The sequence below is a fragment of the Ornithorhynchus anatinus genome, chromosome 1 (assembly GCF_004115215.2).
Source record: "Ornithorhynchus anatinus isolate Pmale09 chromosome 1, mOrnAna1.pri.v4, whole genome shotgun sequence".
NCBI classification, from domain to species: domain Eukaryota; kingdom Metazoa; phylum Chordata; class Mammalia; order Monotremata; family Ornithorhynchidae; genus Ornithorhynchus; species Ornithorhynchus anatinus.
The window spans coordinates 54,549,317-54,611,531 of record NC_041728.1 but is presented as its reverse complement, the minus strand read 5'-3'; the positions used below and the strand labels follow the sequence as shown (position 1 = coordinate 54,611,531).

At 50.0% G+C, this 62,215-nt stretch overlaps 2 protein-coding genes across 3 annotated transcripts; both read left to right on the top strand.

The window, feature by feature from the left end:
- Positions 1-29,817: 29,817 nt before the first annotated feature.
- Positions 29,818-39,479, top strand: LOC100087033 (alpha-1-antitrypsin-like protein GS55-MS). Its single transcript, XM_029066934.1, has 5 exons — positions 29,818-29,954; positions 34,233-34,861; positions 36,111-36,381; positions 37,458-37,605; positions 39,228-39,479. Exons 1-5 carry the CDS (start codon positions 29,833-29,835, stop codon positions 39,417-39,419), a joined length of 1,362 nt encoding a protein of 453 aa, XP_028922767.1. The 5' UTR covers positions 29,818-29,832; the 3' UTR covers positions 39,420-39,479.
- Positions 39,480-53,119: 13,640 nt separating this feature from the next.
- LOC100085004 (corticosteroid-binding globulin-like) lies at positions 53,120-61,870 on the top strand. Of its 2 annotated transcripts, none has more exons than XM_029076669.2 (5): positions 53,120-53,251; positions 55,888-56,532; positions 57,877-58,147; positions 59,091-59,235; positions 61,448-61,870. In XM_029076669.2, exons 2-5 carry the CDS (start codon positions 55,917-55,919, stop codon positions 61,637-61,639), a joined length of 1,224 nt encoding a protein of 407 aa, XP_028932502.1. In that variant the 5' UTR covers positions 53,120-53,251; positions 55,888-55,916; the 3' UTR covers positions 61,640-61,870. The 2 variants fall into 2 exon arrangements, with proteins under 2 accessions (XP_028932502.1, XP_007658290.2); XM_007660100.3 differs by having other exon boundaries at positions 53,121-53,285.
- The last annotated feature ends 345 nt before the right edge of the window (positions 61,871-62,215 follow it).

Genomic DNA, 62,215 nt, shown 5'->3' with positions numbered 1-62,215 from the left:
CCTGGGTTCTAACCTCAGCTCCACCACTTGTTTCCTGTGTCACCTTGGGTAAGTCACTTCTCTGTGCTTAGTACCTTAGTACCCTAGCAGGTCATATCATCCTTCCCACCCCTAGAGGTCTTTTAAGGAACCAGTAAATATTAGGAAAAGATTGCATCAGTACAAAATGTACCATCACCAAGGCGGTTCAGCTTTTGCTCTTGCCAGCCTATACAGAGACTGCCCAGAAACACCATGCTTGGCCCATAGACCTAGGAACTTTAGATCCCAGAGTGCACCACCTCCCCTTCTGAGGCCAGGCTAGGGCACATCCCAAGTCACTTCAGTGAAGCTTCACCCAATCCCACGACTATCTCAAAGTCCAGCTACCCCAAGTTCTGCCTATCTTTGCTGCCTTGCAAGCCCATGACCTTGGCAATATCCTATTCTCTTTTCTCTCACTCAACCACGTAGTCTATCTGTCACCAAATCCTGTCAGTTCAACCTTTGTGACCTTGGCTAAATCCGTGCTTTTGCTTTTCATCCAAAATTCTACCATGTTGAGCCAAGTACTTATCCTATCCCACGTTGTCTACTGCATCAGTCCCCTTGCTGACCTCCCTGACTCTTATCTCTCGCCACTCCAGTCTTTACTTCACTCTATTGCCTGGATCGTTTTTCTAAAAAAATGTGCAGCCCACGTTTCCCCACTCCCCAAGAACCCTTAGTAGTTGCCCATCCACCTCCAAATCAAACAGAGAGTCCTTATTGGCTTTAAAGCACTCAGTCAACTTGCCCTCTCCTATATTATCCTAATTTCCTTCCACAAACCAGCACATTCATGTTACTCCTGTAACACCAACCTACTCATTGTGCCTCTTTTTGTCTACCTTACCACCAACCCCTTGCTTATGTCCTGCCTCTGGCATGGAACTTCCTCCCCCTTCAAATTTGACATACGATCATTCTTCCTACCTTCAAAGCCTTATTAAAAGCATAACTCCAAGAGGTTTTCCTCATCTCCCCCTATTCCCTCTCCCTTTTGCATTCCCCTTGCACCTGAATTTGTACTCTTTATTCACCTCACCCTCAGCCACACCACATTTTTTCTACAAATCCAAAATTCATTTTATCTAGATGATAAGCTCCTCGCGGACAGGGAATACGTCTACCAACTCATTTACCCTTCCAAGTGCTTAGTACTGTGCTCTGTAAATAGAAAGCAATCAATAAATATGATTGATTGATTCAAACCACACAAACGGTTGACTCTGGAAGTGCAGGATGCAGCCCCTTCACCATGGAGTCAGCCAATCCATCATATTTATTGAGTGCTTATTGTATGCAGAGCACCGGAGAGTACAATATAACAATTTACAGGACATGTCCCAACGATGTACTTGGCTGCTCTCTGCAGCCCCCTTATATGCCAGCCCGTGGTAATTCGCTCTGCATCACTTGCCCCATCTGTGCGCTTGACTGGGGAGGAGACTCAAGTGATTTGATCTTCTGTGTCCGGCATATTGGAAGGAATATGTGGCCCAAATAACATATGGATCTTAGCACCTGGAAGGCAACGGCCACGGGGATCTGCTCTTTTGGTTTCCCCTGCCTCATGATGCTTTGAAGGACCCCAAAAGCAACACCCAGATGAATCACTGGCAACCAGCACTCAGGTGGTTCCACTCTGTAGAATTCACAATCTAAACAAGTCTTCTTGGACCTCTGGCAAGGCACTGGCACTTCCCAAGGGGAGATGGGAGAGAATCATGTTGGATGGGGTGTCTGGCCCATGAGCGATCATGATCTGAAGGATTGGGAGTCCAGGGATCCATTTAACTGAGGATACTGAGGTGCAAAATGACTGGGCTGAGGTTGGACAGGGGGAAGCAGAGCTGGGGTGGGGAAGACGGCTCCTCTGACCTATAATCCTGGGTTCTTTCCCCAGGGCTTTGGACCTTCCATTCCATCCTCTGAGCTCTCAAGCTGTTGGAAGAATTAACTGCGGGGTGGAGGGGTGGGGTGAGCTGGGGGAGCCTGGCTGGGAGGGGAAAGCCGACTCTTGACTTTTCATTCGATCATTCAATCGTATTTATTGAGTGCTTACTGTGTGCAGAGCACTGTACTGAGCGCTTGGAATTTACAATTCAGCAACCAAGCGATACAATCCCTATTCACAACAGGCTCACAATCTTGCTTGTCTCCAGGCAAGATTCTTTTGGAGGATTTCAGTCCCCTAAGCCATTTCCTGATTCCAACGGGAGCTGGGGATTTTCTTCCCCATGCCCCCCTAGGTTGGATGGGGAAGATGATTGTCAGAGGTGTTGGGCAGGGTATGTGTGTGGGGGGGGGGGGGAGATCTGTTCTGCCCTCCAGGGATCCCACCCTCACAGGATCCCCTAGTCTCTTGCAGGGCCTTATCTTGAGATGCTGACAGCAGTTGGGCTCTGCCATAGTGCAATCTGATTTCAGAGACTAGGTATGAGGGGCCATGTTATCACATTGGAATGGGAGCCACCCTTCATGGAAATAAACACAGAACCTATGCAGACACCTGAAGGTTCTGTCTGCTTGATGGATGCAGTCCCCGGGCTGGATGAGAACACCACACCAGTCCTAATGAGCACCCTGCTTATCACAGGTGAGAGCCCCACTCCAGATGGGCTCCAGCACCATCTGGGCTCTATTGGAAGTGGGTGGCAGAGGACTTTCTTGTTGCAGGAATCGACAAACATCCCATTCTCCTCTCCAGCAGCTGGCACATGGATGTTTCTGGGTCTCTCCAAGGTCCTGGGGGCCATCTCTTCCCCAAGCTCAGAAGAGGCTCCTCTCCCTGGACCTACCCCAGCCTCACTCCCTCAGCAACCATTTCCCTCATGGGGCACTCACTGCTGGCTACTTGGTCCCCCTACCTCACACAGGGTTCCCACTGGTCTCCTCATGGCTCTTCTCAACCATACAACAGGCCAGACCAGACCATATCACCTTTACACCACAGTGCCATTTAGAGAAAGAATAGTGTTCCAGCTGTGCCCAGCCCTGGCCCTGAGGCTCAAGATGGGACAGGAACTCTTTTGCCAAGAACCTAGTGAGTGCCTTAACTTCTAAACAGAAGGCTTAGAGAACATGGCCTAGTGGATAGAGCATGGGCTTGGGATTCAGAAGGACCTGTATTATTATCCCAGCTCTTTCCACTTGTCTGCTCTGTGACCTTGGGCAAGTCACTTCATTTCTCTGTGCTTCGGTTATCTCACCTGTAAAATGTAAATTAAGGCTGTGAGCCCTAGTAGGACTTGGACTGTGTCCAAGCTGATTAGCTTGTATCTACCCCAGAGCTTAGAATAGCACAAAGTGCTTAACCAATACCATAAAAAAAGTAGAATCCTCATTTTAGAGTGAGTCCTACATGGGACAGGGTTTATGTTCAACCCATTGATCTGTAATCTGCTCCTGCCCCCTGGTGTAATATGACCCTCCTGGTGGAGGGTCACAGGGAGGCATGAGAACAGTAATCTCATCTCCCACTGGCTCCAAGTTGAGCCTTTTGAGAGGCCCTGCAGTGATCCATCTCCTGTGGGCGAAGAGGGTGCCTGCGGCCCAGGATTGCCGCCATGGGGCAAAGTGGGTTGGGGTCCCCAGGATAGCAAGAGCAGTGCCAACCAGAACAGGGGAATGGCAGATGGACACAGGGAGCTGTGTGAAAACCTGGCCAGGTCCCACCCTCCCCAGGAAGCACCTGGGTGCAAAGATCCAGGTTCTGTTTAACGATGACCTGAAGGATTGGGACCCCAGACCAGTCTTGCCTCCTGAACTGGAAGGTTTCAGGAAGCTCTTCCTCGAAAACATCACTATTACTTCTGCAGTCCACCCTTCTGCAGTCTCTGTTCCTATGTTCCCAGTGAAGAATTCGATGAGTAAAATTCCCCACCATCCCGTGGGGAATGATTCTCAGACTGAACCCCAGCCTATCCTCAGGTGAGCATAGAGGCCCAATTCTCAGTTGAGATTTCCCTGTACCTGATGCTGTCACCCAGACCCTGCCCAGGGTAATGCTTAGGTCAGTACTGCCCTCTGTGCTCCAAAGATGGCATCTCATATGGACGTTTTTCCTTGTCCATTTCCTTTTTTTAAAAAAAATGGTATCTATTAAGCGCTTACTATGTGCCAGGCGCTATACTAAGCACTGAGGTAAATACAAGGTACATGGTTGTCATATTGAACATGGGGCTCACAATCTTAATTCCCTTTTTACAGATGAGGTAAATGAGGCACAGAAAAACTAAGTGACTTAACCAAGGTCACACAGCAGAGAAGAGGCAGATGTAGGATTAGAACCCAGGTCCTTCTGATTTACAGGCCTATGTTCTATCCACTAAGCCATGCTGTTTCTTTTTTTGGGCTAGATGCTCCTGAAGTCACACAGGGCTCATCATGGTGGGCAGGGAAAGGTGGGAGGGACTCTTCTCCCATCCACGGATATGCTGAGAGAATCCGGCCTGGCACCCCACTTAGAGAGATCTGTCATTCGTGTTTCCCAGGTGGGAATTCCCCACCGACATCAGTCAGTCACAGAGGAAGTGTATAGTGTATCAGAAGGGCCACTTCAACATCTACTGGGATGACAGAGATGGGCTGCACTATAGTCAATAAGAAATTGGCAAAGGCCAGAAAGAAATTATGTGAGTTGGAGAAAAAGCAGGCCGTGGGCAAACAAGAAATATGATAATAGAATGTATGACCACAATCCTAGTATCCACCTTCCATAGACTGTTGGTGCTTACTGCAAAAAGAAGGCTCTATACTTACTAGGCCCCCTATATAGGGAAAGACCTGAGAAGCAACATGGTCTAGTGGAAAGAGCGCAGGTCTAAGAGTCAGATGCTCTGGGTTCTAGTCCCAGCACCTCCATGTACCTGCTGTGTGACCTTGGGCGGGTCACTCAACTTCTCTGTGCCTCAGTTCCCTCATCTGCAAAATGGGAATTCAATACCTGTTCTCCCTTCTCTTTGCACTGTGAACTTCATGTGGGACCTGATTATCTTGTATCTACCCCAGATTGGCACATAGTAAGTGCTTAACAAATGTTATTATTATTACTATTATTGTTCTTATAATTATTATCATTATTATTTTCTCCTCAGTCTCTTCCTTACTTTCCAAATGTCCTCACCAGCCCCCACTATCCTCTTAGGGACCACTGGAGGGCATCTTCCACCCACTCTTACGTGGGCCTCCTCCACCCTCTAAAAACACCTGTCACCCTCTTTCCCCTCTGCCAGGCACCTTCCACCTCTCTAATGGCTTCTCCCACTCTACCCTTGGATGGACCATCCTCCCACCCCAGACCCAGACACCTTTCAGTGGATCCTGTTGTACCCTCTAGACGAACCGTCTAGCCATCTCCAACCCTCAGACATCCTGCTTGCTCCCACCAACCCCTCTTCTCTGTCTCCATCTCATCCCCACCTTGTCCGTGATGCTGAGGCAGTGTCCTACGAGGACACCAGCAACCCTGCAGACTGACCTGATGGACCCCTGCCCAGTCCTCCCCAACCCCTCAGCCTCATCCAAGGTCTCATCCCTTCTTCCTGAACCCATGGGGGCAATGATACAGCAAACACCTGACAGATCCCAAGTCACAGGAGGGTCCATAGAGGCAGGAATAAGACCACAAGGTTTTCAAGGCCCTGGATCCATGCCATCGGGTCACGGCGTCCCTTCCAGATAAAGAGGTATTTGAGGGTGTAGGCAAATATTTGGACAATATTTAGAAGGCGTGTTACAGTGGCCTTGCAGGGAGTTCGGTCAGAGATATTGTAACATGCCTGCTGTCCCTCCTGCGTCCAGAGAGATGCTGCCCTCAGATGGGGGCCGAACGTGAGACCACTTCCCATTTCTGTCAAGGTGCCCTGTAGGTAATAATAATAATAATGTTGGTATTTGTTAAGCGCTTACTATGTGCAGAGCACTGTTCTAAGCGCTGGGGTAGACACAGGGGAATCAGGTTGTCCCACGTGGGGCTCACAGTCTTAATCCCCATTTTACAGATGAGGTAACTGAGGCACAGAGAAGTTAAGTGACTTGCCCACAGTCACATAGCTGACAAGTGGCAGAGCCGGGATTCGAACTCATGACCTCTGACTCCAAAGCCCATGCTCTTTCCACTGAGCCATGCTGCTTCTCAATAGTAGGCCACCCACCATTTTGATCTTGCCCTGTGGAGGAAATTGAGTCATACGGTAGTCCTCTCAGGGGTCCTCTGAAACAGAAGTCGTTAGCTCATCACATATGGGGCTTCTGGGTTGTCCTGGCCTGACACAGAAATGTGGCCGGGCATGCATCTCCTAATTGCCTGTGACCATCTGCAGCCCAGTGCTGGAGACACAGTTCTCCATGCCTCAGGTATTGCCCGCCCCATGCCCAACTGTCCCTTCCTCTAATTCCCTGAAGCCCAACACCAAGAGCTCTTCCCTGCCCAGACAAAGAGGAGGTTTATGGACCTCTCAGGTGATATGAAGGTGATTCTAGAATAGAGAGCAAAGGAGGGTCACTTCGGCATGAGTCTCTCCTGAATTTTGCATTCCCCTCCCGTCTCTCTTATGCTGAGGGTACTGCCATTGACCAGCAGGGTGTTCAGCGGGGACCCCATCCTGAGAGCCCTTCCCCGAGATCTGGGACACAGAGGCCCCACCACTGTCCAGGTGGTGTGAACTCAGCTGGTGCAGGCACCTATAAGAAGGGACCTGCCTCACCCAGATCTTTCCAACTGAATCTTCATTGCCCAGCAGCCACGGCTGGTGAGGTTCTGAGGACAGACCATGGTGGGGATGATCAGTGGGCCCACCTCCTAGTTTTCTTCCTCCGCCTTCCATCTTTTCCTTTTGTCCTCTCCTCCAAAGGGCAAGGAGAAGGTAGAAAGAAAGGACAGTGGAAGGGATGGGCTGCGGGATGACGGAAAAGGACACAAAGTAGGATTTTCCATCTTCCTGTACCCCTTGCCCCCTTCTCCTCTGTGCTCCCATCAGTCAGTGGTGACGTGGAATCAGGCCCCAAGGAACCCAAAGTCTATATGGGAGTTGAGTTCCCCAATGGGCTCCGACACGGACACCCAGGGATTGTAACTGACAGTGCCAAAAAGCCAGTGTGTGAGACTGTGATGGTATGGCAGAATAGGAACCCCACATCACGCTCATAATGAGGGCAGACACAGAGCCACATGATTGGATGGTTGAAAGCCGTCCCCTTATCTCTCTTTTCATTAAACATTAACTGAACAAACAAGTGGACGTGGCGTTGTCAGCAGGACAGATCGAGTTTTCCCAAGAAATCCACTGGGATAAATAGAGGGTGGGGGCAAGCTCAGCAGCATTCCCCAGATACTTGGAAAGCCGTCCTCTCTTCAACAGACCCGCTCCTGGGTCTGCTGTCACCATTTTTTTAATTGTGTTTGTAGTTGAACCGATTGCCTCTGTGGTCAATTTCTGGCTTTGGAGAGTCTGTCCCAGGATGAAGTAGAGATTCCCAGCTTCCTTCCAACTCCCAGTGAGAGAAGACAGACATATAGGCTGGCAACACTCACGGTTATCAGCTCTTGTCTCATCCGTTGGCACCTGGCCCACCTGGGAAGAATACAGTCCCATCTCCAGCTGCCGTCTATCAGACTCTAGTCCACTGTCTGCATCCTGACCCTTGAAGGGACCAGTACCGTGTAGGACCTGCCCTGTCATGATATCAGCTGGTCCAACGTGAATGTTCTGCACTTTCCACTGGATGTCTCTTTGACCCTGTCCATTCTCTTCCTTGGGGCCCAGGCCATCTCCAGGATGCAGATCTCACCCTGACTTGGGAGGAGGGGATCCACCCATGCTTCCAGTGCATGCACAGCAGGCTGAAGGCTCCTGGAGAATTACCACTGAACTCTGTGAGAAACACCCTGTTTGTCGCTGAGGATGTGGTGTTGTTCTGGGCCTTCACAGAAACTGCTACTTATTACTGCAGATCCAAGATCTTCTCTGCCAACTTCCAGGACCCCAAGGGAGAGGAGCATTGGATCTTGAGTACACCGAGACGGACCCACGAAAAAATAAATGACCCGCTCTCTGTGCCGGATGCCAACTCCTCGAGGATCCTTGTGAGCACCCCGTTCGCGATAGGTATGAACCTCATTTGGGTCCAGTGTCCGTTCAATATCGGCTCCAGGATTGCGGGAGGTGATGGGGTCTTGACTGGCACCTCTTGCCCGTGCACAGCACGGCAAGGAATTTCATGAGTTTCAAAGCGGCCATCCCAGTGGCATCATGTCCATCGTAGGGGTGTGTCTGGAGAGTCGATTCTCCAACGCTCCAAATCGTATCGGAAGAATGAACTCCTTTTCGATTAAAACCATCCTCAGGCCATATATCTACCAGCAGGCAGTTATGGTGGGGGACAGGTCTGGCGTGACACGCCCCTCTGCCCTTTCCTGTCCATTGAGACTCACTTCCCATTTGGAAGCAGGAGAGTGACTCTCTGTCAGGATTTATACTGGAGAGCGGGGTTTTCTACCATCATATCTGGATCCAAATGCCAGATGCAAATTGTCCCACATCTGTAGTGTGGCTTTCCCTCTGTCTCACTCCTGATACTGACTGCCACTGGTAAGAGGCTCCGTCTATATTCGTGTGGCTCCAAAGCAGTATATATGTAGTGAGAGGTGACGGGTGGGGATGGGGATGGGGGACGGGAAGGAGTCTCCTCAGAGAAGTGATGTAGGGACAAGTGGCCTTGGGCCAATTTTGCAACACAGCATGTGCGACTGCATCATCTTGAGTGACACTTGAGAGGCACATCTGCACTTAAGGCCTGGTTGTGTGGGGGGCACTGTGTCCTTCTCTCAGGCCCCAGCCCTCGGAGGCCAACTGATTGTTGCTTCCTCCCTCCCTTTTCTGAGGGCCACTGTCTCAGGCCTTCAATCTTCAGAGCTGTTGATTCCTCAAAGATGGGCCAATGAGGTACCATCTCTGGATTTCAACTGGCTACCCTGAGGCAGTCCATTCCATGAGCCCTGAGGCATGCTCCCCCTGACACATGGTAATGCAATACTCCACTCCCTGCCCCAACTTGGTCCAGTAGGGATTGGAGCATCAGAGAGGCAGCCAACCTGGTTACTTCCTGAGAAGCAGCTTGGCTTAATGGAAAGAGTATGGGCTTGGGAGTCAGAGGTCATGGGTTCTAATCCTAGCTCTGCCACTTGTCAGCTGTGTGACTCTGGGCAAGTCACTTAACTTCTCCGTGCCTCAGTTACCTCATCTGTAAAATAAGGATTAAGACTGTGAGCTACAAGTGGGACAACTTGATTGTGTTGTATCTACCCTAGTGCTTAGAACAGTGCTTGGCCCATAGTAAGTGCTTAACAAATGCCATTATTATTATTATTACTGGGATGGGCACAACCTCACCTGCACAGTGGGGGACCCTGAAACAGAGACTCGAGTTGCCATTTTTTCAACAACAGATCAAACACATAGGTTGTCTTTAGGAGCTTTAGGATGATGGCAAAGGAAGAGAGATCTTTCTTGACTTGTCTATTCTGAACTTCTATAACCCCCTTTTGAAAGGCTTGTATTCTGAGGACCAGGGATAAGTCTCATTTAATCAGTGCTGTACAGGTATCCCACTTTTTTATGGTATTTGTTAAGTAGTTACTCTGCTCTAGGCATTGTACTAAGAACTGGAGTGGGAGCAAGCTAATCAGGTTGGAAGCAGTCCATGTCTCAAATGGGGCTCACAGTCATAATCCCCATTTTCCAGGTGAGATAACTAAGGCACAGATAAATTAAGTGGCTTGCCCAAGGTCCCACAACATTCAAGTGTCAAAGCTAGGGCTAGAACCTAGGTCTCTCTGGCTCCCAGGCCCATGCCCTATCCACTAGACAACACTGCTTCTCAAGGTCAGAAGGACCTAGGCTGGCTATGGATGCCATCCTGAGAGACCTCACCCTGTTTTCCGCTCCCCCAGTGGAAACACAAAATGTTTGGACATCAATAGATATGAGGCCACCCCAGATGATCTCCTGACATGGCCCTTCCATGCCCGATGGTCTCCGAGGCACAATCCAGCCAATTCTTCCAAACAAAATCTGTCAGCTCTGTGATCCTGGTCCCATTTCCCCTCAGGGAAGACAGAGAACTGTGTTGGGCCTGAGAGCATATTCCCCCAGGAACACCTAGATATTATTGCTTTCCTCTCCTGTCTCCCTTCCCTAAGACAAACACCATTTACTTCCACCATCCCAGACCCCCCGATCCTTGTCTGGCAGTGTACATGACTTTCTCTCCCATGCTTGCAGGATGCTTTTTGAAGGCTTGTTCAGGGATGTGGAAAACTCCAGATGGGTGCTTACCTTTGTGGTCTTCAGGACCTGTGTGAGGGCCATCCCAGACTCACTATCCTTCCTACAGGTCTCTCTCTCTCTCTCTCCCTTCTCTCTCTCACACACACAAGGCCAGTGGCAATTTCTCTTTAATCCTGGTCAGGCTACAGAAGATTTCTTTGTGGATGATGAGGTAGTCCTCCAAGTCGTCAAAATAATAATAATTATGGTATTTGTTAAGCGCTTACTGTGTGCCAAGCACTGTTCTAAGTGCTGGGGTAGATACAAGATAATCAGGTTGTCCCATGTGGGGCTCACAATCTTAATTCTCATTTTACAGATGAGGTAACTGAGGCACGTAGCAGTTAAGTGACTTGCCCAAAGTCACACAGCTGACAAGTGGCGGAGCCGGGATTAGAACGCATGATCTCTGACTCCCAAGCCCCTGCTCTTTTCACTAAGCCACGATGCTTCTGGTATGTAATGTCCCAGTTGGGAGGATTCTATTCTACCATGATGAGGAGATATCCTGAATTCTGATCCACAAGGAGTTCACCGGGGTACTCATTCAACTGCATTTATTGAGCACTTATCGTATACAGAGCACTATACTAAATGCATGGGAGAGTATAATACAACAAAAAACAGATACATTCCCTGCCCAGAAAGATCTTACACTCTAGATATCCAGAACGTATTTCATTCTTCCTGATGATGGGGAGATGGAGATGATGGAAGGGGCTCTGAGCATGAACCTCCTCATGAAATGATATTTAATCACTTCATCCAAGTGAAGCTGCCGTCTTGTCGTACCAAGACCCACCCCAGGCACATCAGGGAGGATCTGGAGTTGCGGACCCTCCCCGCAATCCTGAAATGGGTGGGATGGGGTGCTCTCCAGAGTCTGAAGTTGGTGTGTGAAATCTGTAGGGAGCCCAGCCAGATCCCGGGTGAGCCTCCCAGGACCATGTGGAACGGGAAGCCTTGAGTGTGGCAAGGAGCGCTTTGTTTGTTGGCTTCCCGCTGCTGGCCCTGGGAAGGAGGTGGTGTTTTAGGCCCCGATGGACTTTACCACCGAAGGCCAGGTGTCTTCCCGGAGACATAGGGTGGTGCCAGCAATTAGTGTGCAGGCACTTGGGGAGCAGAGAGTAGGATGCCCCAAAACCTACGGTAGAAGAACGGGACAACTGAAGAGCTTCAGGACCCAGCAGAGGCTGATCGGGGTCTAGGCAGTCTCAAAGTGACTCCAGGGCTCTTCCCTAAATCCAGGGTACATAACAGAGATAGAAGACTCAGCAGGAGGACGGTGGGCAGTTTCACATCACCGATCCCTCTTGGGACAGTTCTAGACTGACCCACTGCAGCCGTGGGTGGGACCGGGGCCAAGGGGCTGACCGTGCATACCCAGTTCCACTTCCACTCCCCATCCCTGCAGCCCAGCCCCCCAGTTTCCACGTGGCCATCTTGGTCCCCACTATGGCCTTTTCTCACACAACCGGGGATCAGAGTGGCCTGCAGGAATTTCAACGTCATCTGTGGCTTTTTCCAGAGAGGCAGACCTATACATTTCAAGGTTCTCCCTGTTGACCTCCTAGGAGCTGGATAAGGTTCTACCTGAGCTGGAGATCAGAGATGTCCTCACCACGCAGGTTGGCATCTACAGACTAGTCAACCGAGTAGATATGGCTATTTCCAAGGTGAGTCGACCCTTTCGGGGCTTGTCACCGGGGCTCTTGCAAGGGAATGCCTGAAAATGCTTAGGGGAACCAGTGTGGCCTGGTGGATAAAGCACAGGCCTGGGAGCCAGAGAACCTAGGTTGTAAGCCCAGCTCTGCCACTTGCCTACTGTGTGACCTTGGGCAAGTCACTTACCTTCTCTGTGCCTCAGTTCCCTCATCTGCAAAATGGGGATTCAACACCTGTTCTACCTCCTACTTAGTCCTTGGCCCTTAAGGGCCTCACAGTAAAAGACCTGATTAATTTATATCTACCCCAGCTCTTAGAACAGTGCTTAACACAGAGTAAGTGCTTTAAAAAATACTCTTAAAAAAGTTTCCCCAAGGAGTTGCCAGTCAAGCTCGGCACCCAGCCACGAGTCATCACTCCTGCCCCTGACCTCCCTGAATTTTAGGAGGTCCTCCTCCCTTTCCCTCGATCTGCAGAGCTGATAGCCAAACTTTATTTATATTTATATTATCGGGTCAAGATAATATCTTCATGAAAGACCTGTCTCCTTGACTGTCATTTTCTCCTGGACGGACCTCACTTTACTCTCTCAAAAGATCATGGCTCTTCTTATGGTTCTCCATCCTCTATTGTAAACAGATTGACACATGACTCATCATCTGAAATCCCTCCCCTTTGAGTTTGAAGGAGCACACCTGCAGACCTCTTTCTGCAGTGGGCCCATTTCCACCTGGCAGGTCAGGAAAGTGGCGAATGGCCCGGTTGCCAGGAGGAGTCATGAGGGCGAGGCCCCAGGGGTAGGTGGTGTCGCCTCAGGGGTGCATGGATCTGTTGCCTGTCTAGCTCTTACATCCCTTTGGGAGTCAATAGTAAGTGAAAGTATCCTTAGAGGCCACCTGGCCATATCCCCAAACACAGACCCAAACAAGCCCAAGGACACATCTATGACTTTTCAGCCACAGTCACATGGCTGGTTTTCTAGGTTTATGACCAGAGGCAGGAAAGATAATTCATTCCCCACCGAGGGCTGTTTTCCCATCTACCTCTCTGGTCCTCCCTCTCTCATCCAAGTCCCCAGTTGGCCCACATGTCACTAGTCTCCCTAGTTGTCACTAGTCTCCCTAGTGTCACTAGTCTCCCTTCATGCCACTCTTCCCGGTTCAGCAGATTTTACAATCTGCACTTTGGCAGGCTAAAATGGGAGCAAGGGAGGCCGATAACGGGAACTCGTGTTTCCGGAGACAGTCTGTCCACATGAGAGCCCCCGATGACACAGCTGCCCAAGAGATCCTTTCCAGGATCCCGTGGATGCAGCCCTGAGCAGACTCTCTCAGAGCCATGGGTGTATTGGGCAGGTAACAGGAGCCTCTCACTCACATGGGCCGAGAGCTATCATGGCCCTATGTCTCTGGGAAAACCTCAGACATGGGTGAGCAACAGTGGGACAATGTGTTAGATTCCAACTCTTAAAGGCCAATTTACAAGGGCCAGGATGTCCATCACACCCCACGTGACTCAACATTCCCTGCATGGGCAAGAGAAGGTGGTAAAATTCAGAGATGTCTTTGAGTCTTGATTAGGGAGATGTTTTCATTTCCGATGCCGGTTGCCTCTGGGCGAGTTTGGTGGCCAGGATGTCTTAATAATAGTAATAATAATAATATTGGTATTTGTTAAGTGCTGACTATGTGCAGAGCACTGTTCTAAGTGCTGGGGAAGATACAGGGTAATCAGGTTGTCCCACATGAGGCTCACAGTCTTAATCCCCATTTTATAATTGAGGTAACTGAGGCACAGAGAAGTTAAGTGACTTGCCCACCGTTCTTAATCCCTATTTTACAATTGAAATAACTGAGGCACAGAGAAGTTGAGTTACTTGCCCACAGTCACACAGCTGACAAGTGGCAGAGCCAGAATTCGAACCCACGACCTCTGATTCCCAATCCTGTGCTCTTTCTATTGAGCTGTGCTGCTTCTTCCACATTCAGGTCAAAGGTGCAGTACCTGGCATTGAGAGCCCATAGGTGATCAACCCTCACGGTTGTGACGATGTCCATGGCTGGGAACAGGTCCCGGACCTGATGGGAACAGGGATGGGGTGGAAGAGGTGCTTCCAGCTATGACTACATGACTGCACTGGTGCAGGTGAGCCCGCGGTTCCCTACGACCTTCTCACGGGGATCCCGGGATAGCCACCCAATTGAGGGATAGCACAGCAGTGAGACCATGGGGCTGGAAGTTTGAGACATCAGTTCCACAGCAGTCTGCTGTGTGACTGTGGGTGGGCAGCATCTCTTTCCTATTTTTCATGCGAGGGTCAGGAAAAATGGGAATGAGATTTCTCAACTCCTTCCCTCTTAGAGTGCGTATAGCAAACACTTACAGCAGTCACAGTTACAAACCTCCTAGATGAATGGTACAAACCCCCTATCATGTATGGTAATCATGACAGTTGACTCCCACACCCTCCACTTTCAAAACTTCCAATTCCCCCCACCATCTCCCCCTTCCCCAAGCCCACCCTTCCCATCACCTATCTCCTTCCCCAGAGATTGGACATGATGGATTCATCCCCACACCGTCAAGATCATGAGGAGGGACACAGGGCGGGCAGAGATGGAGGACACGGCACGGGAACAGGGAAGAAGCTTGGCCTTTCGACTCTGACCTCCTTCTCAGTCCAGAACTTGGCCTCTGGTCTTCAGGGAAGGCTGGTCTCAGGGAAGAAATGGAAGCAGAGAGTGGTGCTGTCAGAATTGCAAAATTGAAACTACTATTCCAAAAGTTCTAGAAGTGGATACAGGGCATCGGCAAAGACGGGCCTGGTGTGGTGCTGGGCACTGGGGTGTGCGCGCATGCAGGAGGGAGAAGGGTTGACACAGAGAAGATGAGGCAGACATGCTCCTAAGACTTTGACGCTTTGGGGCTCTTTTCCCCTTGACCAACCTGGGTTGGTGGCAGTGTTGTAGGGGGATAATGGGAAACAACTTCCAGATGAAACATAGCAGAGGAACAGATGTGTTCTCACTGTGTGACTCCTAAAGTTCCACCCTGTGTCCTTTGCCTGTTTTAAAACAAAGTTGTTTGTGTACTGGTAGTGGTACAGGATTTGCTATGTATTGATTAATGCTGCTTGATTGTAATGAAAGACTTTTTCCTGTTTTTTATAAGTAGCTGAGCCTGTTGCACCATCCTTTCATCACCCCAACTGGCGTCCAAAATGGCATGGTGTCTTTCTGAAGCATGGGAGGCCAGTGCTGAGAAATCTGGAAGGGAACCAGAAGGATCCGGCCACCTCAGATGCAGAGGCATCGATTGAAGTTCTTTTCCGGAGAACCCCCAGTCCTCTTGTGGGCCCCGGCGAAGATGTCGGACAACATGATGGGCAGTTACCAGAGAGCTATTTGGGCTATGTTGCTCATGGAAGATGTGGAGAGAGGATGGGACCTCCCTGTGCCTCAGGTACCTCATCTGTAAAATGGGGATTAAAAAGTGTGAGCCCCATGTGGGACAACCTGATTACCCTGTATCTACCCCAGCGCTTAGAACGGTCCTCGGCACATAGTAAGCACTTAACAAATACCAACATAATTATTTTTTATTATTATTATTATTATTATATTATTTTTATCATTATCAACATTATTATTATCCTGGTGGGAGTAGTTCACAGAAAAGCTTCCTCCACGCTCTTTTGGGGAAAGGCCATCAATCTTAGCTCTCTATTCCCTTTGAGGACCTTCGGGGTTCCCTAGGGTCAGGCCACCAACCCGGACTGACCTTTGACTCTCCTGCCATGACCCCAGTCAACCTTCAGCGTCTCCCTCAACTCCTCTTCCTATGAGCTGAGATGAGGCTTTGATCTCAAGGGGCCCCTTTGGATTTCTCTGGGGCCAGTTCAATCAGATGAGTCGGGGAATCCAGTGCCAAAGATTCAGATTCGTAAATGTGCCTCTGTCTCACAATGAAATAAACATCACCATGACGACTTTTTTGCAGATGGGTGACTTTCTGCTTCTGGCCGGCAGCGAACCTAGAGTGAGACAGCTGAAGCCAGGAGCATGCCAGTCTGGACCTCGTAGCACCCGGTATCCTGTCCAGTGGGAGTGATGTCTACTGGGTCCAGAGGAGGATGAGAGAGATGACGGCACCCACCTGGAGAAGGACAGCAACACCAACAGTCAGGAGAGTCTGGATGGGCATCGTATTGGTGATCCCCTGCTGGGTTGGCGGCCACGGTAGAGGAGCGCGGTTGGTATAGCCCATAGTGATTGTCAGCCCGATCTCTGTGGGTGACCTGGGCCCAGTCTACCAGAGGCCCGACTCTCTGAGGATTTGGGCTCTGTGCTGGTGCTGGGAGAAGGTTTTGGTCCTGGTGATCCTGTGGAATCTCTGAAGCCATTTGGAGCCTCAGGGAATTTTTGGAATGTTGGCTTCCTGCCCTGCTTCTGCTCTCATTCCACTCCCCTGGGTGTGGCATGGAAAGGCCCAGTAGGGTCCATAGAGAGGATGGGGACCGGGTTCCCAGGGTGGGGCAGGAGTCACTGGGCACAGTGCCAGAGAAGGAAACTGTTAACGGTGAGATGCCCCAGATAGAAAACAGGACATTTTCCTTGCCCCACTGTGTCCGACATAATGACAATAATTAATAGTTATCATATTTGTTAAATGCTTACTATGTGTCAGACACTGTACTAAGAGCTGGGGTGGATACAAGCAGATTGGATTGGATACAATCTCTGTCCCACGTGGGGCTCACAGTCTCAGTCCCCATTTTACAGATGTGATAACTGAGGCACAGAGAAGTAAAATGACTTGCCCAAGGTCACACAGCAGACAAGTGACTGAGTCTGAACTAGGACCCGTGACCATCTTCATTCAGTGGTATTTATTGCGCATTTACTGTGTGTTAAACACTGTACTAAGCACTTGGGAGAGTACAATACAATAAGCAGACATATTCCCTGCCCACAACGGACTTAGAGTCCAAAGGGCAGGGGAGAAAGATGTTAATATAAATAAATAAATTAAAGATATGTACAGAAGTGCTGTGGGCTGGGAATCAGTAAAGGGAACAAGTCAGGGTGACGCAGAGGAAGTAGGAGAAGAGGAAAGGAGGGCTTAAGGAAGGCCATTTGGAGGAGATGTACCTTCAAAAAGGCTTTGAATTGGGGGAGAGTAATTGTGTGTCGGATTTGAGGAGGGAGGGCATTCCAGATCAGAGGCAGGACATGGGTGAGGGGTTCGACTAGACCGAGGTACATTGAGATGGTTTGTATTGGAGGAGCAAAGTGTGTGGGCTGGGTTGCAGTAGGAGAGTAGCGGGGTGAGGTAGGAGGGGGCAAAGTGATTGGGTGTTTTAAAGCCAATGGTGAAGAGTATTTCTTTGATGCAGAGGTGGATGGGCAATCACTGGACTTTTTTGAGGAATGGGAAAAAACATCCCGAATATTTTTGTAGAAAAATGACTTTCTGGCTCCCAAGCCAATGTCCACTAAATCATGCTGCTTCTCAACATGATTAAGTTGTATCTACCCTAGTGCTTAGAACAGTACTTAACACATAATAAGCACTTAACAGATACCATTATTATTACTATCATTATTATTATTACCTGGCTCCCTGGGGTGTTGGTAGGATGGTGCCTAAACAGAGAAGGGACCTTGAGATGATGCAGAGAGTTAGAGACTTGCTAGCTCTAGGTCCTCCGACAGAGGAGGCAAAGGAGGGGGAATTGCCGAAAATTGGACGACAGCCTGTTTGCACCACCCGAGATAGGGGTTGCACAGCTTGAAGGTGCTCTGGCTGCTATCTGGATCCCTGCAGGAGTCCCTCATGAATATGGAATGGAAGAAGGAATTGCACAGGGTCCCGGTTCACACCACACAGTCAATTGACCTACCGGGACCCGGACTCGGTCCCAACTTCCCCAGAAGAGGAAAGGGCACCGCAGTTAGGGAGACCGAACTCTGAGGCCACAGCTCATTTTGCCCAGATTCTAACTCTGGGTCCTGCCCACCAGGGCCACGAGAGCCTGGAGGAGTGTGGGGGTACAACAGGGCCCGGAGGAGGGAAGCAAGGAGGAGAGATCAGGGAGGGGCGGCCTGGCCAGGAGCACATCTGAGTGGGTTTTTGCTCTCCTCTCTCCCGGGGACACTGATCCTCAACTTCTGGCCTCCTCTCCACCTGTTTTAGCTTCATGATGGGCCAGCCATGATGCTCAGATGCCACAGAGGCCCCAGCCCTAATCCCAGCACAAGCAAAGCCCCGGCAAATCTTCCAAGGTCACTGGTGCTGGTGTGGCCCTGTGGTAAGGTGGGAGGGAAGTGATGGGCGTCACCCCTTCGGCCTCTCACGAGCACTCAATAAGGGATGGACTGGCATGGCACAGGCCTGGAAGTCAGAAGGACATGGGTTCTAATTCTGGCTCTGCCGCTGGATTGCTGTATGATCTTGGGCAAGTCACTTCACTTCTCTGTGCCTCAGTGACCTCATCTGTAAAATAGGGATTGAGATAGTGAGCCCCACATAGGACAGAGCCTGTGACCAACCCAATTTGCTGGTATGCACCCCACTGCTTAGTACAGTACCTGGCACATAGCAATCACTTAACTATATACCACAGTTAGCATAATTACTCTTGCAGGTAGACCGAGACTGGAGCGTACACATTTTCCCACCCATTAAAGGTAAATCAGATAGGAGTGCCCGTCATCTTCTCTACCATTCCAAAGCTCCACCTCTGCCTAGCCCGGGGAGTTGCCAGAATTAGATTGGGGATTCCGGCATGTTGGCGGCTACATCCCTGGAAGTCCACCATGGCACTGCTCTGCGCGGGATGAACAGGTTGGTACCCATATCCATCTGAACCCCCACACTGGGACTGTCTACTTTGACGAGGGTGAGCTGGAAATATCTGCACCTGGCTGGATGGAAGGGGAGAGTCTGTCAGCCCAGGATCCACTAGGAGCTCAGCCTGATATCCGCCAGGGGCCCAGAGCTGGCATCAATGTAAGGACCTGCCGGAGAGCATGGGATGATGCATCTGGGGCCAAGGGGGAAGGTGGCCGGGGGGCCCATTGGCACGGTCTCTCTTTCTCGTGGAAATAATTCACTATAGAGAAGCTTCTCCGTTTCAACCTCAGCTATGGGTCAAAGGGGAATCTAGACATTGGAAGTGGCGGACTCTCCTTCCTGATGTTCTTCACTTCACCCCTCACCTCAGGAACCTTGCAGCACTTCTGGATTCACAGTTTATCCTCTAACTTCAAGTCCAGATCATTTGCTATACTGCAGCATTAGAAAAGGAGAAAAATGGGATAGACATATAGAATTAATCAGAGAATAAAGGTCTGAATATAAATATGACTTGCAAAAGTAGGAAAAGGAGCTGGTCATGAGAAGCAGCGTAGTTCAGTGGAAAGAGCACTGGCTTGGGAGTCAGAGGCCATGGATTCGAATCCTGACTCTGCCACTTGTCAGCTGTGTGACTGTGGGCAAGTCACTTCAATTCTCTGTGCCTCAGTTACTTCATCTGTAAAATGGGGATTAAGACTGTGAGCCTCATGTGGGACAACCTGATTACCCTGTATCTACTCCAGTGCTTAGAACAGTGCTCTGCACATAGTAAGCGCTTAACAAATACCAACATTATTATAATGAAGGAAGGTAAATCAGACTGTGGGCACAGGGTGGTGGTTGGGGTGATGGACACAAGGACCAACTGGGCCAATCTGGTCAGGGGCACGTTCAATTACCTGTCCAGCTGTATAGCCACAACATGCCCATACCACTTGTGGTTTTGGCCCTGTTCCGCCTCTCATTGCACATCATGATAATTGATCTTGATCCATCTCACTCACACCCCCTCTCCTGCCCCAGCCCCTGCCCTGAAAAAATGCACCTCTCTCATGACGTAGTTGATAGAGCATGGACCTGAGATTCTGAAGGTCACGGGTTCTAATCCTGGCTCTGCCACTTGTCTGATTTGGGACCTTGGGCAAGTCACTTCACTTCTCTGTGCCTCAGTTACAATCACCTGTAAAATGGAGATTAAGGCTGTGAGCCCCATGTAGGACAGAGACTGTGACCAACCCAATTTGCTTGCATCCACCCCAGCAGTTAGTACAGTGTCTGGCACATAGAAAGCACTTAACAAATACCACAGTTATTATTATTACTATCATCCTATCACCCCCTACTGAGCTCTGTATCGAGCACTCAGTGCCGGACAGAGATGGCAGATCCACCTATCTCATGGATAGGAGAGGTCCCATGAGTCAAAGAGTTGAAAGGGGTCAAAGACAGTATGGTTTCCTCCGTGTCTGATGCCGTACAGAGAGGGAGGCATGTGGATGGATAAGACTGCCCAGTCCCTAGCTGTTGGAGAAGAGACATGGGTTGGACAGGGAGATGTGTCGGACTGAGTGACTCATAGGGAGTGGGGAGACTTCTCCAAGTCAGGGCTCAGGGGAGGTGGTGGTGGGAAAGGTCAAGCTGTGCTTCCAGTGTACGTGGGGAGACAGGTATGCTATCCCCCCAGTCTGCTGCTTCCATATAGAGTGAGACCGATACCCTGTTCTGACCCCAGGGTGATGAGAAACATCGTGGCTTATGCTATTGATGCCTGCCTACTCTGTTTTGTTTTGTTGTCTGCCTCCCCCTTCTAGACAGCGAGCCCACTGTTGCCGAATTGTACTTTCCAAGCACTTAGTACAGTGCTCTGCACCCAGTAAGCACTCTCAGGAAATATGAATGAATAAATGAATGGAAAGAGCATGGGTTTGGGATTCAGAGGACACGGGTTCTAATCCCAGCTATGCCACTTGTCTACTGTGTGACCTTGGGCAAGCCACTTAACTTCTCTGTGCCTCAGTTACCTCATCAGGAAAATGGGGATTAAGACTGTGAGCACCACGAGGGACAACCTGATTGCCTTGTATGTATCCCAGTGCTTAGAACAGTGCTTGGCACATAGTAAGTGCTTAACAAATACCATAATTATTATTATTACTATTATTATAACATAAATCACAAAACACTGAAGGTGTAGATACACTGAGTGCAAAGGTGATGCAGAATAATAGTATTAACAGTGAGATTTGTTAAACGCTTACTATATGTCAAGCTCTGTTCTAAGCACTGGGGAAGTTACAAAATAATCAGGTCAGACACAGTCCCTGTCCTACATGGGGCTCATAATCTAAGCAGGAGGGAGAACTGGGATTGAATTCCCATTTTACAGATGAGGTAACTGAGGCACAGACAATAATAATAGTAATGTTGGTATTCGTTAAGCACTTACTATGTGCAGAGCACTGTTCTAAGCGCTGGGGGAGATACAGGGTAATCAGCTTGTTCCACGTGAGGCTCACAGTCTTAATCCCCATTTTACAGATGAGTTAACTGAGGCACAGAGAAGTAACTGAGGCACAGAGAAGTTAAGGGACTTGCCCACAGTCACACAGCTGACAAGTGGCGGAGCCGAAATTCGAACCCATGATCTCTGACTCCCAAGCCCGGGCTCTTTCCACTGAGCCACGCTGCTTCTCTAAAGACAAGTTAAGTGACTTACCCAAGGTAATACTGCAAAGTCGTGGAATCAGGATTAGAACCTAGGTCCTCTGATTCCCAGGCCTGTGCTCTTTCCAATAGGTCACACTCCAGAGAAGAGAGTCTGATTGGGGAAGGTCTCTCAGGAGAGATAGTGACAGGGACAAGACAGAGATTAGCTAGGGTCCTTTCATGGCAGGCAAGCAAGATATGAGGAGGTAGGAGTGGGAGAGGGCCACTTGCAGACTCGTCTCCATTAGATGAGCGACTGCTGGGGGTTTGGGGAGCATGTGGATACGTAGGCCGGCAGTCTGTCCAGGGAGATTTTCTGGCCAAGCAAGCTGAATATGTACCGGAGGTCGGAAGCAGGGAAGCTGACAGGGAGGCTGTTGCACCAGTAATGCATAAAATGACCAAGTGCTCCGATCTCCATGGTGGTGCTGGTCCTTGGGGAGGGTGATGGGTGACTCCAAAAGACTCGCAGGAAAAATGGAACATGATGGTGGACCTGGCTTGCAGATCGGATGCCGCCACTGTGAGGGGCCTGTGGCATAGGGAGAATAGTGGGTGGCAAGTGTGTGGGAGGGCAGGGTCTGGGCAGAAAGATGAAGTAAACTCAGAGAGAAGCCCCAAAGGTCTCTATGGTCTGGAGGTGTGGAACTGGCAAACGAATCCAAGGAGCTACTGGAGTGCGGGGCCAGAGAAGAGGCCCCTAACAGTGAAGCCGAGGTCAGATAGAGTCCCCGGAAGGCAGGGGTACAATATCGGAGGTGGTTGAGAAGCCAGGGGAGAGGGCTCGGGAAGGAGTCAGGACCTATCGGGGGCAGGTTTTCATATCGGTAACCTCTGAGGGGACTGGACCTTTGTGGGTTGGAAAGAGGAATGGAGGTGGAGGCTATAAGTGATCCACTGGAAGAACTCAGAGAAGAAGGGGGAGTGGGAGGAGGGGTGGTGTCCCAGGGGCTCCAGAGGATATATGACCATATCTGAGGGTGGTGGGGAAGGAACTGGAGGGGAAGGAGTGGTTGTGGGAGGCCATCGGGAGGCAGGGGCGGGGAGTCTAAGTGAAACTCTGGGATGGACTTTGAGGCGTGGGTGGTGGGAATGGATTTTGAAAGGAGGGGAGAGGTCTCCTCTCAAGATCCTACCGGGTGGGGCAAAAGGAGAGCAGGAGCAAAGAGATGGGGGGTGAGACTTTAGGGAGATCACATCAACCTATGTGAACAGAATTTTCACATGCTTGCGGGTGTGCAAGTGGAGTCGATTGAATCCAAGAGCTCCGAAACAGGCACCCCTCCACCCCTCGGCACTGCTCCCCATATCATCACGCTGCTCAGCCTGCCAGCCTTGACCTGTACTGGGAAGGAACGGGTGGCCAGCCAGCTACCTATTGATCTTTCTCTTGCCACTTCTCTCAAGGACAATGACACTGTCAGCAGGGTTAGCTTGACTGGTGTCATTTCATTCGGGTCAGAAGTTGAAAAGAGATTAGGGGAATGGCAAATATTGGGAAATTACCAAGAAAGAGGGAGGTAGAGAAAGAAAAAAGGAGTCCCAAGGCATTGTGGGAGGGGGACAGGTGGAGTCTGAGGGCAACTAGAGATATCAGGGTCCTAAGGGAGTGGGAGATGGGAAGCTCCTGGAAAAGAGTGATATAGATACTGGGCCCTCTTTCTCTCTATTTGGGATAATGTCTGGGCTCAGACGGTTCAAAGAACCCAGCTTCAGTGGGTCTCTGAGAGTTCGCCCATGTTGTTGCTCTCTCTCTAATGATAATAATAATAATGGTATTTGTTAAACACTTACTGTGCGGTAGGTGCTGTTCTATCTAGACACAAGATAATCGGGTTGGACACGGTCCCTGTCCCACACCAGGCTCACACTCTTAATCCCCATTTTACAGATGGGGAACTGAGGCGCAGAGAAGTGAAGTGACTTGCCAAAGGTCACACAGCAGACAAGTGGCAAAGGTGGGATTGGGACTCAGGTCGTTCTGACTCCCAGGCTTGTGGTCTATCCAATAGGCATTGCTGCTTCTCAAAGGCAGCTGTCTCCCAGAAGATGGACAACCCATCCACTTCTGGACAAGGAGAAGCCCTTCTTTCTCAGAAAACCCCCCGGAAGATGGAAGGTGGTCAAGGCACACCAGGGTGATGGGAGTTGTTTTCTGCCACATATGGCGTCGAGGTCTCTATGGGAAATGGCCATGTGCCCAGGATCTTTCTATCAGCTGGGAGTGGTTCCCACAGAAGAATGAGAAGCAGAACGAACCTGTTTTGGCATCAGGCAATCTTGCAAATGACAAGAAGATGGATCCACTTCCTCGTGGTCTGTCTGAGCCGTGGTCTGAAGCATCAACATGGGTGCCGGCCCCAATCATGTCAGAGAGTGTCCCACTCAGCTGCCCACTGATGACTTCAGGGCTCCCAAAAGGTCAAGCTCATCATAATGGACCTAGGAAGTCCATCTTGAGCCACAGCCTTTCTCTGGCTTCCCCCATCCTCCCATCTAGGCAGGAGGGTGGTCGTGTTTCCCTCCCAGGCAGGAAGGAGGCTGACCAGAGATGGGTCAGCAGGCTGTCATGGCATCTCTGTTCTGCCCAACAAAAAGTCTGCTGTGACCACTGAGAGCCCCTCAGGACATGACGTGGGAAACATCTGCAGAAGTCACTGGGGCAGTAGCCTCCAGTAGTTGTCCTATGACGTCAATCCTCCACATTGTCCATAAAGACACATGATGGGGCCAAGACTAGGTGACCACGAAGGGACGAGGGAACTTCTTCCCGGAGATGGGAGCCCACCTGGATAAAGCATAAAGCGGATATGACACTGTGGTGAAGAGGCGAAAAGATCTAGACCACAACCAGTGTGAATCCTGCGGCGATCTAGACATGCACACAAGGCCATATCATCATGGTCTTCGGTGTTTGAAGATGCCACTGGCATTAGGCTCTGCCTTCACCCATGTTCAAGGGTGGGTGACGCGGGGCCACCTTATGTCTGGTGACCATCGTGCCTTCTCCTCTCTTGCCTTCTCCTCTCTTGCCTTCCCATCTCTCATTCCTTCCAGAGTGTCCTCCCTAAATGGACCTCTCCATTCTGGACATCAGTAATCCCCATCAGCCAGAACCCTGAGAGATCCTAATGATGATGGTATTTTTTTAAGCACTTACTATGTTTCAAGCACTGTTCTAAGCTCAGGAATAAATACAAATTAGAAGCAGCATGGCTCAGTGGAAAGAGCATGGGCTTTGGAGTCAGGGCTCATGAGTTCGAAACCCAGCTCTGCCACTTGTTGGCTGTGTAACTGTGGGCAAGTCACTTAACTTCTCTGTGCCTCAGTTCCCTCATCTGTAAAATGGGGATTAAGACTGTGAGCCCCACATGGGACAACCTGATTCCCCTATGTCTACCCCAGCGCTTAGAACAGTGCTCGGCACATAGTAAGCACTTAACAAATACCACCATTATTATTATTATTACAGTCCCTGTCCCCACCTCCACATAGGGCTATTAGTCTAAATAGGAGGGAGAACAGGTATTAGTGATGCTGATGATGATGCTGATGATGATTGTATTTGTTAAGTGCTTACTATGTGTCAAGCACTGTTATAAGTGCTTGGGTAGATACAAGGGAATCAGGTTGTCCCATGTGGGGCTCACAGTCTTAATCCCCATTTTCCAGGTGAAATATTTCTGAGGCCCAGAGAAGTGAAGTGACTTACCTGAGGTCATACAGCAGACAAGTGGTGGAGGAGGAATTAGAACCCACAATCTTCTGACTCCCAGATCCGTGCTTTATCCACTACGCCTTGCTGCTTCATCTGTCTTCATCTGTTAAAAAAAAAATGAGGCTTAGAGATTCAGACTCCTCTTCCTCCTCCTCCTCCACATCTGTGGGTAACCCTGTTTTATGGTATTTGTTAAGCGCTTACTATGAGTCAAACCCTGTTCTAAGCCCTGGGCTAGAAACAATTTAGTAGTTTGAATACAGTCCCTGTCCTGCATAGGGCTCACAGCCTAAGTAGAAAGGAGAACAGAACCCAGAGAAGTTATGACTTGCCCAAGGTCATACAACAAGCAATTAGTAGAGCCGGAATTAGAATCTATATCCTCTTAATCCCAAGCTTCTTGTTTTTCCACAAGGCTATGTTGCTTTCTCTCTCTTGCCATGTGAACAGATCTGACTTCATCCCTCATGTCTCCAAAGGACCCAGGCTGTTGTGAGAGCCACCCTGGAGACTGGCACAATGTAGGTTGCTTTCTCCTCCGCTTACACGATCTACCACACAGACTCAGAGTACACCAATGTGTCACATAAGCTTGGATGGGCCGTTGACGTAGCCAGAGGCTCCTCTGTGGATAATCACCTCTGAGGTCAAGCACACTAGGTCACCAAGGTGGAGTCAGCTGGCAGACGCATGTTCTCACTCCCCTTTACACTGCCAGCTTCCTAGTTTCTGCTCTGTGTCCAGCAATCATCCAGATACCTTCCTAATGCCTGTTCGCTTCAGATGCATTGGAGAGGACATTCCAAATGGCAGCCAGACCATGCTCACTGAGGACCAACTCTCAACTGAATTCCATGGACTCAGCGGTGCCTCTGCTGGAAACATCAAGGACAAGGATGGCCTCTCCAAAGAGTCGGCCAACAGTCCGGGGTCATCAGCCTCTATCGGTCTTGACCCCGGGGGGGCCATGATCTGATTGGGTCCCAGACTCCCCACTTGGGTCCCAGACTCCTCCATCTTTCTCATCCAGAAACTCAGGCAACTGGATCATGACCTTCAGTAGCCAACAGCCAAAACTAAGATCTGGATGGTTGTCGGGTGAGATGTCCACCTCGGGAGGCCCACCTTGGCCCACCTAGGGAGAGCAAGTCGAGATGGTGCAGTAAGAACCAGGGAAGAACACCTGAACACAGAGCACCATTTGGGAGGGAGCCCCAAGCAGCCTGTCCTATGTCCCCAGTTTCAGAAGTACCATCTGCTTCCACAAAATTCATCTAGAGAGAGGCCTGGTCATGAGAATACACGAAATGGGATCTGTTAAGGAGGGCCGCCCATGCAACTGGGCCAATCTGAGACAATCTGGGCAGACACGTGCACTGGCCCACATAGGACTCAGTCTCACCCCTTCCAGTTGATGGATCCTCCTCCTTCATAAAAGATGGAGGCAGGGAGAAGCCTAAAGGTCTACCTGAAGTCAGGAACAGGACAGAGGCAAATCAGTCTTGGACCCAGAATCTACCGCCTCCTGGACTCATACTCTGCCACCTTTAGATCTTCAACTGCCCTATGTCATGAATTCCTGGCTGCTTTCCCGATGTGGGAACCTCACCGGACAACCATCCAGATCTTAGTTTCGGCTGTTGGTTACTGAGGGTCATGACCCAGTTACCTGAGGTTCTGGATGAGAAAGATGAAGGAGTCTGGGATCCAAGTGGGTGGGGAATGCATCCAATCAGACCACGCCCCCTTCCCCCCCGCCCCCGGAGGCTGATTACCCCAGAGTGTTGGCCGACTCTTCGGAGAGACCAGCCTTGTCCTTGAAGTTTCCACCAGAGGCACCGCTGAGTCGATGGAACTCAGTCAAGAGTTGGTGCTCAGCGAGCATGGTCTGGCTGCCATTTGGAATGTCCTCTCCAGTGCATCTGTCTCATCGTTCTTCTCGGACCACTTACTGTTCCCACCAGTACCATGGGCTGGGACCAGTGCCATATCATCCCACCCACCATCCCCAAGGTTGTTGGGCTCTTCTCGGTGATGATGGTCACACATTCCTCCTCAGGATGTTCCTCTCCAGGGGAGCATCGTGGACCCCTCTGTGGGTGTCATTTCTAAACACATCACCTCCTGCCCTGCCAGGCCTCGGTAGGCCCAGGAGTCAGTCATCAGCAGAACCGGCAGGGCTCCTACTCCCACCTTGGTGGCAACGATCCGAAAAGATGGAATTGGCCTGATCCTGCAGCTCCTAAGGCCTTGAGACACACTAAAGTTGGCTTCTGTGCCAGAGGGCCTCTCTCCACCCTGCAAAAAGATATGTCTCTTCCAGAGAGAGGGAGAGAGAACCAAAAGGCCAGGGGAGCCGGGGCTGCCGGAAGAAATGACCCCTTCTGTGGCTGCTGCTCCAATGCTCTGCTCCTGTTCCTCTGTCATCTCTTGCAGTCCAGTTGTCTAGGCTCTTGAAAGAGAGTCCAGGAAAGGCTCCTGGCCTTGAGAGATGGCAGGTGATCCCAAGGGCACATTCTCCAGACCTGGTGTCCCAGGCCGGACTAGAGGGGAGACACATTCATTCATTCAGTAGTATTTATTGAGCACTTACAGACACATTCATTCATTCATTCAATAGTATTTATTGAGCGCTTACTATGTGCAGAGCACTGTACTAAGCGCTTGGGATGAACAAGTCGGCAACAGATAGAGACAGTCCCTGCCGTTTGACGGGCTTACAGTCTAATCGGGGGAGACAGACAGACAAGAACAATGGCAATAAACAGCGTCAAGGGGAAGAACATCTCGTAAAAACAATGGCAACTAAATGGAATCAAGGCGATGTACAATTCATTAACAAAATAAATAGGGTAACGAAAATATATACAGTTGAGCGGACGAGTACAGTGCTGTGGGGATGGGAAGGGAGAGGTGGAGGAGCAGAGGGAAAAGGGGAAAATGAGGCTTTAGCTGCGGAGAGGTAAAGGGGGGATGGCAGAGGGAGTAGAGGGGGAAGAGGAGCTCAGTCTGGGAACGCCTCTTGGAGGAGGTGATTTTTAAGTAGGGTCTTGAAGAGGGAAAGAGAATCAGTTTGGCGGAGGTGAGGAGGGAGGGCGTTCCGGGACCGCGGGAGGACGTGACCCAGGGGTCGACGGCGGGATAGGCGAGACCGAGGGACGGTGAGGAAGTGGGCGGCAGAGGAGCGGCTGGAGTGATCCTCTACCAGCCTCAAATGACAGCAGTGCTGAGAAGAATAGACAGGCACGGTGTGGAAGGATGGGTGGTAGGCACACTGACCCGTTATCTCTCCTCCCCTTTGTTGGAGTACCCCCCTCACCCCGGTTGGGGTCAAGCACAGCAGAAAGATTCATATGATGGGGGAACGAGGCAGGGAAGAGATGGGTGGCACTAGGTCATTTTAGGAATTATGGCTGGGGAGGCTGCTGCTCAGCTCCCCCATTGCCTCCACCATCAGAATACAAAATGTCGCAGGTGCTCTGCTCCAGATGGCAGTATGAGACACCCCCTACAACCACCATTCCTGTCTTCCCCATTCCCTTCTATGCATCTCTAGAGAAGACAGGAACCTGAACTAGGATTAGGCTCATCGATCAAGGTCACACCAGCTTCAAAGGCAAGTTGGATTTTCACCTGGGAATGGACAGCCTTGCCTGGTTTGGTCTTGATCTGACTTCTTGGGATGGAGAGAGGGGAGTTCAATCTTTTTGGAGTGAGGAGGCAAAGAAGGCACCCATCTAGAGTCACAGGTAACGAAGGGGCACAGGCTTTGGCCGGCACACAGATGCAGCCATGCTCCCCACAAGTGACCGCCTTGCCACGATCCCAGGGGGGAGATCAGTACATCAGATGGGCTCATTAGTTTTTTTGATTTCTCCCCCAACCAGCCATCCACACTTCTCATCTATCAGAGTAGAATGGTCTGGCATGCTGCTGACACTAGGTATAACTGTACAAGTGGGTGTCTCACCATGTATGGCTTGTCATCTCAACCGGTCACTGCAGGATGGATCCCTGCAGGATGGAAGACTCTTCGCCTACCATGGAAGAGTTCCCCGGGTGATTTTTCCCCAGCAGGATCACTAGGGCTAGGTTTCTAAGATCTCCAAGCGTCCTTATATCTTAAAACATGATCCCAAAGTTATCTTGGGGAGGTGGTCTCTTCTGTCCAGGGCCTCTTGACACTGACCCCCTCCCTGTCCAACACCAGTCCATGGCCCCTACGGGTGGCCTTCTGGAGGTTCTTGAGGCCACAGACCCTGGATCCTTCTCCAGCCCAGGGGAGAGCAGCGTGGAAGGGGGCTGAGAAGACCAGGAGGGGTACAGTTGCATTTTGGAGCAGGGAGTGGGGCAGATGCCAACTGCGGGAAGGTTTGCACCCAGAAGAGGTGGACTAGATTGTTTTCGGGAAAGGCTCCCAAAGTTGCTCAATCATTTCAGAGCACGTGACCAAGCCACAGGCCTGCATGCTTTGTAAACCACCCCCGGAGAGCTATTTGGTCATTGTTTGCTCTGAGCAGCCACCTGTGAGTCATGTTAATGTTTAGCTTGGGCCTCCTCCCCCTCCTGGGGCCATCAGCCACCTTAAATGGCATCTTAGGGAGTAGGTTCCGGACAGACCCGGTCATCGCCTCGGGCGACTCCATCATTCAACTGTAAGTAGATACGCCAAACCTTTCCGTTCTTCAGATGCAAACCTGTCTCATGAAATTTTTCCTTTCTGAGCTGAGGCCGTGATAGATGACAGGGTCTCTCTCAGATGTCACAGAGTCCAGAGGTAGAGCCAAACCTGTCTAGGTAGATAAAAGGCATCCTCCGGCACTCCATCCTCCATGAGGATGCCTGGATTAACCAAAAAATCCTGTGTAAGAGGAAAGACTGCTGAGTGTAGTGGTCTCACCCTTGTTGTGTTTTCTCTGAAACATGCCCTTCTGAGTTCCCTTCACAAATGTTTCAAACTTCGGGACCCAAGCAGGGAGCAGACTCCCTGAGTCACCAAGATTGTGTTTGGAATGTTACCTGGGTTGCGTCTTGCTATCCCATCATTAGCATGGTGCTTGGCACATCAGTCCAAGAACTCAAAAGATAAGAGATGATTGGGTCCCACTCCATCTGGCATGGGGCTCAGGGTCTCGGGGAGGGAGGTTCTGTCTTAAATCTCCATTTACTGATGACAAAAGCGAGGCACAGGCCAGTGTTTCTCTAAGGCAAAAACCTTGTGAGTGGTGTATCTGGAGAAGGAACCTGAGTCCAACTGCCTCCAGGCCCTTTCTCCGAGGGCACACCATTGCCCAGTTATTCTGTATTCCAGAAATGAACTAGCACTTCATTTTCAGAGAAGGTCAATTTGGGCAGAGAAGGTCAATTTGGGCACTTTTGAAGGGTGTTTTGAAGTACACTTTTTAGAGGCAGCATGGCCTAGTAGAGGGAGCAAGAGCCTGGGAGCCAAAGGACATGGGTTCTAATCCCAGCTCTGTCACATGTCTGTTGTATGACTTTGGGCAAGTCTGTGCCTTTGTTACCCCATCTACGAAATGGGGATTAAATCCTACATAGACCCAGGTGTCAGAGGACACAGATTGAAATCCCAACTCTGCCAGTTCCCTTCTGAATGACTTAAGGCAAATCACTACAGAACCTCAATCACTCAATCAATCAACAGTTTTCAGTGGGCTGAGCACTATATTAAGCACTTGGGAAGGCACAGCACAACAAGCTTACCATCTAGAAGAGAAGACAAAATTAATATAAAAAAGTAATTTGTACTAAATGAGTCCTGAGGGGTGGAGGGTGGGGAATATATCAAATGTCCAAAGTTCTCAGATCCAAGTTTACAGATGACATAGAAGGGAGAGGGAGCCAAGGAAAAGAAAGCTTAATCAGGGAAGGCCTTGAGATATGACCCTAGTAATGCACTGAAGGTGGAGAGAATGGTGATCTGGCATATACGGAGGGGGAGGAAGTTCCAGGCTAGGGGGAGGACATGGGAAAAGAATTAATGGCGGTAATATGGATGAGATCGGGGCATAGCGAATACGCTGGCGCTAGAGGAGTGAAGTGTGTGGGATAGGCTATAGTAGATCATTGAGGTGAGGTAGGATGGGGAGAGCTGATTGAGTGCTTTAAAGCCAGTGATAAGAAGTTTCTGTATGAAGATTCTTGGAGGCCACTGGAGACTCTTGAGAAGTGGGAAGACATGGACTGAATGTGTTTTTAGAAAAATGATCCATGCAGCAGAGTAAAGTAGGGGCTGGTGTGGGGAGAGGTAAGAGGTAGGGAGGTTAGTGAGGTGGCAAATGCAGTAGTCAGGGAAGGATAGGATAAATGCTTGGATCAGCATGGTACCAGTTTGGATGGAGAGGAAAGAGTGGATTTTTGTGATGTTGTGAAGGAAGAACTGACAGAATTTGGTGACAGACAATATGTAGTTGGGATGAAAGAAACGAGTCAAGGACTTGTTACTTTTATGAAGTTGTGAGACAGGGAGGATAGCTGTATTGTCTAGAGCAATGGGAAAGTCAGGGGTGAAAGGGCTTGAATGGGAAAAGGACTTCAATTTTGTATGTTTTTAGTTGGAGGGGTCAGCGGGACACCCAGGTAGAGATGTCCTAAAAGCAGAAGGAAATGTGAGACTGCAGAGAAGGAGAGAGGTCAGGGCTGGAGATGTAGATTTGGGAATCATCCACATAGAGATGGTAGTTGAAGTCAAGGAAGAGAATGAGTTCTCTGAGGGAATGGATATAGATGGAGAATAGAAGGGGTCTTGAGGGGCCCCCACTGTCAGAGGGTGAGAGGCAGAGGAGGAGTTTACAAAAGAGACTAAGAAGGAATCAGACAGTCCATCATGTTTGGGTGCTTACTTTGTGCAGAGCTCTGTACTAAGAGCTTGGGAGAGTACAATATAACAAGATGAGACACATTTCCTGCCCACAGTGAACTTACAGTCTAGAGGGGGAGACAGACATTAATATAAATAAATTACAGACATGTATGTAAGTGCTCTGGGGCTGGGAAAGGGGATGAATAAAGGAAACAAGTCAGGGAGCAAGCAGAAGGGAGAGGGAGAAGAGGAAAGAAGGGCGAAATCAGGAAGATGAGGAAAACCAAAAGAGGACTGTGAATAAAGTTTCAAGGAGAGAGCGGTGGTCTACAGAGTTGAAGACACCTGAGAAGTCTAGGAGGATAAAGACAGAGTAGAGGCCATCAAATTTGGTGAGAAGAAATTATTAGTTACCTTAGAGAGGGCGGTTTTCCTGGAATGAAGCAGGAAGAAGCCAGATTGGAGGGAATCGAGGAGGGAATTGGAGGAGAGGAAGTGGATACAGTGGATGTAAACAACTCTCTCGAGAAGTTTGGAGAAGAGTGGTTGGAGAGAGTTAGGGTAATAGGTGGAGGGAGGGTTTTTCTAAGATGGGGATATATAAGCATGTTTGAAAACAGTAGGGAAGAAGCTGCTGGAAATTGAATAGTCCGAAATGGCAGTAAAGGAGGGAAGAAGGGAAGGGATGAGTTTTCTTATTAACATATGAAGGGAAGAAAGGAGGGAAGAAGGGAAGGGAGGAGTATTTAAATAACATATGAAGGGAAGAAACAAAGGTTAGAAACACAGGTCAGGTCAGAAACACAAGCAGAGGGGGTAAAGGAGGCAAGAGATCTCCTTGAGTTACTGCAAGGAATATATATGAAGAGTGGAAGAGGGTGGAGGAGGTGGGGAGTTGGAGAGGAGCAGGGGAGATTTTAAGGAGCTCACGCCTGATGATTTCAATTTTGTCATTGAAGTATGTGGCCAGGTCAGTAGGAGAAAGAAGTGATTGGGGTGCAGTGACAGAAGGTTTGAGATGGGAGTTAAATTTCATGGAATAGCTGGTGGGGACAGTGGATATGGGAGTGCATAAGTATTAGTCTCCTCATCTGTAGAGTGGGGATGAAATTCATGTTCTCCCTCCCCCTTAAGACTGTGAGCCTCATGAGGGGCAGGGATCAGATCTGATTTGATTATACTATATCTAACCCAGAGCTCAGTCCAGTGCTCGGCTCACAGGTAGCCTTTACCATAATTAGGAAGACTGTAACAAAAAAAATGCCATAAGTGCCAGAGGGTGGGTGGCAGCAGGACGAGTCTCCACCACCTCCACTAGATCAACTGATTCTGGGAGATCGATAAGTGATTTATATTGAGCACTTACTGTGTGCAGAGCCCTGTACCAGGAGCTTGAAGTATGGTGAAATAACACTCCATAAAGTGAGTCCATTGCTCTGTCTGGAGAGCCAGTGACTCCAGTTGGACATCGGTCTTTTGGGGAATCCTGCCATCTTCCAGATAGGCCCTGATTTCTCCTCTCCCCAACTTGCCATCCAAACCAGCCGATGTCCTTTTCTCGGCCCCCATGGACTGAGGCCGGCAGGAGAAGCAACATGAAGACTAGTAGCGAGGGGTCCCACTGTCCTCTGGTGGCAGATGCCCCTGTCTGGAAAGTGATGCTTGCCTCTTTACAGCCCTTGGCTGCTGAACGAGGCCTTCCTGAAGAATGGTATGGGAGAAACGAGGATGCACCCAAGGTGGGTCTCTGGAAGGCACTCATTGTTGGACCAGACCCAGAGACACTGTGGGAGAGGGATGAAGCCAGGCTGGAGAAAACAGTGGTTCATCCCTCCGTTTAACTGGGCGATGATATCACTGCATGCCAACTACTGTCCCAAGTGCTCAGAGTCGGTAAAGACGATACCCGCGCCACAAAGAAGATATGGGGAAAATTGCAGGGAAGCACCGAATTGGGACAAGTAGATAAGGGAACCTGATTCAAATCACTGTGAAGCTGATGTAGGGTAAATATTCATTAACTATGTGACCCTAACTAAGTGACCAGGAAAATGTCACCACATGTAACTCATCTGACTCTGACCAACTTCATGTGTCTGCCTCTCCTTCCTAGGAAGATGCCGCCCTCCATCTTCCTGCTGCTGCTGGTTGCTGGGCTCCTTCCCACGGCCCGCTGTAATGAGGTCACTTCCTCACCAGCCACTACCCAGGAACCTGCTGAGAGAGACACACCCTGCTACCAGATCTCAGCCAACATAGCCAACTTCGCTTTAAATCTGTACCAGCAACTGGCATCTGACTCCAACTCCACCAACATCTTCTTCTCCCCACTGAGCATCTCCTCAGCTTTCGCCCTGCTGTCGCTGGGAGCCCGGTCAGTCACCCATACCCAGATCCTCGAGGGCCTTGGGTTCAACCTGACGCGCACCTCGGAGGCCGAGATCCATAAGGGCTTCCAGGACATCGTCCGTTCCCTCGCCCGGGCCAACAGCGGGCTCCAGCTGGATACAGGCAGCGCCTTGTTTGTGGACAACAAACTCAAACTGCTGGAACGCTTCCTGGAGGATGCTAAGAACCTGTACTCCTCAGAAGCCTTCTCAACTGACTTCAAGGACCTGGCGGTGGCCAAGAAGCAGATCAACGACTACGTGGAGAAGGGGACGCACGGGCAGATCACAGAACTGATCGATGATCTCCATCCAGCAAGCCTCTTGGTCCTGGTGAATTTTATCTTCTTTAAAGGTGAGGTGGGTGAGGTCACTGCTGCGTTTGGCGAGTATGCCCCACAGAGAACCCATCTTCTCAGCCTTCCCATCAATGGGGTCATCAAGGAGGATGATAGAGAGGGCGAGAATGATTCCAGGGGTACTCAAGGTCCTGCTGAAGAGAGGGATGTCCAGGCCAATTGTGGGTCTGGTGGTTTACAGGAGGTTGGGGGCACAGATCCATTTCTCCAAAGTGATGGATCAGTGGAGCTCACCACTCTCCATCCTCATTCTGTTATCTTTGGATGACCGGCCCAGTCTGGGCCCATTCCCTGGCACTAGAGAGCCAATCCACTCCCACACGCCCTAGTAGGTGGAGAAGACCCAAGATCCAGTGTTCAGCCCGAAAGCATCAAGAGATCCATCTATGCATGTGGCGCCTCAGAGACCTAGGTTCCCTCAGATGCCCTATTCCCTCAAAAAAGGAGCAGACCCATGGCACAGAGTCCGATTAATAATGATAATAATAATAATAATGTTGGTATTTGTTAAGCGCTTACTATGTGCAGAGCACTGTTCTAAACGCTGGGGTAGATACAGGGTAATCAGGTTGTCCCACGTGAGGCTCACAGTCTTAATCCCCATTTTCCAGATGAGGGAACTGAGGCACCGAGAAGTTAAGTGACTTGCCCACAGTCACACATCTGACAAGTGGCAGAGGTGGGATTTGAACCCATGACCTCTGACTCCCAAGCCCAGGCTCTTTCCACTGAGCCACGCTGCTTCTCTGACCTCTCCAGGCTCCATCCACAACCACTAAGCAGGAAATCATAGCTGGGCAAGGGAATGGGTGGTACAGTCTGGTTGGGGCAGCCCTCCAGCCCATTTCTCAGAGAATCTATCTGAACCTTGGCATGGGAAAACCAGATTGATGATCTGCAAGAGGATCACAGCTTCCATCTCACCATCACAGGTGACGGATCCCGATTCCTCGTGGCCCTGACCCTATGGGATGGATGGGGCGGGTCACAGCCTCCTTCTTCACACAGTGACAGGGAGCAAGAGGGGCTCGAGGCTCCAGAGGGCCCCTGGGAGAGAATAGAATGGACGCTTGACTGGTGGCAAGTCATAAATCGAAGGGGCAGGGAAGGGACCCTCCAACCGCATAAGTGAGCTCCACCCCAGTCCCTTGCTGGAAGTGTCTCTCTCTGCCCCCGGACATGAGGAAGGCATATGATATGGGTGTGGAGGGCAGAGTCAAGCCATCATTTGTATCTTTTCACTAGCGAAATGGGAGAAACCTTTCAAAATGGAAAACACCGTGGAGGATGACTTCTTCGTGGATGAGAAAACGACAGTGAGAGTGCCCCTGATGCAAAGGCTGGGCATGTTCCACTACATGTATGACAGCGAACTCTCATGCAACGTTGTGACGATGCAGTACGTCGGCAATGCCACCGCCTACTTTGTGCTGCCGCAGCAAGGGAAAACAAAACAGGTGGAGGACCACCTGACGAAGGATCGCATTCTGAAATGGTCGGAATCTATGAAGAGGAGGTGAGAGGGCAGCTCTCTGGAGAGCCCCGTTGTCCCATGAGGCTAGAGGCATGATGACGCGCAATCCCCATGTCAGACACTTGCTGCCATCCTGCCAGGACATCCGGTAGGGCTGGGTGGGTAAGTGGGGCCCCATTTGCCCTTCACGCAATGCAGTCTTCTAGATCCACAGGTGGGGATGTCCAAATTAATCAGAAGGTATCCATGTCTCCTCGTTCCTCATAATCATAGCCAGATTTTTAAAAAAACAAAAAAAACATTTCCAGCTTGCGGGGTGGCCAGCGCATCCTGAGAGAAAGTGTCTTGGATGAAGGGTCAGTGGCTACCCACTTCTGGCATTCAGATCTGAGGTGGGGGAAGCCGGTCTTGGGGTCAAACCAGCCCCAGTGTTCCATTTCCACTACTTCAATCTGGGGAGCAGTCCCTCACAGGCTGGATGTCTCCCTTGTGGAAAGGCCCAAGGTCCCATGAGTGGTGCGCCAAGCTCCAGGGCCTCGTGGAAGGCTCCAGACTCAGTGGAGGACACCTCATGTGAGGGGAGGCACCCGGGATGAGTGGCGGTGCCCAGAATGCTCAACTATGTCTTAACTAGGAATTGCATGGGAGGGTGAGTATGGAGAGGACAGGGGATCTAAGCCTGTCCGGGAACGTTCTTGACCCAACCTGGGACTGGAGATACAGGAGCCAATCAGAATCCCCATGGGACTTTCCGGGTGAGCTCGAGAAACCTCACCATAAAGGGGTCTCTGACCCCCATATGCCTGCCTCCAGCTGTTGGCCCCAGTCTCCTATCACCCACTTGGGTGAGAGGGTGACACCACGGGTAGTCCACCAATGGGACTTGAGTAATCAGGACACCCAGCTCGATAGATGTTCATGTGTCCCTGAGGGGTGTTTCCTCCATGTATGTCAGTAGAGAGCCGAGAGAGCACACGGTGTCCAGGTGGTTCCTGTGAAAGTGGAACGGACAATGACACCCGACAGAGGCCTTCATCGACCGTACTCTCACCAGTCACAGGCACCTTCAACTGCTGGACCTTCCTAAACATCTTTTTTTCATCTTCCTCTTGGAACAGGTCGCTCAACTTGCGTTTTCCCAAATTTTCCATTTCTGGCACCTACCAGCTTGAAAAGATCCTGGGAAAATTGGGTGTGACCGACGTGTTCACTGACAAGGCTGACCTCTCTGGCCTCACGGACCAGGTCCATCTCAAGGTCTCAAAAGTGAGTAGATGCCACGGGCTGGAACTGAAGACCATCCACAGTGTGTAATTGATGCAGTTAAGTGAGGAAGATTTAGGACAGATTTTTCCGGACTCAATTTATCCTGAGTGGAATACAATTCCTCAATTGGATTAGGGATGTTCCTGTGTACTGTAGATTCCTGGAGAGTGGTTTAGTATCCCCCAGGCTGAGAGACACTGAAATCACCAAATGGAGCATGGGGTCTCATAGCTTTCTTTCAACAGTTGCCTCTCTGTCATCAATCTCAAGGTTGGGGATCTCCTAAAGGGAAGGTGAACATCATCTCCTCTGTTTGCCAAAGGAATAGGTGCTTGACAAATGGCACATGACAATAGTTGCTGTTACAATGGGCCCCGTCCCTAGGTTGGACATTAGCCAATCGGGCCTGATGCAGTTAGAGAAGCATCAAGACATAGTGGATAGAGCACAGACCTGCGAGTCAGAAAGGTCATGGGTTCTAATGCCGGCTCCGCCATTTGTCTGCCGTGTGACCTTGGGCCCTTCACTTCTCTGTGCTTCAGTTACCGCATCTGTAAAATGGGAATTGAAACTGTAAGCTCCATGGGGGACAGGGACTGTATCCAATCTGATTAATTTATATCTACCCCAGCACTTAGAAGTTAGCGCTTAACAAATACCATAATTATTATCATCATTATTATTATTATTATTATTATTATCCTGCACAGAGCTCATGGCCCACTGGGAAGGGTGGAGAGGTGATTAGTTACCAGTTTCCAAAAGGCAAAACTGAGGCAAAGTGTCAGGCGGCTGAGTGGGAATCGGAATCTGGGTGCTCCCTGGGCCCACTCACTTTTCATCAGCACCCTTAACCATGACATGGGACGCCTATTGTGATGGGGCCCACAGGGAGTTTTCTTTCCAGGGAAACTTCTCAACCCCAGGCCAGCCCCATGGCAGCTCTCTGGGAATCCCAACTGCACCATGACTTGTGCTACAACCATTGATTGTCCTGGGACTAGATCAGGAAACTAGGGTGGTGGGGCAAACCGTCTCAAAGGGGCGTGCAGTTGTGCCTCTCCAGAGTTTGGGACAGAGTGCAGAGATCCCAGTAGGAGGGTCCAGTCCCCCAGGGAAGAGATGGACGGTGTCTCGCAGGGACCGGCTTTGCTTTCCGCCTCTCACAGAGTCAGGTCTGTCTGCTCGGTGGTCAGATCACCTGGCTATCCCATGTCTCTCCCAGGTCCACCAGCCAGAAGCTTGGGTTTTCCTCAATTCGCATCTCCCCTGGCTCCAGCACCGATGGCTTTGGTTCAACTGGGCCTTCACTCCTGCTTTAATAGAACCTCCATTTTATGGCCAGGAGATGAATGCAGACTCAGCACCCCCACCTCTCCATCTGTGCTCTAGTGTCTCTGCCCCCTCATCCCTGCCCCTTACTGTCAGGGCTCTGCCCATGCTCATTTGGCACCCAGGACCACTCCCTGAGGGCCTGCTCCATTGGGGTAATCCACTCGCAGACTTTTCGGGGCTCCCACCCTCTCCTCTGACCCCAGAGTCCAACAGCAATGCCAGTCGCATCGAGGGTGGCTTCCATGTCCTACATTGGGTCTGCTGACGTGCCTTTTTGTCTTCCTCAGGCCGTGCACAAGGCCATGCTGAAGGTCGATGAGAAAGGGACCGAGGCATCAGCGGCCACTGCCGTGGAGGCCATGCCCATGTCTCTTCCTCCCACCGTGACCTACAACCACCCCTTCCTGGTCATCATTTATGAGAAAATCACCCAGACCATGCTCTTCTTGGGGAAGATCGTCAATCCCACAGTCCCCTGACCCCCCGCAGGCGAGATGCACACTTCTCTGCCTCCTACCCAATAAAGAATCGTTCCAATCTGGGTGTCTATAGTTGAAAGCCAGCCCAACCACTTCCGGAGGTCCTTGCACAGAAAGAGGGGGGCTGGGAGTGGGGAAGATTGTGCAGGTAAAGGGAAAGGGCAATCGTGGTTATCCCTTTCAAGGAACAACTGATCCCACTGTGTGTCCCAGCTAGCTGAAGAGGGTCCCTTTTCTGATTTTGCAGTGACTGGCAATCTCATCCGAGATCGATGTCGGGCAAGAGTGACATAGTGCACCCAGCATGGGGTACAACACTCTATCTCTCTGGGGATCCTGAGCTGGCGTCAGCACAGAGGGACCCAGCAGACACCTTGCACTGAGAGCCAGACCAAATCATCTTGAATAGAGGGGTCCTTTCCACTGTGCTCTGAGCCAAGTCACAGAAAAGCCCTTTCCTGGGCCGCTGGGATCTTGGTCCTGTGGTCAAACTGTTCTCCTATTGGTAGATGGAGTTGGAAATGGGAAGTGGAAAGGTAGAGTCAAGGGCCCACATTTCCCTGTCATGGGAGGAGCCCACAGAAGGTTCAGACCACCTGTGTTGGACACTGGCACTCGACCTCTCTGGGTATCCCAAACCCAGGATCTTCATAGAGGGACACAGAAAGGGTCAAGATGTGTATGGTCTATGATGATAACATTTATAATAATAATTAAGTTATTCAATAAGTGCTTGCTATGTGTCAAGCACCGTTCTAAGCGCTGGGATAGATACAGAGTGATCAGGTTGTCCTATGTGGGGCTCGCATTTTGAATCCCCATTTTACAGATGAGATTTACTGAGGCACAGAGAAGTGAAGTGATATGCCCAAGGTCACAGCAGAAAAGTGGCGGAGGCGAGATTAGAACTCATGTTCTCTGACTTCCAAGCCCGTGTCCTTTCCACTAAGCCACGCTGTTTCTCTTAGCCACACATGGACCTGGGGAGTCAGAAGGACCTCAGTTCTAATCCCAGCTCCACCATGTGTCTGTTGTGTGGCTTTGGGCAAGTCACTTCACTCCTCTGGGACTCAGTTACTTCATCTGTAGAATGAAAATTAAGACTGTGAATCCCATATGGGACTAGGACTATGTCCAACCTGATGTGCTTGTATCCACCACAGCAGTTAGTACAGTGTCTGGCACATAGTAAGTGCTTAACAAAAACCCTAGTTATTATGATGATGATGATGATGATGATGATATAGGTATTTAAGTGCTTACTATGTGCCACACACTGTCTGAGAACTGGGCTGGATACAACAAGCAAATTGGGTTGGACACAGTTCCTGTCCCATGTAGGACTCACAGTTTTAATCCCCACTTTATAGATGAGGCAACTGAGTCACAGAGAAGTGAAGTGATTTGCTCAAGGTCACACAGCAGAAAAGTGATGGAGTTGACATTAGAACCCAGGTCCTTATGTCCCCCAGGTCCATGCTCTGTCTACTAGACAATGCTTCTTCTCTGAATTACAATGTCCTCTGGCCCCCTGACAGAGAGAGGTAGTTAAAAAGCAAGAGAGGAAAACATAGACACTAAAATAAAGGAGTTTGTTTATGTGGTTTATGTGTGGAGGGGGAAAGAGGGACGGTGCAGGGGAAGGGTTCCTTTCCAGGAGAAGGTTAAATAATAATAATACTAATAATAATGATGGTATTTGTTAAGCGCTTACTAAGTGCCAAGCACTGTTCTAAGCGTTGAGATAGATACAGGGTAATCAGGTTGTCCCACGTGGGGCTCAGAGTTTTAGTCCCCATTTTACAGATGAGGTAACTGAGGCACAGAGAAGAGAAGTGACTTGCCCAGGGTCACATAGCAGACAAGTGGTGGAGCCAGGATTAGAATCCATGAACTCTATTCCCAAGCCTGTGCTCCTTCCACTAAGCCACACTGTTATTTTCCCATGTCACAAAGCTACTGATGCTGAATCAAGTCTGGTAGATCATCTATCTTGTGGTTCTCCAGCCGATCTCAAAAATATTAGTCCATCCCACCACAAAAATTTAATATTCATTCATTCATTCAATAGTATTTATTGAGGGCTTACTATGTGCAGAGCACTGTACTAAGCGCTTGGAATGAACAAGACGGCAACAGATAGAGATAGTCCCTGCTGTTTGACGGGCTTACAGTCTAATCTGGGGAGACGGACAGACGAGAACAATGGCAATAACTAGAGTCAAGGAGAAGAACTTCTCGTAAAAACAATGGCAACTAAATAGAATCGAGGCGATGTACATTTCATTAACAAAATAAATAGGGTAATGAAAATATATACAGTTGAGCGGACGAGGACAGTGCCGAGGGGATGGGAAGGGAGAGGGGGAGGAGCAGAGGGAAATGGGGGGAAAAGAGGGTTAAGCTGCAGAGAGGTGAGGGGGGGTGGTAGAGGGAGTAGAGGGAGAAGAGGAGCTCAGTCTGGGAAGGCCTCTTGGAGGAGGTGAATTTTAAGTAGGGTTTTGAAGAGGGGAAGAGAATCAGTTTGGCGGAGGTGAGGAGGGAGGGCGTTCCGGGACCGCGGGAGGACGTGGCCCGGGGGTCGACGGCGGGATAGGCGAGACCGAGGGATGGTGAGGAGGTGGGCGGCGGAGGAGGGGAGCGTGCAGGGTGGGCGGTAGAAAGAGAGAAGGGAGGAGAGGTAGGAAGGGGCAAGGTGATGTAGAGCCTCGAAGCCTAGAGTGAGGAGTTTTTGTTTGGAGCGGAGGTCGATAGGCAACCACTGGAGTTGTTTAAGAAGGGGAGTGACATGCCCAGATCGTTTCTGCAGGAAGACGAGCCGGGCAGCGGAGTGAAGAAGAGACTGGAGCAGGGCGAGAGAGGAGGAAGGGAGGTCAGAGAGAAGGCCGACAGAGTAGTCTAGCCGGGATATAACGAGAGCCCGTAGCAGTAAGGTAGCCGTTTGGGTGGAGAGGAAAGGGCGGAACTTGGCGATATTGTAAAGGTGAAACCGGCAGGTCTCGGTAACGGATAGGATGCGTGGGGTGAACGAGAGAGACGAGTCAAGGATGACACCGAGATCGCGGGCCCGAGAGACAGGAAGGATGGTCGTGCCATCCACGGTGATAGGGAAGTCTGGGAGAGCACCGGGTTTGGGAGGGAAGATGAGGAGCTCAGTCTTGCTCATGTTGAGTTTTAGGTGGCGGGCCGACATCCAGGTGGAGACATCCCGGAGGCAGGAGGAGATGCGAGCCTGAAGGGAGGGGGAGAGGACAGGGGCGGAGATGTAGATCTGTGTGTCATCTGCATAGAGATGGTAGTCAAAGCTGTGAGAGCAAATGAATTCACCAAGGGAGTGAGTGTAAATGGAGAACAGAAGAGGGCCGAGAACTGACCCTTGAGGAACTCCAACAGTTAAAGGATGGGAGGGGGAGGAGGCGCCAGCGAAGGAGACCAAGAATGACCAGCCAGAGAGGTAAGAGGAGAACCAGGAGAGGACGGAGTCCGTGAAGCCAAGGGTCAGTGGGAGGATGCTGTTGAGGGGTCAGCAGCAGCAGCGAAGAGCCTGAGAGGCAGAAAGTTGATAGGCTTTGGAGGGAGTGGGATGTGGCAGAAGGCAAGGTGAGGTTACAGTGGCTGAGGTTGGCTTGGGGAGGGTAATGGTCATCGAACGCCTCAGAACCGCTGGTGAGTTTCCATCCCACACAGAGATGGATGGAGGGGGCAGGCATCAGAGGTTTGGGAGGAGCAGGTACACATAGAGGAGATGGTCTTTGTTGCCCAGGTCATTTTTCTCAGAAGGGAGCATGGACTGGAGAGAGGCAAGACTGGAGACAGGAAGCTCAGTGAAAAGGCATTTGAGATGGGACAGATTGGGTGCTCGGACCGGCATGGTGGTGGTCTGCCCGGAAAGGCAGAGGCGAATGCTAGATATGCAGCAGAGGCAGAGCAAATGGGACACAGAGTGGCAGCAGCCGGACATCTGGGCCGAGAGATTCCCGAGGTAAGAGGAGACACAAGACCATAGGGGAGGAGGTGGAACGGGACCACTGACTGCCAAATTCACCTGGATTTTTGATGGGTATTCTGCCTTATAAGGCAAAATTTCCACACCAGCTAAATCCTCCAGCCTATAGGCCCAGCTTGTCACCGGGCTAGTTTCCCGGGATGTTATTCCAATTTGTCTGGGAACCTGAACCTTTTGTTTATCAGGCATCGAGTCGAGTTGGGCCCAATGTCCTCCCAACAATCCCAGCTCTGTCAGCTGTGTGACTCCGGGCAAGTCACTTAACTTCTCTGTGCCTCAGTTACCTCATCTGTAAAATGGGAAAGAAGACTGTGAGCCCCACGTAGGACAACCTGATTCCCCTGTGTCTACCCCAGCACTTAGAACAGTGCTCTGCACATAGTAAGCGCTTAACAAATACCAACATTATTATTATTATTATTGATCAGAGGACTTCCTAACCCAAGCTTATTTATTGAACGTTTACTAATAATAATGTTGGTATTTCTTAAGCGCTTACTATGTGCCGAGCACTGTTCTAAGCGCTGGGGTAGACAAAGGGGAATCAGCTTGTCCCACGTGGGGCTCACAGTCTTAATCCCCATTTTACAGATGAGGGAACTGAGGCACAGAGAAGTTAAGTGACTCGCCCACAGTCACACAGCCGACAAGTGGCAGAGCTGGGATTCGAACTCATGAGCCCTGACTCCAAAGCCCGTGCTCTAGTTTACTGTGTGCACAGCACTGTATTAAGCACTCGGAACTGTTCAACAGAGTTGGTAGACACATTCCCTGCCCACAAGAAGCTTACAGTCTAGATGGGGAGACAGATATTGATATAAATAAATAGTTTCCAAATAAGAATATAAGTGCTGTTGGGCAAATATCAAAAATGCCTTAAGGTCCCAAATGCAAATGCACAGATGAGACAGAAAGGAGAAGGAGCAGGGAAAATACTGGGGAAGGTCTCTTGGAGGAGATGCAACCTTAATATCTGATCTAATACAGCCAGTCTGCATTCTTTGCTCCATTTTTTTTTTGTAATTGTTAAGCTCTGACTGTGTGCCAGGCACTGCTGTAAACGCTGGGGTAGATTATAATAATGTTGGTATTAAGTGCTTACTATGTGCAGAGCACTGTTCTAAGTGCTGGGGTAGATACAGGGTAATCAAGTTGTCCCACGTGAGGCTCACAGTTAATCCCCATTTTACAGATGAGGTAACTGAGGCACAGAGAAGTTAACTGACTTGCCCACAGTCACACAGCTGACAAGTAGCAGAGCTGGGATTCGAACCCATGACTTCTGATTCTGAAGCCCGGGCTCTTTCCAGTGAGCCACACTGTTTCTCTACAAGTTAATCAGGTTGAACACAGTCCATGTCCCACATGGGACTACAGTCTTAATCCCCTTGTAACAGAGGAGATAACTGAGGCACAGAGAGGTGAAGTGTCTTGCCCAAAGTCACATTGCAGACAAGTGACAGGGCCAGGATTAGAACCCGGGTCCTGACTCACAGGCCAGTTTTCTATCCACTAGGCTAAGCTGCTTCTCATAGCATGGTTGATAGAGCACGGGCCTGGGGTTCAGAAGGTCATGAGTTCTGATCCCGGCTCCATCATTTGTCTGCTGTGTGACCCTGGGTAAGTCACTTCATTTCTCTGTGCCTCAGTTACCTCATCTGTAAAATAGGGATTAAGAGTGCGAGCCTCCAAGAGATAGAGACTGTGGCCAACTCAATTTGCTTATATCTGCCCCAGCTCTTAGTGCAATGCCTGGCACATAGTAATTGCTTAACAAATACCATTATTATTATTATCATTATTATAGGGAGGAGACAGACATCAATACAAATAAATTACAGGTATGTACATAAGTGCTATGGGGCTGGGGGTTGGGAAGATCAAAGGGAGCAAGTCAGAGCGATGTATAAGGGAGTGGGAGAAGAAGAAAGGGGGGGCCTAGTATGGGAAAGCCTCTTGGAGGAGATGTGCCTTCAGTAAGGCTAAGACGTGGGGGAGAGTAATTGTCTGTCGGATTTGATGGAGGAGGAAGTTCCAGGCCAGAGGCAGGACTTGGGCCAGGGGTTGGGTGCAAGATAGATGAGACCAAGGCACAGTGAGAAGGTTAGCACTAAAGGAGCAAAGTGCGCGGGGTAGGTAGTATCCTGCCACGTCCTCCCGCGGTCCTGGAACGTCCTCCCTCCTCACCTCAGCCAAACTGATTCTCTTCCCCTCTTCAAAACCCTACTTAAAAATCACCTCCTCCAAGAGGCCTTCCCAGACTGAGCTCCTCTTCTCCCTCTACTCCCTCTGCCACCCCCCCTTTACCTCTCCGCAGCTAAACCCTCTTTTTCCCCTTTTCCCTCTGCTCCTCCACCTCTCCCTTCCCAGCCCCACGGCACTGTACTCGTCCGCTCGACTGTATATATTTCCATTACCCTATTTATTTTGTTAATGAATTGTACATCGCCTTGATTCTATTTAGTTGCCATTGTTTTTACGAGATGTTCTTCCCCTTGACTCTATTTATTGCCATTGTTCTTGTCTGTCCATCTCCCCCGATTAGACCGTAAGCCCGTCAAACGGCAGGGACTGTCTCTATCTGTTGCCGACTTGTTCATCCCAAGCGCTTAGTACAGTGCTCTGCACATAGTAAGCGCTCAATAAATATTAGTGAATGAATGAATGAATGAATGAATGAATGAATGAAAGTAGTGAGGTGAGTGAGTAGAGTAGTGAGGTGAGGTAGGAGGGGGAAAGATGGTGGAATGCTTTAAGCGAATGATGAGGAGGTTTTGTGTGATGCAGAGGTGGATGGGCAACAACTGGAGTTTTTTGAGGAGCGGGTTGACCTGTCCTGAACGTTTTTGTAGAAAGCAGTGGGGAAGAAGCTGTTGGAAAGTGAACTGTTGAAGGTGGCATTCAAGGAGGGAGGGGCCAAGTATTTTAATAATCAGTCTTGACTGACTCACTGGAGGTGGGGTGGGGTTTCCTCTGATATCCACCAGAAGTAGGGCCCTGCCTATGATTGTATTGTCTTCCTCCCAGGTCAGAGCACCTGGTCGGTCTGGTGGGCAGAGGAATCCGAGACCCAGGAAGACCTTTCACTTCCCCCAGGATGAGTGTGGTTCAGTCTCCCTTACTGGTGGACATGGATCCCATTGTCTGAGTGCTGGAATCTCTGGGCACACCGGCATCTGAACACTCGGCACGAAACATCACATGGTCCTGCTAGTCCACTGGGGTTCCAAAAGTGGCTATCCCCTTATCCCAGCAAGTCCCATGTCATTGTGGTGGGTTCCCACCCCATTTCCCAGCCAGAGGAGTGTTCTGATCTTCATCAGCCTCCTCAGGACAGGAACTCTCCTGTCCTCCCCTTTGAGAAATCGGCAGGTAGGAGAACTTCCGTATGGTGGACCCCGGATCTCCCTGCCCCTATCTCCGCCACTGCCCCTAAATTGGTACCAGACATCTCCGTGAGGTCAGGGGTTACTTGGGGACAGGCTTACCATCCCCTCCCTGGGAAGTTCATGGAGAACATGCTCTCTCCCATGGCTTCTTGGATCCATGTTTCTCCCCAGCACATCGAGCTCCTCCCCTGGTTCCTGCTGAGGTCAGGTACCGACACACAGAATACTGGTGAAGAGACTGCTGAGATCCAAAGTAGGATATTGAACCAACTGAATTCTGCCCCAGGATGCCTTAATTCATCATAGGGACTTCAAGGAAACAGCCTGGCTTAGTGGATTAAACCATGGGCCTGGGTGTCAGAAGGACCTGGGTTCTAATCCCCACTCCACCGTATGTAGCCTGTGTGACCTCAGAAGAGTCACTTAACTTCCTGGCAGTAACAAAAGGAAGGTTTACAGGAGCAGAGTAAGATCAGGGAACTACCCAGTAGTAAATAGAACACAGATGGATGGTGGGATCAGGGCCATTTCAAGCATAACAGGAAAAGGACAGTAGTGCCACAAGAAGTATCAATAATTCATTCAATTCATTCAATAGTATTTATTGAGTGCTTACTATGTGCAGAGCACTGTACTAAGCACTTGGAATGAACAATCTCATCAGGACCCTATTTTCTTTGTTATTTTAATTACTTGTTAAGCACTTACTCTGTGCCAGGCACTGTACTAAGTGCTGGGATAGATACAAGATAATCAGGTTGGAAGACACAATCCCTGTCCCATATTGGATTCACAGTCTAAGTAGGAGGGAGTAGTGTTTAATTCCCATTTTACAGATGAGGAAACCAAGGAACAGAGAAGTGAAGCGACTTGCCCAAGGTCACACAGTAGACAAGTGGAAGATCTGGGATTAGAACCCAGGTCCTCTGACTCCTAGCCCGTGTTCTTTCCACTAGACCACACTACTTCAAGATTGCAAACCTCCCAACCAGAGGACACCCCAAAATATGAAGACAGACCTCAGGAACATCCCAGATCATAGGAGTTAATGAAGCCCACCTTCAGGGAGGAACTGTGAAGTGACAAAGAGATGTAAAAAGAGAGGAGGGATGAACCAGTAAGCTGAATTGTTGTGGAAATCTTGACATTTTGTCTTCTTCTAGGATTGGCAATGACACTAGGGCGACGGGTGGAATATTTCCCTTTTTCAAGGGGTTTCTCTCTCAGGAACCCCAGTACGTTGCTGACAGAAGGTGGACAATGGTAGTGGACTCTCCTTCTCTGCAGAAACGGGCCTTGTCCCAGATCTCTCAGCAGGGCTGATGGCACCCTTGAGCACTGTCGGTCTGACTTGAGACGGTTTGTCTCTCTCCTAATGCAAACAGGCTACCTGAATGCTCTGTGGAATTTCGCTTGCTTAGTTTTTCTGTAGGGGATGATTAGACTCAAGGACCTCGGGATCCTTTCAGCTGTACCAATCCCACCCTTGCCCTCCTGAAGCCTGCTGGGGAAACCCTGTGAACCACTGAGACTTTCTGGATGGATGGAGGGAGTGCAGCCTGAACGGAAAAAAAACATGGGAACAATACTGGGGGGACCTGCCTACTGATAGTAGCTCCCCAAGAACTGTGATATGCTTCTCCCTACTTTACCAAGTGTGCTGTGACCGAGATGGACTCTCTTCTCTCAGGAACGCGAGCCCCATCTTGAACCAGCCGTGGGTCTGATTGGATAATCCTGTAGCCACCACAGAACCCAATATGGGGGAAGCCTTATCTCTACCCATGACTCAGTCATCAGGAGGAGTGTGAGACCAGGAGTTGGGAATCCCGGGTCCCGATCCCTTCACCAGACACACAGTGTGGAATGACTCGCCCCAGATATGTTGGGGGGTGATGTATGTAAAATGGACAATGGTTCCTGCTGAGGTCAGGTACCGACACACTGAGAATACTGGTGAAGAGACTGCTGAGATCCAAAGTAGGATATTGAACCAACTGAATTCTGCCCCAGGATGCCTTAATTCATCATGGGGAAATGCCAGTTCCCCATCCTGAGTGGGATGGGAGACTTGGGAAGGATCAATCAGGTCCACATAGGAAGGGATCGACCCCAGTGCTCAGCCCCACTTCTTTCAAACATGCCCATGTCTCCCCTATCCTTAAAAAACCCTCCCTTAACCTCACAGCTCCCTCCAGTTATTGCCCCATCTCCCTCCTACCTTTCCTCTCCAAACTCACCAAGCGAGTTATTTACACCTACTGTCTCAAATTCCTCTCCTCCAATTCTCTGAGGCCCTCCAATCTGGCTTCCTAGGGGACTCCACAGAAACTGCACTCTCAGAGGTCACCAGTGCACTCCTTTTAGACAAATCCAATGGACTCTACTCCAAGAAGTTCAGGATTCAATTTTAAGAGTATTTGGAATTCAGGGAGAGCTGGACCAAGCTGAAGTACACCAATTCATGCTGCTGTGCAAATGACAACTGAACAGGTTGACTGTTTCTTTCTCTTTCTTTTTCCTCTTAAAAGTTGAGTTGGTAAGTTTGTGCACTATTTTTTATCTATTCTTTAATTCACAAAGTGACTTCCCCCATTTACCATAGAAGTTCTAGATAAATTTTTCCATATTGTTATTGAACTCAGTTTCTTACCTGGTCCAAAATTTCTGTAAAGTACTGGTAACTGCAAGGCCATGAGTGTGTGGGTGTTTATCTATGGTATAATTTGCAGTGTGCATGAAAAGCATCCAGTATATAAAAATTTCTCATTGCAGATTGACATTACAGGGAAGCACCAAGAACTTTCACAATCAGTTTTGGTTTATCTGCATTTGCAAGCACCCCATCTCCATGTCCTAATTCTCCAAATAAGGCTTAATAGGCCTTGCCAGATGATCACTTTGGTTTGCATATCCAAATGTCCTCAGAGCTTATCATGGACCCAGATCAAGCTCTCTCCTGGAGCTGAGTAGTGTAGTATTTCTCCCCGCTCCCCACCCCTTTCTTTACTAGTTTCTTTTAGTAGCCATACAAGTCAGGGCCTTCACTGTTGTCATGTGGAAGAGAGAGCTGTGTTTTAGGGTTTAAGGAAGGGAACCAGTTAAACAATTTCCTCCACCTCTCACGCTACCTGAGGCTGAGCCTGAGAGTTACCAGTCTGGAGGCTGACTTCTTATCAACCAAGAGTTACGCAGCTTCAGTGAGGAGAGTAGAGTCTTCTAAAGTGCAGTGCCCAGGGAAATTATTTCATCAAGTCTCTTGCCCTTAAGCTCTATCAGATTTTCCAAACTTATAATAATGTTGGAATTTGTTAAGTGCTTACTATGTGCCGAGCACTGTTCTAAACGCTGGGGGAGATACAGGGTCGTCAGGTTGTCCTACTTGGGGCTCACAATCTTCATCCCCATTTTACAGATGAGGGAACTGAGGCCCATAGAAGTGAAATGACTTGCCCACAGACACAGCTGACAAGTGGCAGAGACGGGATTCGAACCCATGACCTTTGACTCCCAAGCCCGGGATCTTTTCCACTGAGCCATGCTGCTTTCCCAATGATTCCCTCTTGAAGTCCCCAGTACTTCCCCTCTGCCTAGCACATGACAACATTGCCAACTACTTTGCTGGCAAAGTTAATACTCTCAAGAGAGAATGTCCCAAAGAATATCACCTCCTTCCGACTCCTGGCATTCCTTTTCTCCTATTTCTGAAGAGGAGGACTCCTGCCTATTCTGTATTTTTTTGATCTGCATCACTAACCCTGTCTCTGCTCACTTTCTAAAAACCACTTGCTCCCACTCTTCTCCCCTCCCTCACTGTTGTCTCCAATCCTTCACTCTGCTGGATCCTTCTTTTCAGCCTTTAAACATGTCCAGGTCTCACCCATGTTTGAAAAACCCTTTCTAGATCCCACAACCTCTCCAGTTATTGCCACATACACCTGCTCTTAATCCTCATCCAGGTTTTTAGAATGAGTCTTTACACTCACTGCTTTCCCTTCCTCTTCAGCAAATCTCTTCTTGAGCTACTACATTAGGATTTTTAATAATAATGTTGGTATTTGTTAAGTGCTTACTATGTGCAGAGCACTGTTCTAAGTGCTGGGGTAGATACAGGTAATCAGGTTGTCCCATGTGGGGCTCACAGTCTTCATCCCTGTTTTACAGATGAGGTAACTGAGGCACAGAGAAGTTAAGTGACTTGCCCACAGTCACACAGCTGACAAGTGGCAGACCTGGGATTTGAAACCATGACCTCTGACTCCCAAGCCCATGCTCTTTCCACTGAGCCACACTTTCTAAGACCATCAATGACCTTCTCATAACCAATTTCAAAGGGCTCTCCTGGCAAGGTGTAGTAGATTGAGCGTAGGCCAAGGAGTCAGAAGATCATGGGTTCTAATCCCTGTTCTGCCACTTATCTGCTTTGAGGTCTTGGGCAAGTCACTTTACCTCTCTGTGCCTCAGTTACCTCATCTGTAAAATGGAGATTAAGACTGTAAGCCCCATGTGGGACAGGGACTGTGTCCATCCTGATTGTATCCACCCCAGTGCTTAGTACAAGGCCTGCAACATAATAAGAACTTAACAAATACCACAATTATTATTATTATTATTATTACTCCATCCTACTCCTCCTCGACCTCTCAGCTGACTTTGACACTGTCTACCACCCCCTCTTCCTGGCAACATCATCCAACTTTGGCTTCACTGACATTGTCCTCTCCTGGTTCTCCTCATCTCTCTGTCCATTTATACATAGTCACTCCTCCTCTGCCTCCCACCCCCTAAGTGAGGGTGTCCCTCAAGGTTCAGTCTGGATCCTCTTCTATTCTCCATTTACAACCACGCCCTTGGAGAACTCATTCGTTCTCATGGCTTCAGCTACTGCCTCTATGTGGATGATACTCAAATCTACATCTCCAGCGCTGAGCTCTCTCCTTCTCTGCAGTCTCACATTTCCTCCTGCCTTCAAGACATCTCTATACTTGGTTGTCCAAACTTAAAATGTCCAAAACAGAACTTCTTATCTTCATACCCAAACCCTATCCTCCCTTTCACTTTCCCATCACTGTAGATGACATCACCACCATTCCTGTCTCACAAGTCCAAAATCTTGACGCTATCTCTGACTCCTCTCTTTCATTCAACCCACATATTCAATCCATCACTAAATCCTGTCAGTTCCACCTTCACAACATTGCTAATATCCACCCTTTCCTCTTCATCTAAACTCCTACCATGTTAATTCAAGCATTTATTTTCTCTCATAGTGATCATTCTCTCAGTCTCCTCGCTGACCTCTCTGCCTCCTGTCTTTCCTCACACCTGTCCATACTTCACTCTGCTGACCAGATCATTTTTCTGCAAAAACATTCAGGACATGTTTCCCCACTCCTCAAGAAACTCCAGTGGTTGCCCATCCACCTCTTTATCAAATAAAAGCTCCTCGCCACTGGCTTTAAAGCCCGCATTAACTTGCCCCCTTCTACCTCACCTTACTACTCTCCTACTACAACCCAGCCCTCACACTTCACTCTTCTAATACTAACCTTATCACTGTATCTTGGTCTCATCTATCTCATCTCTGACTCCTCGCCCACATCCTGCCTCTGTCCTGCAATGCCTTCCCTCCTCAAATCCGACAGACAATTACTCTCTCCACCTTCAAAGCCTTATTGAAGGCACATCTCCTCCAAGAGGCCTTCCCTAACTAAGCCCTCCTTTCCTTTTCTCCCACTCCCTTCTACGTCACCTTGTCTTTCTCCCTTCATTCATCTCCCCTCCCAGCCCCTCAGAAGTTATGTAAATATCTGTATTTTATTTATTCATATCAATGTCTGTCTCCCCCTCTAGACTTTAAGCTCATTCTGGGCAGGGATTGTGTCTGTTTATTCTTATATTGTATTCTCCCAAGCACTTAATACAGTGCTCTACACAAATAAGTGCTCAATATATACAACTGAATGAGTGGGGAGTGTGCTGTGACTCTCATGATTCATCTGCCTCCGGGCATATAGTCCGCCATCCGGCCCACTGCACTGGGGTCTCTTTCCCTGCCACCTACATCCAGGGGAATGTATCTCTCGAGTCACGTGCCCAGTCTTCCTGTGCGCATCTGGGATCCTCTGCCCTAGCTTCCCAACGGGGTCTCTGCGGACATCCCCAGACCTCGGCAGTGGCGACCTTGAATCGTCTGACTTTTGGTCTGGCTGTAACCCCAGAGTCTGTCAATTCCACATACTGCTAGTTAATATTTACAGAGATGTCCACTGTCTTCACGAGATAGCGGGATAAATAGATAAAGGATTGCCACTAGCGCTCGGAACACAGTGGGATCCACGTCTCACACAGCGAGTCCAGCTCTTCGCCACCAAAGGCCGAAGTTGCCTCCGACCAGTCTGGCCCTACCCTACGACGTGTCTGATCCCCCAGAATAGGTGAGCCTGATACGAGGTGCCTCAGTCCAGTAAGGTATGTTTGATCTTGAGGGTGAGGAGGAGTGATACATTTGTTGCTGTATGCTCTCAGCCATGCCTTGACATGGCCACCTTTCTGGAGCCAGTGACTGATTGACAGGATGCCACGGCCTCTGTAATTTCTATAGCCCCTGTCTTTGGGGCTCTTTGGATCCATTCCCACCTTTGCTCCTACCCGGATTTACCCTTTCCCATCTTTCTCATTCATTCATTCATTCAATCATATTTATTGAGCACTTACTGTGTGCAGAGCACTATACTAAGTGCTTGGAAAGTATAATTTGGCAACAGAGAAAGACAATCCCTACCTAACAATGGGCTCACAGTCTATAAGGGGGGAGACAGATAACAAGACAAAACAAGTAGATAGGCATTAATAGCAACAAAATAAATAAATAGAATTATAGATACATATGCATCATTAATAAAATAAATAGAATAATAAATATGTACATATATACACAAGTGCTGTGGAGTGGGGAGGGGGGTAGGGGAGATGGAGACAGTAGGGATGATAGGTAGGGGAATAGGACCAGAGGAAAAGGGGGCTCAATCTGGGACTCAATCTGGGAAGGCCTCCTGGAGGAGGTGAGTCCTCAGTAGGACTTTGAAGCAGGGAAGTGAACTAGTTTGGTGGATGTGAGGAGGGAGAGCATTCCAGGCAAGATGTAGGACATGGGCCAGGGGTCGACGGTGGGACAGGCAAGAATGAGGCACAGTGAGGAGGTTAGTGGCAGAGGATCAGACTGTGTAGGCTGGGCTGCAGAAGGTGAGAAGGGAGGTAAGGTAGGAGGGCACTAGGTGATGAAGACCTTTGAAGCCAATAGTGAGGAGCTTTTGCTTCATATGAAGGTTGATAGGCAACCAGTGGAGATTTCTCGCACGTTCATGGTCCATTGGGCAAGACAGCTGCCCCAAGTGCCTAAGTGCCTGTGGCAGGAGTGGGGTGGTCCAGCCCAGGAGTCAGGGAGAGCATGGCCCCATCGCCCCAAGGCAGGGGGATCTCTGGCAGGTCACCCAGCCCCCCTGGGGCCCAGCAACCTCATCTGTCAAATGGCCATGAGATGCCCTCATGTACTCCTGAGGGTGGGTGGGAGGAGCTGGAGTGGGTCGGCTTAGAGGGGCAGCCAATGGTGCTGCCAACCCCTACTCGAGTCTCCTCTCTGACATATCTGAGTCCTCTCCTCCCCTCGTCCCAGCGTGGAGACTCCGGGCAGGACAAAGTGAGTGAGGGCAATACATATGGGGAGGAGGGACATGTCCCCAAGCCATGACACTGAGGCTTGTCTTCCCCATAAATGAATTTCATCATTATTCTAGGGTGGTGGGGGGCAGATGAGGGGGGGAAGTCTGATGGACTCCCGGGCCTCCTCCGCAAATGTCTCCCTCATGATCACCTGCCCAGATGATCACAAGGTTTTAGAAAGATAGCATTCTCCAAGCCCAACACCAGTGTGTAGATCCTGGAAAGGTGCCACCTGATTCTTCCTCCCATGGTGAATCTGGATAGGTCATATCTTCCCAGCCCTGAGAGGAGATCTCCCCGGGGGTCTTTCTCCTCATGGTCAGACACCAGACTTAACAGTGATGACCTCCATAGACCAGGCGGGTTTTCCAAAAGCCTGATGGGGAACGGTCCCTGTAATGGGAATCTATGCCAAGATTTTCCCCTCATAGGCACTCGGTTGACCCAGACCAAGCGATTTCTGAGGACGGGCCTGCAGACTGACTGCTCTTATCAATGGGACCCAGTCAGAACCCCGAGAGGTTTCTGGGGATCACCCTAGGAGATGAGACCAAAGCACTCCATCTAGACTCTAAGTGTTTCTCCGGCTGATGCTTCCATCCCGTGAAGCTGGAACACCACTTCCCACGTTGAAACTCACCTCCTCTCCAACCGCCCAGCAAAAGCCCAATCTATCGGATGGGCTAGTGGATGCTTCTAGCTTGCAGTGAGGCTGAGTCCCAGGGAGGGGCAGCCAGAAGCAGACAGAGGCTATGGTTTGCCTTTCATAGGGAGCGGTGGTCTTCTGGAAATATTCACTGGCAGCCGAGGACCCCCTCACATGGCCCAAGATGCCGTGGCATCTCAGAAAGTTTTCTGAGTGCGCCCGTCCAAACTGCCAGAAACAGATGCCTCAGTCATGCTCCCCCGCACTCTTCTGGACTCTCACCTCTTCATGGGTGGGGTTCGGGTCTGCCCAATTCTATTGCACTTTGCACTTGGGCACTTGGTTTAGGGCTTGCCAGGTGAGACTGTCGATCAGTAGGCTGGACATGTCTGCAGTCAATTGGCCCTTGAGTAGCTGAGCCTTGAGGGGAACAGCTAGGATGATCATCAAGCTTGGCTTCTGCCTTTTCAGAAGTCTGGGATGCCAACCCCATACCCATGCCACTCCCCTGGCCCAGAACTCATTCTCCTTCACTTCCAGACCCCCAGGCAATTCTGGGATCCCTTCAGTTCATGCCGTTGGTAGAGGTTCCAGGTTTGTCATGGGACCGTCGAGCCCCAGTAGAAAGGGGACCCTTTGGAAGCTGAATGGAGACTTTGGGCTGGTCTCACCCTCTGACCTCTGTCTTTGTCCTCTCTGTTGCAGCCTTCACCCCCCGCCCACTGAGAAGGAAGATGTGGCGTTCTCTCTGCCAGAGCCTTCTGGCAGTCACCTTCTTTGGGATCGTCGTTGGTGACCTCCCAGTCAGCCCCATGGATGGCCCACACTCAGGCTCCTCTACCTTGGAAGACCGGGACCTGGCACTTTCCAACACAGACTTCGCACTCACCCTCTTCAAGCATCTGAAGGCCCTGGAGCCAGGAAAGAATGTCTTTGTCTCTCCGGTATCCATCTCAATTGCTTTTGCCCTGCTGTCTCTGGGGGCCAAAAACGCCACCCTTGCTCAGATCCTGGAAGGGTTCAGATTCAACACCACGGTGGGCCGGGCCGAGGCCATCCACGAGGGGTTCCATCACCTCAGGCGTCGGCTCAAAGCCTCCGATGCCGCCCTGGACTTGGGAAGTGCCCTGTTTGTCGACGAGAAGATCAAGATCCTCGAGTTGTTTGTGACAGATGCCACAAAGTATTATGAAGCAGAAGCACACCCGGTCAACTTTGGAGACCTGGAAGGGGTCAGGAAGCAGATCAATGAATACGTGGCAAATCAGACTCATGGGAATATCCCCGAACTGTTTAAGCAGCTCGACGAGCGATCCATAATGATCCTCATCAGCTACATTCACTTTCTAGGTGAGACCCCTCAGTCTAAAAATCCCACAGGTAGTCTCTGGGTACACTCCTCAGTCTAGGGGGCCCACGGGTAGTCTCTGGCTACACTCCTCCCACGCCCCATCTAGGAAGTTGCCTGAGGGGTCCTATCTATGGGAATGTTGAGATTGAGATGCAGGGGTGCAGTCTCCCGTCCCTCTTGGGTGTGAGGTCCACTTCTGCCCTTGGACTGGTGGAAAGCAAACTGATCCTTCCATTTTCTTGGGCCTCGGTCCTGAGTGAGTCATCTGGGGCAGTGGTGGTCAATTCACACCGGGAAGGCAGACACCCACACGGACTGCCTTCCAGGTCTGACATCTGAGGTCTTTGCAGAGTGGGGCTGGCTCAACCTTCAGGACCAGGCCCAACTGCACATCAGACTCTAGCTGCCAATTTCATTCATTTACCCATTCAGGATCTACACCTTCCACAGCCCCTCTCTGTGAACCCAGAGTCCCATGCGGAAGAGATCCTGGTTCTTCCATCAGACGGGGTCAGGGGAAAGATGCAGGCACCAGAATTTCAGTCAACTGATTCCAGCCGGTGCCATATGGTGTGGGATTTTGGTCGGGGTAGCCGTCCCTCCCTACCTTCTTTGACTAAGCAAGTAGCATGGCTTGGTGGAAGGAGTATGGGCTTGAGAATCAGAGGTCATGGATTCTAATCCTGGCTCCTTCACTTGACACCTGGGTAACTTTGGGCAAGTCATATAATTTCTCTGTGCCTCAGTTACCTTATCTGTAAAAAGGAGATTAAGTCTGTGAGCCCCACGTGGGACAACTTGATAACCTTGTATCTATGCCAACTCTTAGAACAGTGCTTGGCATATAGTAAGTGCTTAACAAATACCATGATCATTGTTATTATTACACCCGGCACATCAGGTTGAGGACATTCTGACGGGCCTGATCTATCAAGGCCTGCATGCAATTCCTTGGATAAATCTCAGGCCTGAGTTCCCCCGGGCTGACCTGTACAGCAGAGGGGAGGAATTTTTTCTTGGTGTGAGACTGCAGGAGTGTCATGAACAGCTGGGGGTCCGGAGTGAAACCAGGTGATCCCGCCATTCCAACTCCCTTGGGGATGGGTCTGGCCTCTCATTCTTGGGGCTCAGTTTGTGTCCACAGGATCTTGGGGTGTTGTCTTGGTGGTCTCTGGCCCCTCTGGACTCCAGGGCAGGGAAATGGAGGAATGAGGGGATCATCCTCCACAGCCCCAAACTTAAGCTTCCAGACCCAGACTCCACCCCGGGCCATGGTGAATCTAGGGGTCATTAACTTTCCTGGTTGATTCCCAACCACCCTCTCTCTGTTTCCACATCCAAAGGGGAATGGATCAAACCTTTTGATTTGAAACGTACCACTGAAGACACGTTTCACATTGCGGAGAACTTAACTGTGAAAGTCCCGATGATGTTCCAATTCGCCACCTTCAAGCACCTGTTTGATGACCAGCTCCCCTGTGTCGTTGTGCAAATGGAATACAAGGGGAATGTCACTGCCTTGTTTGTCCTCCCCGATGAAGGGAAGATGGAGGAGGTGGAGGCAGGCCTGAGTATAGACACCATGATGAGATGGTCATCTTCCTTTGATGAAAGGTGACTTCCCTACTTTCCTGGGTCTGGGCACCACACTGATCGGGTGAGTAGGGTTGGGGGTGGGGGCGGCGCTGAGGTGTCAGATGAGTCAGAAGGCCCCCATGAGTGAATCCCTCCCCTCCACCATGCTTGTGGAGACCTGGTCTTGTCTCCTCATGGTAGTACTGTCTCGTGCCATAGGACAAGCTCCTCCTCCGCTGCTGTTGAGCCAGGGACTGGATTCAGGGAGTCGAACCCCTAAGGCAGAGGTGGCTCCATGCCAACACCCACATGGTCTCTCAGAGGAGAAGTGGGTCCAGAGGCCAACCTGGCAGTCTGAGGAAATCCCACTGAGTCTGATGGGCACAAGGCATGAAGGGATGGGCACGAGGTGGAGAGGGAGCAGTGTGTCTCCCTCATTCACCCCCAGGCATATGCAGACACTTGGCTCTGGGACTAAGGGGCTCGTTGGGTTAGGGTGGCTTCCAAAATTTCCCAGCGCCACACACTTTCAGTGAACCACAGTTTTGTGCCTGCTTGAGATAGCTTTAGAGGGACAGACCCAAGAGCAATCTGCTTTGCTTTGAGACCAACAAAACAGAGCAAACCGGAGTCCTAGAGAATGCCACCCTTCACGGCGCTCTCCAGGTCAGGATGCCAAACTCCTTCTTTGGCCAAGAGGGTTATCCAAGCTGAGAGAAAGATGAGGGGCAGTGGTTCTCATGATATCCAGGCCCAGAATCCACACAGGGCCCCAGGGAAGACTGTGGAGTGTTGAGATCTCACCCTCTCGAGATGATGATGACTCTGAATCAAATTTGGTGAGAGGCTTAGATCTCAGCAGGTGATTTCCATTCCTCTGAGGACCTGAGGGAGCGCAGCTTTCACCACTCTGGGGCAGACAGAGACTGAAGTTCAATTCAACTCCAACCTTACTTCTCAAATTTGATTTCTTTCTGAGCAGCCAATTAGAGGTGTACCTGCCCAAGTTTTCCATCTCGGGTACCTATGAGCTCCGTCCCGTGCTGAACAAGATGGGTGTCCGGGACCTGTTTAGTGATCGGGTGGACCTGTCCGGTCTCTCTGAGGAGAAGCTGGTGTTATCCAAGGTGAGTCTGGACTGTCCCGAGTCATAGCCCAGAGACAACTTTGTGAGAGGCATCCAGAGGGAATAAAGCTTGATGGGGTGCCCTCTCCTCAAGGTCCTCCACTCCCTAAATGGCCTGGGTCACCCCAACTGGTATCCACAACCTAGAGTGCAATAATGTTTTCGAAAAATTCCCCCAGAGTTTCTGCCTTTAGATGGGTCCCACCCAGATGTGGGAGGCAGATGCATCACTCTCTCCCAAACACATCTGACAATGAGAGTTGGTGCATTGACCTGCTCCAAGGCTTTGGGAACTTTTGAGGAATTGGCCGGAAATGACTGGGGAGACACCACTCAGAGTCAGGTTGGACTAAGGGCCAAAATTTAACTCCCTGGCTTCACCCACCCCTCTATCCTAGTTGAATTTGGAGCCAAATAATAGATTTGGACTACCGGTATCCAAAAGGAAACAGACCCCTTCAAACCGGGGCACCTTACAGCATAATGGCTGCATGATGTGGCCCATATGTGACTGCCAGATAGACTCTTGGCTATCTCTCTGTCATAGTTGATCCACTGGGCCACTCACCGGCCTGAATGGATCTGGGGTGAATTGTTCCGAGTGCTCTTCCATGCATTTGTGCTTTTCTGCATGAAGGGACAGACTTCCAGAGATCTGTAGGGATTGTCATTCTATAGGTTCTCATACCCTCCCGATGAGTTGCCTGGAAAGAGCGGAGCTGGCTGTCCTCTGGAATTCCAAAACCAAATTCCCACATCCAAATTCCCCTGCATAACCCAAATGAGTTGTCGACTCAATCAAAGTCCAGTGCCTTTCCCCATCAGCCCTCTATTTAAATGTCTAAATCGATTGATGGCATCGATTAAGGGCTTACTGTGTACAGAGCACTGGACTGAATGTTTTGCAAAGTACAAGCATATGGATATAAGAGCCATGGAACTGGGGTGACTATAATAATAATAATAATAATGTTGGTATTTGTTAAGCGCTTACTATGTGCCGAGCACTGTTCTAAGCGCTGGGGTAGACATAGGGGAATCAGGTTGTCCCACGTGGGGCTCACAGTCTTAATCCCCATTTTACAGATGAGGGAACTGAGGCACAGAGAAGTTAAGTGACTTGCCCACAGTCACACAGCCGACAAGTGGCAGAGCTGGGATTCGAACTCATGAGCCCTGACTCCAAAGCCCGTGCTCTTTCCACTGCGCCACGCTGCTTCTCTCCAACTCCTCTATCAGGCGTTAAAATAAATTAGTCTTCCCCTGTAGACTGTAAGCTCCCTGTGAAGAAGGATTATGTCAACAGAGTTGTGACAGAATGATACTGCCAAGTTCTTGAAGGAAATGCAGCTAAGCATGTAGACTGTGAGGAGAGGAGGGCAAATGGGGGAAATGAGAGTTTAGTCTGGGATGGCCTCTGGGAGGAGATGTGATTTTAGGAGGGCTTTGAAGGGGTGGAGAGTGGCGGTCTGTTGAACAAGAATGAGAAGAAAGTTCCTGGTCTGAGGGAGATTGTGAGTGGATGAGATGGAGATATGATGAGTAGGCTGATGTCAGAAGAGTGGAGAAGGCAGGATGGGTTGTGGGAGAACAGAAAGGTAAAGGAAGATGGGGTGAGTCAATTGAGTGAGACCTTTCAAGCATCCGGATGGATGGGCTAGCATCAGAGAATCTCAAGGACTAGGGAGATATGGACTGAACCTTTTTTTTTTTCCAGAAAAATGATTTGGGCAACCCAGTGATGTAGGTGGAAAGGGCAGAGACAGGAGGTGGGAGACAAGATTCAGTGGTCTGGATGAGAAATGATGAGTGTTCTGATTGTCACGGGAGCGGTGTGGATGGAGGGAAAGGGGGGGCTCTAAAGATGATGTAGAGGTAGAACGGATGAGATCTCGTGACGGATCGAATGTGTGGGTTGAATGAGAGATTAGTTGGAAGTTCACTGCCTCCCGGATAAGGCCACGAGCCGTCTACCCACCCAAGACTAAAGGGGGAGTGGTGGGCCGGAGCTGCATTGGCTCCCATCTCCCCATGAGTAACATTCCTCCTTTGCCAGGAATGGGTTGAGAGCAACTCTCAGAAGTGAGTGGTGCTCATCCATCCCTTCTGCGGCATGCACATCCCCTTGTGCCTCAGTGGAGGAATTCGCTAACACATTGAGCCCAGAAAGGCGCCTCCTCTCCCAAAACTACTGGCCTGTTCGGTCCCCATAGGTCGTCCACAAGGCCGTCCTGCACGTCGATGAGAAGGGCACTGAGGCGGCAGGTGCCACAGGAATGGAGATAATGCCGGTGATGTTGCCTCCCAGCGTCACGTTCAACAGGCCCTTCTTGGTCCTCATATTTGAAGACTTCACCTGGAGCACCCTCTTCTTGGGAAAAGTTCTGAACCCCACCGAAGTGTGACCAGGGACATGAACCCCGACAGAATCGTCTCCACCCCAAGGTTTTCTGGAATTGGCAGAGATTCCACCCCAGACCCCTCTGCCAGACTGTGTTCCGCTGTATGGTGTATGAACATTGGAGCCAAACAGTCATTTAGGTCCCATGGGTTTTCCACATATGGGAGGGAGGGAAGGAGGTGTGGGACATAGGCCAGATTTCAATCAGAATTAAAAAAATAGAAAGAAAACAAAATCTCATCAGATTCACTCATTCACATACTGTCAGTGGTTGACTTTCAACACCAGAGGGAAGGAGATCTTGTCCCTTGAGGAAAATCTGTTCTGTGAAACACAGTCATTTTGGGTAATCCACAAAATGACTGCCATGGGCTTGGCTTTCTATCTGACATCTCACAGGGATGAGAGAGATGCTCAACAGCATCGGGGAGAATAATAATAATAATGTTGGTATTTGTTAAGCGCTTACTATATGCAGAGTACTGTTCTAAGCACTGGGGTAGATACAGAGTAATCAGGTTGTCCCACGTGAGGCCCACAGTTAATCCCCATTTTACAGATGAGTTAACGGAGGCACAGA

Coding starts and splice junctions, on each gene's coding strand:
- LOC100085004 (XM_029076669.2), top strand. CDS start 55,917: ATGTGGCGTTCTCTCTGCCAGAGCCTTCTGGCAGTCACCTTCTTTGGG. Junction 56,533..57,876: donor CAGCTACATTCACTTTCTAG/GTGAGACCCCTC, acceptor CCACATCCAAAG/GGGAATGGATCAAACCTTTT. Junction 58,148..59,090: donor TCATCTTCCTTTGATGAAAG/GTGACTTCCCTA, acceptor CTTTCTGAGCAG/CCAATTAGAGGTGTACCTGC.
- LOC100087033 (XM_029066934.1), top strand. CDS start 29,833: ATGTTAATGTTTAGCTTGGGCCTCCTCCCCCTCCTGGGGCCATCAGCC. Junction 34,862..36,110: donor GAATTTTATCTTCTTTAAAG/GTGAGGTGGGTG, acceptor TCTTTTCACTAG/CGAAATGGGAGAAACCTTTC. Junction 36,382..37,457: donor TCGGAATCTATGAAGAGGAG/GTGAGAGGGCAG, acceptor CTCTTGGAACAG/GTCGCTCAACTTGCGTTTTC.